We start from the raw sequence: 70867 nt of genomic DNA on the forward strand, positions 1-70867 counted from the left end.
CACCTGTGAGATGTCTGTAAGTAGGGCTCGGTAGAGCTTGTGGACGGTGTAACAGTGCAGCTCTGAGGCGTTGGTGATGAGCTGGATCAAGTTGGGCACCGTTTCATCTCTCACGTCGCCCCCTGCCTGGCAGAGTGGAAATCAGAGTAAAAACACACCCACCCAACTCCATTAGCTAGACAGCTGGCCCAAGTATTTGGGTCAACCCACTTTCCCACTCAGACACAATGACCTCACTTGGGGGATGCGTCCATCACAGTTCATATACATTATAAAAGAATATTTACAGATATGTGTTTAATCTTTAATTCATGCCACATCTCTAACATTACCCTTTTTTAATACACTTGCTCCACACCTCCTTTTCTGTACAACCCATCCTTTTGAAAGAGCAGTGCAAAGGATTAAGTAAGCATGACTTTTGCACCAATCATGTGGATTTTATTTATTCCCTTTCCAAATTGGGGCACACATTATGAAAGATAGGGATGTAGTAAATGGAAAACATTAGTCCAGGATAAATGGCCTATTTAAGAACTGGTGATGAATGTATGTAAGAATGACAAACACGCCTTCTCTTGTCAAATTTTTTGTTTACAAAGGCATATTTAGTGTCTTAATGTATACACAGATTTCACACATGTGACCCCTGGTATCTACACTAAGGCATAGTGCATCACGGACACCAGTAGACAACGTTAAAAGAGTTGTGAGTGAGAGAACCTCATGTAAGAGGCAGCAGGGTGAGTGGCTCAGTCTGTATTTACCGTGGTGAGGACATGCAGGATGGTGTCAATGTGCCAGCGCTGGGAGGGTGCATACCTGACAGAGACAGAGAGACACACACACACACACACACTCAGTGGTAAGTCAGACAGACACACATACAACACATCCATAAAATCAAGTTCATCGAGAGGTAGAGTGCGTAGATTAGAAACGGAGAAGGCTATTCATTGTCAGAGAGCCACAAAAAGAGACGGGTATCATTGAGATTGGAGACAGACACAGCCTGAGACATGCAGACACAGACACACAGACAGACCTTTTTTGTTACAGCCTAAACAGCTGCATCACCATAAATGTATTCACACGCACACAAATGTACAGTATGTGTTCATACATGCATAGATACTATATGTGTATTACAATCATGTACGTATGTGCACATTTACGCGTCTGTGGTGTGTTATTCACCTCTCTGCCGCGTTGAATATGCCGCTGGCAGCATGAGCCTTCAACTCAGCTGGGCAGGAGGAGAGGAAGAGGAGCAGCTCCTTCATCATGGAGCGGATGTTGGAGGCTGACACCAGCGCCAAGGAGAGCTCCAATGCACGGCTGGAGAGTTGGCCAAAGAGGATTAATGTTAGTAATTCTGTGTATATATTAATGTGCTTTCAGACAGCAAGAGCTTGCCAAGACACCTCCATTGTTTTGAATCTAAATACAAAAGGCAAGTGTGCCACCATGGTCTGTGGAAGGGAGGTCAAACGTTTTCCTTGTCAGCGAGTGCCCTGGATCATACACGTACACTCCATACATACACTCCAGCAGAGAACAAGATCAGTGAAGAGAAACGGACTTGGAGCAACATTAATTTTAAAGTTTGATTATCTGGTCTGGATCAATAAACAGTTATGAAAACAAAACTTAATTGTGTCATTCTGCACAACTGTTTCCCTATAATAACATACACACGCACGCTTTGTTTGTATTATTACTTTTATGAGAGCATCATAAAATGTCCCAAACACAAAATAAGGAAATTACACCCTTTGAGACGTTTCCCACATTTAGGAGGATTAATTTCTATTTCTAAATGATTTTTTTTTTTTTTTTATCAAATCATGTCAGAAGACTCTCTCAAAACTCACATTAGGGGATGGTATTGAAAAAGCATAACAGTGTACTGAACATCTGTGGAATACCAGCTGTGCCTGACAAGCAGAGAAGAGTTGAAAGTTACCGCTTGACAGAAGCGTCCTGGTCCTTCAGGCAGTCCACTATGGTTCCCCTGTGGCGTTGCACTGCATTGTGGTCTGTCCCAACAATCTTTTGAAGAGATGTCATGGCAATGTACCTGGACATGCATACAGAACAGCCAAAAACAAAGATGTCCTTTTTTAAAGCACAAACTGCATTATGATGAAGCGCTGTGAGTGAGCTGAATTCACTGAGGTTCACGCTGCAGTCAGTTAGAGTCGGAATATGTAGTGTAGCAGAATATATTAAACAAATAAATAGTAAAAAATAAAATTCTAACCATCAGTTAGAAATAAAGAATATTGACAGGGCTGTATAAACTTAACTTTCTCAACTCTGCAACATAATAATTCGTCTTTCCACTGTTCAATATGTATGTATGCACAGGAGAGATGTCATCTACCCAGGCAGGTCTTGCAGGAATAAACCAGTCCTATTACTGTCAAACAGCCACAGAGAGAATCAGGGGCCCTGCAGGTAAAACCAGCTGGACCTGCCTGGTCACACAACCCCTATGGAGACAAACCCCAAAAAATAGTAGCAAAACAAAACCCCAAGGAACCTGATACTCTCAACACTGCCTTATGAAAAATGACACGGCCCAAAATTGAGAGATCAGCATTAACAGACAGTGACCTTCTGGTGTGGCTCTAGAGAAACGGCTCCAGGGAAAGTGATTAGTGAACTCAGACTGATAACAGCTTGGGGGGAGGTTTCTCTCTCTGGCTGCAACGAGTTTGCCGTTGGCCTTGTGGAATGGAAAAGGTAAAAGGACCCTGAGAGATAAGAGAGGAACGATGGGGGAAGAGATGTAAAGGGAAAGAGAAACAGGAATGTGAGGAGGAAAGAGCGTGCTGGAAAGGGAAGCAACACTAACCGAATGTTCCTGTCGTTGTTCAGGAGAAATCTTCCCAGGATGTTCACAGCCAGAACCTGTGGTGCAAGTGAAATGACGCATGTGTGCATTTATTAATTGATTGGGTAACATTATTCCCTAAGTGTTATGGTGGTTAAACACAATGAGAAGTGCTGCTAGTCTCTCACCCTGAGGCCGCTCTCTGACTTGATGTCTAGCACGGTAAGAACAGTCTCGTACAGCACGGCGTTGCCCACAGTCTTAGTGCTGTCAGTGTTGGTCGCCACCTGTATGGCAGGTAAAACACACATCAGTACATTACTCATACAACAACATACATTCCTTTATATGTAACAGACACTAAAGTGACATTTTGAGTATAAAGAATAATTTTTGCTTCTCCACTATCATTTGACAGACGTGATTCAGGCTTGTGCATTTGCTGTTTCTACCAACCAGTTTGGGGAAAGTCTTTCCACATCATCTGGCACATAAGATGTGATGTGCTCTACATGTTCCAGTATGTTTAGATTAAAACAAACTAGGTGACTAACTAGGTAGTCAGCATTAACAGTGACCCATAAGATCATAGGAAGGACACAGACAAAAAATACTTGGCACTGGATAACTTCTATGTTCTGACTTCAAAACAAAGAACAAAGCACATAAAAATAACAAAAAAACTAATTTGTATCTGATGTTTTTTTTTTTCGTGTGAAAGTAAACATTGGACCTGAGCTAGTAGGTCATTCATAGCATCACTGGCGCCTTCGTTGTTGCGACCAAGGATTCTCAGCAGCCTCAAGATGCGTACCTGAGAATGGAGAATGGAGAGAGTGAACAGATGGACTACAAGTTATTTTAGTCCACAGAATCACCAAAAATAGGAGGAATGATGTGAGGATTAATCTGTGCGTTAGTGAGAAAGAAAGAAACTGAAAGTAAGAAACATTAACACATTAACAATTTCTAACCAGTCTGTACCTATATCAGACTGAATCTGAGCCATAAAGGAAGGATAGTGACATGTTTTGGTAGAACAAGTCACTTTTGTTTTGACCCAAGTGCTCAAAGGTTCCTGGTTCACATGGAGATGAAAACAAGGTTAAGAGCAGAGTCTGCTGATTGTTCACAGATTCAGGAAAATTAAAAATACTACTGATTTATTACAAAAGATAAGATGTTAATTAAGTGTTATTGTTTAAACTCCAATGTAATGCAGTGCAGAGTTCCATCATCCATTTAACTTAGAATTACCGCCTCTAGGTTGTATTCCTCCGCCAACCCGTCAAGTTGTAGTTTGAATCCACATCTGTCCAGACTCACATAATCTATGCAGTGAACACTTTGAAGGAATTTAATAAAAAGGTATAAAAGTGTCCCATGAGTGACAGGAGTCCAGACTAACCTGTAGGAAGGGATCACTGATTCCTGCCACATCGTGTTCTGGAGAATAACCTGAAAGGACCAGACCTTTCATGATCTGAACCAGATCTGGCACTGTCTGGAATACACAACACAAACACATTACTGCAGAGTGCATACATGAAGAGATACTGAACTCATCAGATCAAGACGTGTTTATGTGTGTGTGTGTGTGGTGTGTGTGTGTGTGTGTGTGTGTGTGTGTGTGTGTGTGTGTGTGTGTGTGTGTGTGTGTATCCAGCATACCTTTCTGAAGCGCTCTAGGGTTTCTGGATTCCGCTCACACAGCTCAATGATGAGCACCACAGCACCATGCAACACACCTGGGGTAAATGGGGGTAGCCATAGAGAACAGTTGGAAATGGTAATTGTGAGACAAGCTTACGGGTAAGAGTGGTTAAGATCTACTAACCGTGGTTCTTCTCAGCAAGGAGGGAACGAGCTGCGGGCACAAAAAGCTCCCCCAGATCATGGACTTTTCTCACAATGTGAACAGCGCACAGAGCAGCCTGGAAGAACAGTGGAGCAAGTCATCATCAGCACTGTGACATCATTACTACACTGAGCGTGCAGATGTTGATGAAGCAGTGAAATTGGGGTAACTGTTTTAAACAGATCACAAATAGGCTGATAAGTAATCCTACATCACACTGAGATGATAGATGATGGGATTTAACAGGATGAATGCATAAATGGATAAGACATTATCCCCAACACTTGTCAGTACCTTTCAAATGAGCATCAAATACACATATGAATTCTTAATTTGTGTTTCTTATTACATGTTAAACAGTGGTTACAATTTTTTGGGGGGCTTTTCCCTTTATTATGAAGTGGCAGTGGATAGACATGAGGGGATAACACGCAGCAAAGGGTTTCAGGTCAGATTCCAACCCGGGCCGCTGGGTGAGCTAGAGGCCGCCCCATGAAGGGCTTTGGCTTTTAAAGATGGGGGAAACTTAATTTATCTTTCACACTGGGGTAACTGTATTAATGAAAGGATCACAGCAATAAATAAGGCTAGCTAAAGCATAAACCACTAGCAAGTATACAGTATTTACATACAATGCTAAGTGCTGCTGGGAAAAGAAACCTGTGGTGGTCCCTACCTTCTTCTTTATGTAGGAGTTGGAGGCTCGGAGCAGCCTGTCAATCTCGGGTGCCAGATCTCTGCACATCTCAGCTGAACCCATGCAGGCCAGCGTGCACAGAGCCAGAGACTGCACATACTGGTTACTGTGAGAAAGGTCACTGGGGAACACACACACAATGTTAGGCATTTTACTGAAATCATATGAGAATATCCATTCTCTGTACAATATTTGTACTCTGTTTACATGAAAGTGTACTATCGTCAATTATGACCATTCAATTCCGCTCATTATTCTCCATGTCAAAACCTGTCGCCTACACTACCCACAACGCAACTCAACCACAGATAGTCTGTTTGTTAATGTAGCCTCAAGCTTCTAGCCTCTGGCAGATATGAAGAGCGTGCTACAAAAGGTCTGGTAAACTCAAATCTTTCCAACTCCACACTTCCAGATTTTTTGTAGTCTTCAGTCCCAACTCAAGTGAAATCCCTTAAGGCACTTTATCAGACCCCTTCTGGAGCCACTAAAAGCTCTACACAACTTTTCTTTTCACATATGCAGTAATACTTTCCAAGACTTTCCTGTAGAAAGACTTTGATGTGTAAAATTGGTGGAGTTCCGATTTGATTGGATATAAACGCTAAACACGGTTAAAATAAAGTATTAAATACTGATTATTTTCAAATGAGATTTCAGATTTCAAGTTCAAGTGGCTGCCCTTACTTCTTGATGGAGTTGGTGATGAGCAAGCTGGCATCCTGCTTCTCATCTAGCAGCATCATGGCTCCAAGATATCCCACACGCTTCTCGCTGTAGCGAGGGCTGGCTATCATTCGAACACACTCCATCTATTAGGAAGAGCAACAACTCCTTTAAATGTGAAGTTACTTGAGATTCTGACACTACTGATGCCCCAAGGTAAATGTTCTGCTCTTTGCCCACTCCACGTGGAGGTCAGTTTCAGAGCAGCAGCCCTGGAGCTGAGAGGGATTCAGTGGCCCAGTTTTATTGACATGGGTTTGCAATGCTGCAGACTTTGCTTAAGGGAGCTAACAACTATAGGTCTAATGACACGGAAAGTCTGATATAGCAAGAAGTACACAGCAGCAACATTACAAATAGTAGCATAGCTTTTTTTATTAAGAATATGATTCAACAATGTGCTGTCTCATTGCTCTAGTATTTCAAGCTCCATCATGCAAATTTTTTTAGCAGAGATAATGTCTGTGACAGTGCTTAGGACATAATAATTGGACATAGGGACTGGTCCACTATGTTGCACAAGGACAATTCAGCGATTAACTAAACCCAGATCATCCAGCTGCATGATGGTTTCTCACACTGCTAACCCCCTTAACCCAAGCAAACCCATGACAGGCATTAGGAAAATCCCCTCACCTGACCAAAGTGAGCTGGGTAGCCCAACATGTGCACATAGAGCAGCTTGGCCAGGTTGTGCGATCGCCCCCCATTGTCAGCTTGTCTGAACTGTGCCCGGATAGCTGCACACTCCCTCTGGATGACACCCCGCTCCTCACACTGCGTTCTCGCTGACCTGATGGCCCGAATCATCTCCTGCAGGGGCACTGATGGAGACATGGCTGTGTGTGTGTGTGTGTGTGTGTGTGTGTGTGTGTGTGTGTGTGTGTGTGTGTGTTTGTGTTGTTTTTGTGTTGTTTGTATGCGTGCATGTGGTTTCATGTTAAATAATAGCAGAATATTAACAGAGAACAAATTACTTTACTATGCAGTTTTACTGTGGTTGGTTTCACTTCCTGTATCTGAAAAGCCTCCAGGTGTGTGTAACGTTAATGTAATGACAAAGAGGTTAATATACTAACGTTATAATAACTACATCTTTAGTAACTATATATTTAGTAACTATATCTTTAGAAGAGCTGTTCTGTCACTAAAACACACTACTTATGTGCCTTTTTCATACATAGTTTAAACAACTTCAACTACGTTTCAAGTCTGGTAAACTGACTGCCTTCATGATGACATACTGTGGTAGATAGCGTAATTTACTCCGAGAGCTGGCTTAATAGAAAGTTGCTGTCATTTACCTACCTCTATATAACTCATTTACGTTGTAAAAATACATTCAAGTATTAAATATATTCAAGTTAGAATGACACTCCCCGAGTCGATGATGCAGGTCAGTGAAACGAAGCACAGGCTAGCCAAGTGACCGAGCACAGCTAACCTTGTAGATGCTGTCAAGCCTGCTCAGTGAGAGGCTGTCGAGCTAAAGAGCTAGCTAAGTTAGCATGGCAGTCTGTTTATGTGAATGATATAACCTCCGAAATAACAACGTACCTCTACACTGTACAGAGCGTCGCCAGTATTTAAAAAGTGAACCGGTTCAACCAAGCCCCCTCCAATAGCCTACACGGCAGCAGTTAGTTGGCTGGAAACCCAAATATTGTGTATCCATGTAGTGTCAAAACATCCAAACAAAATCCCACGACTTCCTGCCACACCTTTCAAAATAAAACCTACTTTATGAATGCATTTAGAATATGATAACATATTTATTTCGATTTACTTACGAGTTTATCCTATGTGACATTTTGACATGTCAGAGCAAAAAGGCACAGACGCAATTAGGTTAATAACAATTATGGGGACATGTCATTTAAGTAGCCTTTGCAAGTTGTAGGGCATTGTATTGTATTGTTCTAGCGGCCTCCCTGGTATGTGTTTATTTGGAAACCTTTTGGAAACGAGCCAAGGCTATAGTTAGGACTTATTGAGGTCATGAATTTAACTCCTCCAGAGCAGAACTCCACCTGCCTGAGAAATGTCTGGCTTGATCCCAAAAACTATTATATACTATTTCATCAATATTTACATGTATATTTATCTTTTTTTCACTCATTTAATTGTTCAACTTCATGTTCTTTCCTATTAATCACCCTACTCGAATGTATAAACCCTGCTTAAAATTCTGTACACTTTTGAGAACAGGCCTTTCCACAGCAGACAATTTAATGTGTCACATTTAAAAATATATATTATTAAATCACACCTGTGCTTTGCCTGCTGTGACAAGTCAAATCTACAGGGAAAAGGGTTTATTATTCCAGTAATTAGGTATGATTTACATTTTTTTGTCTAAACTCAAGGTCCACTGCTTTTTTCAGGCCTTTCACCGCATCTCATGGTCTACATCAAAATTATTACTTGTGTTAAATCACAAGTGTGTGTTGTCATGGCCAGGGCAAGTTGCATCCTGTATATTATATCTCAAATTATATCATAAGAAATATACATATTAAAAGGAATCTACATGTACTCTAATTATTACTTCTCATACCTTTAAAGTGGTAGTGGCTTAGTCTAATTGTACTTCTCACCCTAAATAGCGATAACAGGGGACTGCAGACTACAAATCGCTAAATTAAGACTGGATTACCAAACTGGCAAAATGTGCTGCCCCAGTCCCCCACAGACCCAAGCTCCCGAAAGCTTTAGGCTTTCTTTGTGTAATTATCTTTACACAGCATTTAAAAATATTTGTTTACGATGGTTAACAAAATCTTACTAGAATAGAAATATGTGACCTATAGGCTGCATGGATTAGAAGTTCTCCACCAAAAATCTCCAATTGATGTAACATTTGGGTACAAAACGGTTTCAGGCTTTTATTTTGAAGGCACATTCATGTATTTTCCTTTCTTATTTAGGGCAAAGTGACATCTTGACCCAGCTAGGCTTGTCATAGCCGCCCATGACTTCCGCAATTTGATCGCTCATTGTGCGTGGACTCCGCCTCTTCTACGTCAGGTGTTCCAACAGGTGGATGAAACATTAATGAGGGGAGCACGGTACTAATACCACCACCTCAGTATACAGCACAAGGCAGCACAGTAAAATACATTAGGAAAATTAAGCACCCCAGTATCATTTAACCAATACCAAAAGATGTCAAACATAATTCAGGTGATACAAATACCTAAGAAAAATCACAAGATCTTTAGTAATTAGGTAGATGGTCACTATATGCCAAATATGCATTGAAAACGCACTTTGGGGAATTGGATTTTCTACCATGAGCTTTCTATTGATTAATAAATCAAGAAAATGAATACAGCTGTGTTTTGACGTTACCTCTCTTCATGCATGTGGACAGTTCATTTTTTACTACTTCTTTGGAAAACAGAAAGCACGTCATCTTAAGAGAACATTTTTAAAAAGGGAAAAATAATCCACCAGCCGCCGAGAGATCTGGAGCCCTAAATGCAAGGAAAAGCTAATCTTAATTCTTCAAAGCCATATCTGCCTCTATGTAATAAAAGGGAAACATTTTAATGAATCATTTATACAATAAGAATAAACCCCATTAAACCAGCTGGAAATTGTCATTTTAGTGCGACTATAATGGGGTGAGATTATAAACACAGACCTTGAACAATACAATACAGCGTGCATATAAAAATATTTCTCCACTACTTCCAAGACCCAAACAGCAAACCATAAAAGACAAAACAAAAGGACAACGTCTTAAATTCTAATGTGAAAATGTGTCAAATATCAAAACTTCAGTGTTTCATTAATTCATAATTCATCTCAAACATTTGTTCCCTGGCTATACATTGAAATGGTGGTTAGCCTTAAGGGCAGTCAAAAATAGAGCTAGAAAGTCCAGCGTTGTAAAACAAGTGAATATGTATGCTAAGTTTTCTGAGTTTTCTCCAAGTGCCTTTTCCTCCCAAAAAAAGTGTGAGACATTGTCTGTGTTTTTTATAATGCACATCAGACGTTTGAGGGCTCGTCTTCTCCATCTTTGTTTTGAGGTCCATGGGGCGCCACGTTCTCCTTCATGACTGGATAGACCACCAAACAGAGCTTTTGGCACAGATGAGTCAGTTTACCTGATATAGTTGGGAAAGAGACAAAGAAAAACACTTTGATATTAGAGTTAACGGTTCATATGGAAATTTCTTATTTACTTGTTGGTATGTATCCTGATTAAAATACAATTTTATTTCTATGCTCTCCATCAAACTGGGTTCACTTTTTAAATGAATCCTCTACTTTATAGGAGGTACAATTACATCGATACCATATTTCCTTCTATTTGAAAAAATACTTAAGTTAGATCGTATTTAAAATTGCCCAATAACAAGTGGAGCAGGGTCCTCTTTAATGCTGACAAATGTAAAACTGAACATCTGTGTACTTTAACTTCTTAACCCATGTATTTAATACTAAACCAAACTTTACATAATTCACTTTTGAAGTGGACAGACCTTATTTTTACAGTCCATGGGACAGACTCACATTTGCAAGCATCTCAAAGTTGAAACAACATTCTTGAATTCAAGACCTGGCATCTTTTATCTAAGACACCGGGATGTTGCCTTACCAATGGTAAAATCACAACACTGCGGCTTGTTTTCCCAGTATACTCCCAGGAAATATACAGGGACACCAGACATCATAATTGCCAGACCAATACCGCAGACGACTGGTTCAGAGTAAAGGGAAAACACCAGCAGGAAGGCCCAGAACAGCAGATAGATCACTGGCCATATCAGGCTCACCTGGAGGATGAGGAAGAGACAGGGTTGCAAAAGAGAAAAGTGAAAGAAAATTTTAAAAATCACATGTGGTTTTATCTATTAAACAATTATTCATACATTTAAGACACCTTTTTGATAGTTTTTGTGAGGCAGTCAGTTCAGAGTCATTACTTCAAAAGATTTGTGAAATTGGATTGTTGGTTATGAACCAGAATTAGCAACACATTACAAGCTTGGCCTAAAAGTTAGCTCTGTAGCCTTACATAGGCTGAGCCATATTAAGTATACTGTATGTATAGTGTGGCATTCATCGAAAATATACAAGGAGGAAAATGGTTTTAAACTCTTGTGTGTTGTTACTATGCCCTGCCACTTGATTGTTTGTATAAATGGTGGCAAACCAAAACGCGTGTGTGACTTTACCTTGATGGGTCGATGCAGGTCGGGCTCTTTGATGCGCAGCACAATCTGCCCGGCAACAGTGACCCCATAGAAGAGGTAGTTGATGAAACCCACGTAGTTTATGAGGGTGTAAATGTCACTGGTGCACAACATCAGCAGAGTGGAAATCAACTGAATGTGGTGAGGGGGGGGATATGTTATCATTTCTGCACAAGATGAGGACAAAGCGCACACAAAAGGACAAACGGTAGATGTTGTTTTTGACTCACAGTAAACAGTAAAGCTGGGATAGGAGTGCAGCGTGTGACGTGAATCATGGCCAGCAGACGTGGGAGATGGCCTTCCCTCGCTCCGGCGAAAAACAGCCTGAGAGACGGAACCAAAGACCGTTTAGTGCTGAGAGCCGAGCCTGCTGGTGCATGCTAAACGCGTGCACTCGCCAGCTGAGAGCTCAGGAAACACAGTTCAGGTGATTATGGAAGCACCAGTGAAGAGACAGGGCATACGTGGACCAAAACAGGAGTAAAAATGTCTGCTGTACTTTGGAATGTGTTATTGGTCAAGTGGGGTTATCTTACCAGAGTTAAATATGTTCCTAGAGGAATACAACTTTCTATTCAGTCTATTACCCCACAACCTGAACTCCAGCTTGTGGTCCTAGAGATGAGCATTTACAATGCTCATGCATTTTATTCCTGTTTAGCTTCTCATTTTCACCCTGCTTCCAGTTTCTCCATGTACATCTACAGGTATTGGCCTAAAATATCGGCATGGAAATAAAAAAAGAACAACAAAAAAAACATGGCAACTGCAAAAGCTGTAATGAGATGAGCAGGACAGAAAGGGGGGGGGGGCAAACTGACCGCGACGACGTGAAGAGGGAGCCATTGACCCCCCCGAAGGTGGAGAGCGCCACAGAGATGGGCATAATCCATGACATAACTCCTAGCAATTTCTCTCCAAATGTCTGGGAGAAATATTAGGAGTAGAGAAGAGGAGGAGGAGACAACAAGTACACATACTTGAATAACAGCCACTAAATCAAGACATTTTAAAATGGAGAGCAAAAGGGGAGACAAGACTCAACATTACAAGCTTTATGTTACAAAGAGAAACATGGGTCAGACGATCAATGTGGTTACAAAGACTAACACGCTTCTAGCTGCATGCATTTCCTACATTACAAGTTACTGTTGGTCCGTTTTCTCACCACTGCCACAGCGTTGGAGGCCAGCAGCTCCTGCGGGCTCATGGCTGTGATGTAGGCCACGTTGGCAAACACATAAACGAAGGTGACCACGGGGATAGAGATGAAGATCGCACGTGGTAGATTCCTGGGAGGATGGGAGACCAGATTACGGTTCATGGTACATTAACCATTTCTGTGACGTTTTGGTGTTACCACAGAAAAACATCACTAACCTTAAATTCAACAAGTGAAACATATGGATACATAATCCAAAACAATTCCTAACAAACGAAATCAGATTTATCTTATTTACCTACAAAAAAAACAACAATTCTTGCCTTCTTTTTTTATATAAATTGGATGGATTGGATACATCCGTCTTGGATCACATTAGATTGTCTAGGTGTACCTAATACAGTGGCCACAGAGTGTATATGAAACATGCATTTTGTATGTACGAGTGTGTGTGTCTGATGCATTTGGTACTTATATCAAGTAATGGATTTTTTTCAGTGAGTAAATCACACAAACATCTTCCAAGATTTAGAAAAACTCTGGAAATTCAATCTAAATTAAATCGCTTAATTCTTAACGTATCATGATTTAATTTCTTGTTTTTGTAAAGACATCTTTACACAACCATTTGTTTTATAATCTTAATAGCACAAAACATTTTTTAATCTTTTAATGCATTTTTATTTTTTTATTGCTCTTTCAAATGTGAATGTTACCTGTATGGATCAACCAACTCCTCTGTGACGTAGTTGAGGAAGTTCCAGCCTCCATAAGCAAAGGAGCCTTGTAAGAAGGACAAAGCTATCTGACCGACACCATAGTCTCGGAAGGTCTCAAAGGCGTGTGCCGGCTCCAGCCAGTAATAGTGACCTGGGAACAAAATCACATGTCCGATTTCATTGAAATTAAGTCCAACTTCATGTGAGCTACTTTTATACTACCACAATCGGAGCAGCAGAGGTCACCAGACAACATACTTCTACAGGGTGTTTAAAAAAATAAATAAAAAAAATAAAAAAATAAATAAAAAAGGTCTCTCTTTTGTGATTATTCCAGATTATACACAATTTGTTCCTTTTTTATTATAGTTGCAGAGATCTAATGTGTTAACTATACATTTCATCTACAAATACATATTTCTGTTAATACCAGATCACACAAAAAGGTATAGACAAAGGAGAAATTAACTAGACTGCATCTCCAGCTTCTATGTTAAAGTGGAATATGAGTCGACTAAGTCACGTGTGTGTGTGTGTGTGTGTGTGTTACGAGTGGTATGAAGCACTATGAGGGAATTTATTCCTTCACTCACATTGGAATCACAAATCCCATGGGACCCCAAACCACTTCATATGCACTGTATAGCCTACTACTGACTTACAGTATACGCTACGTCTACATCAGAGTTAGAATATAATCACTAAATATCACAATGAAAATGCTGAGTACCTAATCAGACAGTTGCCTCATGGCAGTGCATTACCCACCTGGCCCGTTATGAGAGCTAATCAGCACATATCTATGTTAATCAACCACCAGAACCAGACTGTGTGTGTGAGCACACACAGAGACAGTGAGACAGAGACATAGAGAGAGAGAGACAGAGACATAGAGAGAGAGAGAGACATAGAGAGAGAGAGACATAGAGAGAGAGAGAGATTTTATTGTTTTCTTTGTCGTCAACAATATTGCATGTTGATAAGTTTTAAGTATGGATTTGATTCACAGGGGTATTTTGTCAACGGTGATGTTATTTGTGTTAGCAGTAGGCCTACACTTTAACCAAACCCAGGGTAAGTCTGATCAAAACTGCTGTCTTTCCCCAGTCAGCTCAGAGATAGTCTGCACTGCACAGCGCTGTGGAGGAATAAGCTCCAAGATTAGGTTATCTTAAGTGGTGAATGTAGGGCACCCGGATAGCTCAGTTGGTAGAGCAGGCGCCCATATATAGAAGTTCACTCCTCAATGAAGCGGGCCGGGTAAGACTATGACCTGCGCGCCTTTCTCTCCCCCCCCTTATTCAACACAACAGTTGTGACGTTCCTTTCAGCTATCTGCTCGTGCTACAGGAACGGAAAGAAAAGTTTGCTCGGTATATCCAGCAATCATGTGACATTAGCATCTGCAAAAAGTAAACAATAGCCCAAGCCGGTAACCCCCCGCCCCCACCCGCCGTCCAGAGCATGTAAACAGTTTTCTGCACCAGCAGTTTATTGTTTAACTGTTTATTTTTAATATCCAATACTGTGTAAATTGCTCTAACATCCAAACCTCAAGTCCATTGGTTGCCCAGGAAACCAAGTGTGAAGTAGATTGGAATCACACACAGAGAGACAGAGATTTCCAAACTAGGGGCCAAGGGAAGAGGAGGATGAGGTGATTAATAAGAAATAAAAATAACACCTGGATAGCTTTCCCTCTTCAGACCTCAAAAAACTCTGAGAAGGGAACATCACTCTTTGAATTGCTCACAACTCAGGGATCATGCAACATACACTGTTGACACTGCTTCACTTTAAAAGGGCTAAAAGCCAAAAAGATTAGGAACACTGCCCTAAGAGAGAGACATGGACAGTAACAGAATTGTAGGCTTTGACAAAGAGACCGACAGAGCGAATACTACCTTTGCATATTTGGACAGCACCCATGACAATGATGAGACCCAAGGCAAAAAGCTTGCCAGCGGTGAAGACATCTTGGACACATGTGGCCCAGCGCACACTGTAGCAGTTCACCCACGTCAACAACACTACAGGGACAGCAAGAGAAAAATTAGAATGATATCTGTTGTCATGCAAGGGATGCAATTGGTCCATTCCACTAACATACAGCATGTTCCTACAAATAATATGGTGCAATCTAAAAGTGTAAAAAAAATGGACTCAAGCATGCAAAAGAGTCTACAGCCATGCTAGCAATGTTGTAAGGCTGCACTTGGAGCTAAATGCTAAAACACATAAGTTTAGCATGCCAATTCATTGTAAATGTGATCATCCTAATCATTTACATTGTTTTTGGGATATTTCAGCCTGGACCACGATGGTGGGCCGACAGACAGACGGACGGAGATAGTCATCGCAAGAGCCATCAACGCAGCATAGGCAGGGATATCCTGTAACTAGTATGGCTCAAGCTCCTATACAGCACATAATGAACTGATGCATTATTAATACAGCATATTTTGTTACCTGGTACATTAAATTTCAGTTTGCAACGCAGGTTTATTGTTCACAATTTGTACCCAGCTTGTCATCAAGCTCAAGCCAAGATTACTCAAATTATTTAACTTGAATTATTTTTTCAGAGTTGACAAAGCTCCTCCAGACACAAGACATTATAAAACTGTTTTACAGGCTGGGATGTACTCTTGGGAGTGCTGCATTTGGTGTGCATTTGCTGACAAGCAAAATTGTTTTTGCATTCACTGCCTCTTGTACACACTAACCAACAATTAAATCTGCCACCCATAAGGGTTTCTTTTGACAGAGTTGCGCATCTTTGAGAAGAGTTTTGACAAAATACAATACATTTATCATGTCTGAAATTATTCTTCAAAGTGGGCTTTTAATGCTGTGTCATGATCTGTATCTGTTAATGCACTAGCCTGAACCAATAGCCATTTAATCATCAGTTTAAATGTATGACTCACTCAGGCAGACACCAGCCAGCAAGCGTAAGCCACTCTCTGGGGGGAGGCAGGAGGGGAAGATGGGCTGCAGGACGTAGTTTGAAAAAGTGAGAGCAATCACAGCCTGGTTAGTGGGGTAAATAACCAACACTGCAATCCACAGACGCAGAAACCTGCAGACAACACGAGTAGGAGTTACTGAGACATAGCAACATACCACACACCACAGTCAACAGCTCAACAGTGTGAGAGCATGCCAGCTCTCCTTACCACAAAATGTTATTGGAAAAAAGGAAGTTAAGCATATTAGCGGAGTGCATTATAGAAATGCACTGGGGCATTGTTGATAAAGACAAGAGTAATGACTGAAACTGGGTCAGTGACATTCTGGGATGCTGGGAATACAGAACACAATACATTAGAGAGGATTTAATTATATGGTGAGCATGGTTGTGGAGGAGAGATGGAGACGGGGTTGACAGCAAGTTCTCATTAATTAAAACAGGTCTCCCCCCCAATGAGACAATCCCAGTTAACTTTGTACAGTATACATTGTTTCAACACTTTACACAGTGTCCTTGCGTCAAATTTATGTAGAAGCTCACCTATGGCTTTTGATTGGCTTTTCCACTCAGTCAGCTAAATCAGATTTTTAAATCTTGTCCTCACCCTGCCAGTCCTCCAAAGATGTCCTTGACATAGGAGTAGTCTCCTCCTGACTTGGGAATGGTCACACCTAACTCGGCATAGCAGAGAGCACCAATGGCTGTGATAACTCCAGTGGTAACCCACACAATGATGGCCACACCCACGGAGCTAGCATTCTCCAGGACCCCCTTTGGACTCACAAAAATCCCTGATCCAATGATGTTGCCTGAGTGAGGGGCGGAAAACAGAAGACAGGTTAAGAACCAAAAATCAGACACAGGGTTGAATGCTCAGGTCAATGCTAGATTTTTATATATATATATTTTTTTTAAACACAAGAAATAAACGACCTGCTCTTGGAGAGACAGTTAACCAAGATCAGGTAATTTATTTTCTCTACAGACTAGAAAAGAACATCTGTGCTTTTATTGCCTCCAGACTAAAATTGTTTTATTGCCATTTAGGGGGAAACATCCAAAGACTGCAGTTGATACAAATGCTGATACCAGGCTTTCAACTAGCATTAAGAGAAGTGACCACATCACAGCAATCATTGCTTCCTTGCACTGGTTACCTGTTAGTTTTTCAAGTGAGTAAGGATTGTACTGCTTGTTTTTAAGGCCCTTAATGCTTTGGCCCCTGCCTATTTATGTGATCCGCGAATTCCTTATGAGCCGGACCGCTGCTTGAGATCCTCTGGCAGGGCCCTACTAATGGTTGCAAGATCTCAAATGGCCAACAAAAGGTGACCGGGCTGTTTTTGCTGTGTGGGGGCCCTCTGCTGTGGAACTCCCTGCCTAAGGATCTCAGGCTAGCAAACTCAATATCTCACTCACCTAACTCATTTTTATGGATTTCTCTTAACCAATGGTATAGTATGGCAATGGAAAATGTCACTCATCTTCTGTATAAATAAGCATAACATTGCATATATTATGCTCATCAAACCGCACAAAAACAAGCTTAAAGGCATTTAACTGATTTCAGAGTATAAGAGAACGATACAACTTCCTGTCACAAAACCCCATTTTCTGTAGTGTTCATGTTTTGCAACTGATACAGAATTACCTTGGGCTTTGTGTGGGTTTCTTTTGGGCTGCTGCTCAGCCTAGCCCTGGTCCACAGTGGATTTTCTGTGCATGGTACACACACTACTGGATCATATTATTGTTTCACAGGCTATGATATGATTTTTTAGCAGCCTGATCCTGCCCTTGGGACTGGCCGAACAGGTATCCCATGTTTCCCAAGGAGATGGCAGAATGAGTTTATCTCTTTTGTGCAACTCTTAAGACCAACAAACAAATAAAGGCAGGCACAGTAGCTAGAAAAAGATGACAAGTGTAGTGCACCTATGACACTGGCCAGTGCCTATCCTGAATTTTTGAAAATAAGGTACTTGCCACTTTGGGCAGTTTTTAATGTGCGGCGACAACTTCTAGGAAAACAGCAGTTGTCACTTACTGGATGTATGGGCTGTTAAGCTTGGATTAAAAGCAATTATGCATCTGTGACTAAAAGAAAGCACTTGAAGTCCGACTCAGCAAGTTTAGGAACAAAGACCGTCACAAGGATTATATAAATTTAGAAGGATTAAGTTGTAAAATTACTATTGTTCTCTTTTTTGTGGATCAAATTTGGTTAATGTTACCTTTTAAATATGCGTATCATATTAATTTGACTAACAATACATTTGAACATTATTCTTCAGATGACACTTATTTACTCATTAAAATACATATATCATACTGAGGCGGCCACATAAATAAGGGTTTAGCAGCTTCTTGTCAATAAAGCAACCACCCAACCATGCTTGAGATGGGGATGGAAAATGTGGTCTTTAATAGTAGACACTATCATTATAGTGGGATTGCTTTTTATTGACATTTCTCTTTTTTCCCTCTCTACATGTATGGGAGGTAGGCCCACAAAGCAGGTTTCTTGGGGAGGGGGGGGGGGGGGGGGGTCTTCAATCAAGTTCTCTTACATTTACAAAGTAAAGGCTTCTGTTTCACAGTACTGTGCAGGGTCCGAAATTAACGAACACAGGTTCGTGGGTGTCGCGCTTTCCGTTGAGAGCCACTTACTCAACTGTTATATGAAATTAATTATTAATGCAAAAAAATTGTGTTTTCATACAATCTTGTGGGAGCTTCACTGCCTGGGGGTGATATAACACTTAGGCTACATCCCATGTATACTCACCGATTATAATGGCACAGGCACTGACTAGGCCGATCTGTTTTTTCAGAGCCACCCCAGAGCTTCCTCCTGCATCTTTCCACACACCCGAGTGGGAGACTTGGAGCTCCGAGTGACTGCCCCCCCCGCCGCCGCCGCCGCCGCCGCCGCTGCTGCTGCTGCTGCTGCGCTTCCTCGGACCCACGGTCATCCTAAAGTCCTGCTCAGCGTGCCCCCTCTTTTGTGGGCAGCCTCCCTACTAAGCCTACCAAAAATACAGAATTTTTTTTTTTTTTTTTAAACACATCCACAACTCATCAATTCAAAATTTCCTGGACAAGTGTGCTCCTTTTTCCACTTTTATATCTTACATTACAAGGTCAAAAATGCTCGAGGGCAGTTTCCGTTACTGTAGGCACGTGTGCTAAAATTAGAAACCAGAATTAATAATTCGAAGAACGGAAATATGAACGGCATGTAAGCTACTTACCACAAACAGACTAAATAATTTGAATTTGTTAAACAAAATGAGAAGTAGCCTACCGATAGATTAAAAACAATCGTAGCTGTAGCCTATGTGGAGTTCAACTTTACAAGTTTAACACGTCTCGCGAGTTTGTTTCCTGTTTAACCAACAAGACTGTGAATGTACACTTAACACATCAGCACTGAGCACGTGGTCTTTGTTTTGCTGTAGGTTATACACAACAATTCGGACCCACCTTTTCAGAAGCTGTGACTCGAACCCCCCCCCTAAAAGCTCCCTGTTAAAGTGACGGACTTCATGTTCGGCATCACTCCTGTCGGCTAGCCTTGATAACAGAAGACCTCCCGCTGACAGCCTCGATAAATAGAAAAGCTGGTTATTTTACACCAATCATCGCAGCCCAAATTGTCAACACGTCTCACGCCCCGCCCTCTGACCATCAGCTCCATTTTTGCCATTGACAAAATACACAAGCTGAAGAATCACCAGAAACATCTACAGAAGACTTTAATAAGCTTAATGTAAAAAAAAAAAAAAGAGAAATGGATGTAGGACTTCAAACACATTGCAAACATACAAAATACTGCTTGTTTTAAATGAGGGTTCAGGACAGTCCTAGCCTACATCCACAAACCAGTAATGGGATTGCCTGTAGCTCAACTGAACACTAAATAAGGTGTCTAACCACCAGTTTCTTAAAAATTAGGTCAAATTATATCTTATGGTTACTTTAACGTGTAAGCTTATTAACTTACTTTAGTTCCTTGCATAAATGTAAGAATGCTAAACAGTGTAGGATCTTACATGGATGAGTCTGTCTGCATTTTTTCCCACAATTGCTTAAGCAGGCAAAATACACAAACATCCCATTTGATCCCAGTTGCATGCCTATTTTAAGCAACTGCTACTTGTAAACTGTACAAACCCATTCAAGAAATAAGATAAGACCGGACGGCGTGTATTTGTAGGCCTACACTTCCTGTTTTTGGAGCAAAAGAGGAACGATTAACAGTCTGCGCTCAGCTTCAAACAACAACGTTAAAAAGATGTGGTGTAGTCATGGAGTCTGACCTGAATTTTAACAGCCACATTAAGACAATTAAAGAGTCAGCCTATTATCACTTTAAGAATATATCAAGCGTTAAAGGACTTATGTGTCAACAGGATTTGGGGGGTGGGGGGGAATGTGTCAGGAAGTGGTGTCAGGCTCCAGAAACGCTCATGCTGGCAAACCATCATATTGAGCCGGATCACTGTCAGTTGTGATTGAAGTGCATATTATAGTGCTTTTAGTTAAATTGATTTCGGCCAGGCACTGATGCAGAAACACTTGTGCACTACATTGTTTCAAATTTAGATCTAGAAGTGCTGCGGAACAAGACTCCTGAGATAATGAACTTCCACCGCAGCAAAGTAAATTTATGACACAGACCTCCCAGTTGTCCCTCCATTGGTCTACTACATCCCATTAGGTAAGGTTGGAGTATACTATCAATTCTGATTTCTTGTGGTCCAGCAGATTATCATCTGAGGGTGAAATCTACTGGACAACTCCTTACAGCTCTAAAATTATTTAATTATTCACAAACATTTACATTCTGATCCGAGCATGGTGGTGCCAAACAAAGTACAGAGAATATGGAGAACATTACAGTGTTGTTTTTATTGACATGGTTTAAACATACAGAAACAAGCAACAAAAAGGTATGTAGGGACATTTCTCCCCCCCCCCCCCCCCACCTTCCTCCAACCAGCTTGTGTTGAGGGGATTTGTGTTTTTATCAGTATGGAAGTATTGGTAAGGAATGTGTTTCATAAGGCAAAGGTTCTGTTGGATCAAGTGTACATGTTTGACTGCAACACCTGCTCAGAACAGAAAAAACACATTAAATATAAACCAGTGGCGAGGTGTTTGACCTGATCTGGATGAGCCAATGGCACAGCAATAAAACACTGTGTGCAGGTGATAGATAGGTTTATCCAATCAACTTCTTCATTGCTGGGTCATTTTAAAACCCAGATGCACACTAGCGGATTTGCATTACAAGTTCAGGTTTTATATGTGTTTATAAAAAGAGCCTTTAACTGCCACCAGATTTTACAGAAACGTGTGTGTATGTGTGTTGGCGGGCGTGCTGATGAGACATCTTCACAGGCCGATTGTGTAGGAGCGTCCTGCTGGATTATGGATGGCGGAGCAGGAGGGCTCGGTCACGGCCCATTCATACCACACCTTCTTCCCGTTGTTACAGCGCCAGAATCGCACTGTGACATCATCATCCCGGGATATAAGGATGGGTTGCTATTGGACGGAAGAAGAATTAATTAATAAATGTAATTAATTTGTGAATATAATAATGTATACTGTTACATTTATGAGGCCAAAGTGTTCTATTGACTGGCTGCATAACTTACTTTGAGGGGGAAGAGGATGGGGAACCAGGAGAACATTCCAGGTGAATGTGTATCTGGTTTTATACCTGCCACAAACACACAATATGAACATTAACATTCAGATTTAATCTTAGCATAACATCCTCTTTATAAAAATGACTTACTGAGTGTGACATCTTTGTACAGTGTGGTCTCAAAGTAGCCAGCAAAACCATGGAGCACAGAGTTACAACCCACTGAGAATCTGAGGCACTGGTACCGGTTATTGTTCATGTCTGAAAGAAGACAGATTGCATGGTCAACATTTTCAAAGAGCAAGTCAATACAGTAAATAACCTATCTACCATAAGACAAACAAAAACGTTTAGTAGAAGTGATATTAGGTTACAAGACATTAGGTTAAAAAGATTGTATCAATGGATTGTACAAATTCTATTTTAGTGCAGTGTGCAGTCTGAATACAAGGAGCAGAACAATAGTTTGAGTTGAGTGTGTTTGTGTCTACCTGTTGTGGGGTGTCTGAAGGTGAAGCACGCTTTGGGGTCAGCCAACTGGTGGAAGTTATGGAGGCGCACTACGTAGGGCGTCTCAAAATGGCACTCTGGGTCCTTGTCACGTTCCCGGCACCCTCTCACTTCGTTGTAAAGCTTGGAGGAGGACAGGGGAGCTAGGAAGGACGTGTAGGAACAGGGGATGCTCACTCCATCATCTGAGTGACAAGACCAGACGAGGAAAAGGGGAAAGAGAAAGTGATTTGAGATGCAAGGAAGCATAAAAGGTAATGGAGGATGACAAACGCTTTCCCCTTTGGTATAATGTGGCAAACAACCGAGGGTGCTCTGCATTTACAGCATCTACCTACAGTGCCTCGCGAAAGTATTCGGCCCCCTTGAACTTTTCAACCTTTTGACACATTTCAGGCTTCAAACATAAAGGTATAACATTTTTAATTTTTGTGAAGAATCACCAACAAGTGGGACACAATTGTGAAGTGGAACGAAATCTATTGGATATTTTAAACTTTTTTAGCAAATAAAAAACTGAAAAGTGGTGCGTGCAAAATTATTTGGCCCCCTTGCGTTAATACTTTGTAGAGCCACCTTTTGCTGCGATTACAGCTGCAAGTCGCTTGGGGTATGTCTCTATCAGTTTTGCACATCGAGAGACTGAAATTCTTGCCCATTCTTCCTTGCGAAACAGCTCGAGCTCAGTGAGGTTGGATGGAGAGCGTTTGTGAACAGCAGTTTTCAGTTCTTTCCACAGATTCTCGATTGGATTCAGGTCTGGACTTTGACTTGGCCATTCTAACACCTGGATACGTTTATTTGTGAACCATTCCTTTGTAGATTTTGCTGTATGTTTGGGATCATTGTCTTGTTGGAAGATAAATCTCCGTCCCAGTTTCAGGTCTTTTGCAGACTCCAACAGGTTTTCATCCAGAATGGTCCTGTATTTGGCTGCATCCATCTTCCCTGTCCCTGCTGAAGAAAAGCAGGCCCAAACCATGATGCTGCCACCACCATGTTTGACAGTGGGGATGGTGTGTTGAGGGTGATGAGCTGTGTTGCTTTTATGCCAAACATATCGTTTTGCATTGTGGCCAAAAAGTTCGATTTTGGTTTCATCTGACCAGAGCACCTTCTTCCACATGTCTGGTGTGTCTCCCAGGTGGCTTGTGGCAAACTTTAGATGAGACTTTTTATGGATATCTTTGAGAAATGGCTTTCTTCTTGCCACTCTTCCATGAAGGCCAGATTTGTGCAGTGTACGACTGATTGTTGTCCTATGGACAGACTGTCTCACCTCAGCTGGAGTTCTCTGCAGTTCATCCAGAGGGATCATGGGCCTCTTGGCTGCATCTCTGATCAGTCTTCTCCTTGTCTGAGCTGAAAGTTTACAGGGACGGCCAGGTCTTGGTAGATTTGCAGTGGTCTGATACTCCTTCCATTTCAAAATGATCGCTTGCACAGTGCTCATTGGGATGTTTAAAGCTTGGGAAATCTTTTTGTATCCAAATCCGGCTTTAAACATCTCCACAACAGTATTACGGACCTGCCTGGTGTGTTCCTTGGTCTTCATGATGCTGTCTGCGCTTTCAACAGAACCCTGAGACTATCACAGAGCAGGTGCATTTATACAGAGACTTCATCACACACACAGGTGGATTCTATTTATCACCATCAGTCATTTAGGACAACATTGGATCATTCAGAGATCCTCGCTGAACTTCTGGAGTGAGTTTGCTGCACTGAAAGTAAAAGGGGCCGAATAATTTTGCAAGCACCACTTTTCAGTTTTTTATTTGCTAAAAAAGTTTAAAATATCCAATAGATTTTGTTACACTTCACAATTGTGTCCCACTTGTTGGTGATTCTTCACAAAAAATAAAAATTTTATATCTTTATGTTTGAAGCCTGAAATGTGTCAAAAGGTTGAAAAGTTCAAGGGGGCCGAATACTTTCGCAAGGCACTGTATGTAGCTGATCATCTAAAAAAGGGAAACCAAGGTAGTTCACTTTAACCACACCGCTGAGGTACCTTTGAGAAAGTGCTGGGCTCCATCTAAGCACTCAGGAGAAAGTTCGTTGTCACCAAATGATCCCAGCAGCTCGCTGACGATGATGTCGGCTTTCTCAGGTGCTGCCCAATCTCGCATGTCACATGACACCACGGTCACCTGTTCACCCCACTCCTCAAAGCGCCAATTCTCCAGCCTAACAAGTATGGACCAGTTCAAATGTTTGTGCATGGAATCAATACCACCAGCATTTCAAAATGTCTGGGCTCTACAAATTGATTTGGATGTATTCAGATGATAACAGTTCAACTGCAAAGGCAAGTATTTGCCTGTGAATATTTTCCCCCACTTGGGCACAGACGTGAGCTTTGACATATATTCCACTCACGTGATTACAGCATTGGGGTTTTTCTCCACAGCGTACACCTTTAGCTTCCTGTCGGCTTGTCTTGCAGCACGCAGAGACGCATTTACCAGGGGACCCCTACCTGCTCCCAACACCATCAACACCCTGTGAGAAAGAGACATTTTTTAAGCTGCCGGACGACCAAATCAGGGAGTAATGAAACAGGGTGTCTGCATTATCACTTTCCAAAAGGTCTCAAGACTAAAAAGAAACCCCAGAGCTTTCAAACTAAAATGGTGTCAGCAAAGTTTCCAAAATGTCTCCATTTTAGGGACTCGAAAAACACTGGAGTAGTGTGGACGCCAGGCGTAAACATAGCCAAAGATATGTGTTTTTACCGAAACCCCAACTGCTCTGGGCGCCTTTCCATGGGCAGCCCCTTCACTCTGACATCTCTCCATTTAGTGTATGTATAGGTACGGAGCGTGTGTGAGTAATTCAGGCCTGTGTGTAATAACACACATTGTAAATTGTAATTTCCCCTTGTGGGATTAATAAAGTATACATTATTAAAATTAAAACGGTTTGTGGATGTGGCCTGAGTATCTCCCTGTTCAACTACAGTACACTATATTTATATGGAGCTTTATCAGGTGTAGAGTGTGACAATTTATTGGGAATACCGTGACCCGCGGGATACAGGAGTCAATTTCACAGGATTTCCATTTTGGAACAGGATTTGTTTTGGGCAGTCACGTGATTGAGATATGACGGGAGTATTTTCGTGGACTCGGGATGGGAACGACAATTGATTCCCGTTTCACCCTCTAGTAGAGTGTGCAAAATGTAATCTCAAGGTATGAACCATTTTCCAGACACTAACAGCAATTTAAGAATTCAAACTATATTGTTAATGTTCAGATTTGGGTACAGATACTCACTGAACGTTTGTGTCTTTCTGCTCCTCTGGAACTCTGTCAAGTAGACATTTATAGACAGCCTGTAGACAAGGAAAAAATAGTGTCAGTATGTTGTGGGTTTCATCTAACCCAAACTTCACACTAAAACAAATGGTGTGAGAGTGCTACAAAAGGGACACAAGTGAAATTTTTCCTGTCGTACTGCTCTTCCTTCAGACACACACAGACTGTAAATAATATATTGTAAAAGTAAGCCTGGTGTAAGAATTGCCAAGATAGCTACTATGCTACCATTGATACAGGTCTTGAATCTGCTACCAAACCAACGGGTCCTCTATAAATAAAACACTCCACAGTAGGCTACATAATGAGCCCGCAACTAAAAGATTTCCACGCACACAGTGTAGGTGCTGTTTCCAAATTTACAACATAAATGTGAGAGATGTATGTGATGTGAATGGCTGACTTCAGGGTTTGATGGTCTTACCTGTTGGTATTGGGAATATTTAATAGGATCCTTCTCAAACACTTCATATGTCTGAGACTCCAGGTTGTCCATGAGTGGCTAAAAGGGAGGGGGAAAAAAATCAAAAAGGTTAAAAATAAATAAAACTTTCGCTCCACCTGTGTGTCTACAACTTTAGCGGAGGCTGTTTTGACCACAGAGATGTGAGTGACGGCTATCTTAAACACAGGGAAAAAGCCCAGGACACACATGACTAGATTCGTTTTCAGAATAAATGCTAAATACATGCATTTGGAAACAAGATTAATTGGATTAGATTCACAGGAGGTATAAAACATCTTACATGGGTCTCTTATAAATGAAGAAATCCCACTAAATTGTGAGTGGAAAGACTTTATTCTTTGATGTGGGTTTAAAAGAAAATCCTAACAATGACTGAAATTAAGGAAAACTCAAGAATATATACAGATTTTTTTAAAATATAAATTAAGCGTTTTACTGTAAACATTTTGGAAATTTGCCAAAAGTCTCACATTTGTGCACCTTGGTATAACAATTTTTTTTTTTAAATACTTAAGGTGATGTATAAAATAATTTGTTTCATAATTTCTGATAATAGCTGATATTTGATTTCAGGACATCTGACTAAATACAGGCTCAAAATAACATTTTTTACTGTATCAATTCGGAGAGTTTCAAACCTTGGAATGGCTACATTTATTAATACGAGGTGCTGTAGACATTGATAACACCAGCATACTTCAGACAATTGTATTTTGACCATTAGACAATGCTAAATGTGGGTGTGACTTTTGACGTGGCATCCCCATTCATATCTATACAACCAGTGTGTTTCTAATTAAACTGTTTACTAGAGCACAAAATTGTTTTTAAAATCAGAGTTCTTCATAGATTGAGCCAAGAGTCAAAGTGCACCAGATTGATGCATTTAACTCTAAATTGTTGTATTTTATTCCAGGGTAGCATGCCTCCGGACCCCCTTGAGGGTCCAAGGTCCCCCCACAAGTCTCCCTAAATACTGTGGGAAACACAATCCCCTTACCTGGAGCGGAGACTGCAGGTAGTCTTCATAGCCCTTGGCGAAGAGCTCGTAAGCATTGGGTGCAGGTCGGTTCTGGTTAAGGTATTCCAGGTACTGCAGGTAGGACCGGAAGTCCTTCTCAGTGTGGCGACTGGTGCCTGTGAAGATGAACTGGGCCTCCAACTGAGAAAAATAGATTGTTATTAATTAATTTCAATTCAATTTTATTTATAGTATCAATTCACAACAAGCGTTATCTCGAGACACTTTAAAGCAGGTCTAGACCACACTCCAGAATTTACAAGGACCCAACAGTTCCCCTTGTGGGATTAATTAGCATGTGTGAGTAATTCAAGCCTGTGTTTAATAGAGTGTAAATTGTAATTGAATGTAATTAAAACACTTCTGCATTTGGATGCTGATTAATTTCAGCTGAATGTGGAATTTTACCTTGAAAAGACTGAAGATTATTCTCTGATGGGCTTTTGACAGAACTGGGAAGCCCTTCTTATTAGTTAGGAAAATACTAGTGGGAAGAATGGCTGCTTTGATAGGTTCCCCAAGCCACTTATCAATCACAGCGTCTGACGGCATGTCTGCTGCAACTTCAATAGCTTCAGGAATACAAAAAAAGTAAATTATCAGTAGCAGGCACAACCATAATTATTTCTTAATGCACTGACTTTGCCCCAGGCTGGTGCTTCACAGCGTACTCTCTTACCGAGACAGATCCTCTTGTTGTAATCACAAAGGGTTCTAAATGAGTGCCACCTAAAAGGAGCAGAGGCAAGGAAACAAAATGAGTCAAGATTTCTATAGGAAATCAATGACAAAGACAAGTATTTTAGCATGCAGACAGCACCAGACTGCTCAGGAAGTGGACCGCTGTGAAACTAACCAGCCCCAGGTCTTTTCATCAACACTTGCGTCTTCGATGCAAGTGCTTGGTTCATTCTCAATCAGATCTTCCCGCATGTCCTCTGATGCCATCAGCGGGACACGTATCCAGAACTAATCAGACGCAGGGGACAACAACATTGATAAAGTCAGCTGTCTGTCTGACTTCTCTGCTAGATAAAGAGCAATCTATATGTGCATGTAGAGTTTGTTAATGCTGTGTCTTACATTTGAGGTGTGGTGTCCAGTGTGGATGTGGTTTAGCAGCACACGGGCTAAATTGGCACAGTGAGGGCCCTTTAGAGGGATCATGAAGACAGGCAGACCCAGGTAAGCTGAGAAGTTCAACTCCTGTGCCAAAGCCTGGAGAGAAAAACAGGAAAGGAAATGACGATGAGAGAATGACGGGATTATACAAGGAGACAGATTCTTAGGGGTTGACAGGAGAGGCTGGTCAAGATAAGTTCACTCATGACATTTTGGGATCAAAGAACCCTTTTAAGCATCAACATTCAAAATGTACATCAAAGAAATTGTCCAAGTGGAGGAGCTTACAGCCTCTGAGTTTCTGCGCTCTGTCTCGATTTCTGAATCTGCGTCGATCCATGGAGAGAGCTTTCCAACAATGAGAGTATTCCAATCTAGAGAAAGCAAAATGGATAGTTAAGACATAAAAAAGGCTCAATTGACTTATTACAGTGTCTTATCAATCCTTTGAGTCATCTAAGATCTCAATAATAACATACCAATTTTATTGGCCCCATGTTTTGCAAACAAAAAAAAAGCTTAAGCTAACATTTTATTTATACACCTGCTGCAATAGACTGATCAATGGGGAAAAGCTAAACAGCCAGCAAGTCACACATAAATAATGAACAATTCAATTAATCTACTTTTTAAATACATTGATACCCGTAGCTTTAGCTATGTCATAAAACTAGGATCTAAGTGATTTAGTGTGTCTATGGAGCATCTAGGGGGGGTAGTTCTCTTATTTACAGAGAGCGTGAAATAAGTTAATGACGACTAATGCCTGATATGATAGAAGACACAGGGTAGAAAGACAAACCTCTTCCGCACAGCAGGAGGTCTGATCGGGTATGAGCACCGGCTCGGGATTTAGCGGGCTCCAACTCAAACTCTCTCCTGAACCTCGAGTGGAACAGGGGCATGCACAGGAAGTCAAACCTGCGCACCAAAGAAAAGGGGGCATCACTTTAATATTGATGATTTATAATGTCAAGTAGAGGTGAAACGCAAAACTGTTTAGCCAACTCACTTAATACTAGCAGCATAACCCATATGAGTATAACAAACACTTCACACTAGTATCAAGCATCGTTGTGATTGGGCACGTGCTGATAATTCACCGGCTAGCTTAGCAAGCATCACGCACTGCCATTATGCTAGCAAACCCACACACGGGCATCGTGCTAGCAAAACAGCGCGTTTCTCTCGTAAGCTCACTTCGACAAAATAAGAACTTGCAGGGTGTAGCACTCTCCTCACCCAAGTTTGGCGACCGCAGCTAAAGTGTCTGCTACCTCCGGGACACAATTTAAATCTCTCCCGCAAGACACTCTGCTCCCCGTACTGCCGGACGCCATGACTTCAGCCGACTGAATGGATATGACTGGGACCATCTGGGAGCTCCGGCTTACGAAGAAACTGACGCCATCTTGGATCTGCAAGGACGTGTATGCTCAGTAAGTCACGCAAGATGATGAAGACCCAAAATGGCTTCGTAAGTACATCAGTTGCATTTCCCGTAGATTACCGCGATAACTGTGCATCCACGGTTTTTAGTTTATGAATATTGAAGTGGTTAAAGTGTATGCCATATAACCCTTTCTTCTACTGTCTATGATATAACCCATAGACAGTTAAAGAATATTAAATATATATCGTCACCTTCCTAAAATAATCGCCTAAGTCATTTCTTGACAAAAAGTATTTTCTTGCCTAAATCATCTCCTCATGGTGCTGGCCACCTCTGGTAAAATTTCCTACATTCTCAGTTGAACAGGTCATGTGATTCTACGCCTTTGTGTAACTGCCTAAGTCAAAATATGTTCAGTATTTGGTTCAGTTTTTTGTGTTTTCTGAAAAACGTGAAAAAAATGACTTAGGCGATTATTTTAGGAAGGTGACGATATGTATTTACTGTCGACCTTTATTAGCCTGGAAATCCCAGACCCAAATCCAAATGACTCGCTAAGCAAATTAAAATTGTGCTCCCGCGATAACTCTGGATTTCCAGGGTAGACCTTTCTTGCATCTGAAACAAACTCCCAGAAAACTGTATCCCTCAGTTATTTTAAATCAAAGCCAACGATTTTAGTTTTTTTATTCTGCCTTTTTTAAAGGCCTAATTGTTTATTTCTTACTGTGCACTGTAACTGCCGTTATTGTAGCCTTATGCATATACCTGTCTCATTCTATTTTAGATGTTTTTATATTCTCCTTAACTAATGTTTTTTTCCTTGCTCTATTGTTTATGTGTTTATAGGCTGTATTATTGCTTTGTTGCCAAAAACAGATTCTACAATATCCTCTGACAATTGAAAACATAGTCATTTTTATATTGTAAATAAATTAAGTAACAAAAAACAGAATCTGTTGTCAGAATAATTTGTTCTTCTGTGGTGTAGCGGGTCTCTGGGCCATATTCTAGACACAGCGTTTGTCAGAGGATCCTGCTGTTTGTGGTTGATGCCTGAAAATGATGAAAAGGATATGTATGAACGTGCACACAACTAGCAAGATGACTCTGTCACTCAGCAAAACATAAACAGTTTGCAGAAAATGGCTTCACTGGATATTACTTTCACAGCAGGTAAGATAAAATATCACTTACGTCAACTTAAATGGTTTTGAACTTAGGCCTATGTGTCATATTTGGGAGGGCTATAAAAGGGTAACAACTTTTCAGACTATTTGTTAGATGAGAAAGTGAGAGAAGATGGCAGCAGTCCCCATTACAAATAGTGAGATTTATGAGGTTTATGCATAGGGCTTAGGACAAAGATGGGCTCTGGTTAAATTTGTGTTTAAGGATTACTTTTTGCCTGCCACTCTCTGGGAAAGAGATTCAGATTTTCTAAACAAGACTCTGTATCTGCTTTACTATGGCTTTGGAAGACATTTGTGGCTTCGAAGACACTCCTGTTCATCGCAAGTGGTTTCCTGCCTCTCATTTTGAAGATACCGACAGATCTTTTCACATGACTGACTTTGGATTGAGGAGACTAAAGAAATTTGGGAGAAATAGTGGGATCCCACTGCAATTCTTCATACCGACATTGCCAAACTCTGACCCTTTCAACCCCAGTACTTCACTCCCTTTTCCCCCACCCAACCACTCGGTGACAGTCAGCAGGCCTTTCCCTCTGTCGCATGGGACAACAACCTTGGGTTTCATCTTCCAAGGTGGGGTCATTGCAGCTGCAGACTCACGTGCCAGTGCTGGGGGACTTGTTGCCTGTCCAGCTGTTCACAAGATTACCCCTATTCACTCCCATTTAGTGGTCACCTCCTCTGGTAGCGGTGCAGATTGCATGCTGTGGGAGAGAATTCTGGCCAGAGAGATCAGACTCTACCAACTGCGGCACAGACGTTGCCTTTCAATATGTGGCACTGCCAAGCTCCTTTCATTTATGCTGCACCCCTTTAAAGGGACTGATGTGTGTGTGGCCCTCACACTGTGTGGCTGGGATAAGGAAGCAGGTAACACTGACTGTGCAAAGAAGTCAGAAGACTCATCCTTTATCACTGATGATAGCTCTTCGGCTGTTGTAAGAAGACAGGATGTCACTGCGATGGCACATTCTGCATCCCCTAACAGAGGCCCAAAGCTGATATATGTTTGCAGTGATGGAGCCCGACTGCAGGGGGACACCTTTTCTGTGGGCTCAGGCTCTCCTTATGCTTATGGAGTCCTGGATAGAGAGCTGAGGTGGAGCCTGAGTAAAGAAGAGGCCATCTCCTTGGCAAGAGAAGCAGTGTTCAGAGCCACTCACAGGGACGCCTACTCAGGGAACAACGTGGACATCTTCCACATTACAGCCCAGGGATGGAGCCAAAGAAAGAGAGAGGACTTAAAAGAGGAATATTATAAAGACATGGAGAGGAGGACAAAGATAGTTGAGGAAAGAAAAAGAGCGACCAAATTAGATGCTTTGGAATGAAGCACACAATTGGTGGTGTTTCAGGGGGGGTTAGGATTAGAAGCTAAAATAGTTACAGCCACCTCAGTTAATCCACTTTTGTTAGCTAGCTATAAAACTCTACTAAATGCATGTACTCAGGTATGATTCTAGGATCAGACCTTTAGAGGGGGGTCCCCAATTGAGAGAGTGACATGGATACATTGCCTTGCAAAAGCGGTAAATCATGCTAAATCAGTAATTTCATTACCTGATAATATCTGAGCTAGCTTCTGAACAACAACATCCGCTTACGTTTTTTGACACTACTAACACGATGATGGAACTAAACCTGACACCTGTCACAGTAATAACAACCAATTTGACACAATGTTCTAACATTCAGCAGTTTTAGTTGCTTACGTTTCAATTTGGGTTCTAAACTGCGCCATGAAATTACCAACTTCTTCTCTTTCTCTGGGGACTACCAACGTTAAAATTCACAACCACCCTCATGCTCTCCCTCTGACAGATTAGCTGGATAGAGCAAGACTCAGCAACACAAGCACTTTGAATCTGTAATTGTTTGTCCCATGTCAAACTCTCACTTGAATTATAGCTTAATTTTTAGGGGGGCTGAGATGAAATGTAGGGGGCTTGAGCCCAACTAAAAAAGGGACTAAAATCTAACATGCAGGCACTACACAAAAAAGGCATAGTAGCCTGTTTGTATCAAACGGTTGTAGCGGTCTTGAAATCTTGATGTTGTTACCTTGTTCTGCCACAAACACAGGTGGCGCTGTGTGATTTTGCATCCATGACTCAATAAACTTTCGCACCCATACCCGGCGGAAGTTCATTGGTCATCAGACAATTTCAAAGATGGCTCTCGCTAGTGTGTTGAACAGTGATTGTGCGAATTTTTCATTTGAAAATAGTCAACCTTTTGGTTTTGGTTGTGGGCCTGGACAGAGCGGTCTGGGATTTGATGCCACGCCGGGAGACGGTCTCAGTTTTTCCGTTAAAAACCCGCTGTGTGCCGGAGACGAGGATGGCGTCGAAAGGAAAATAGAGTTCCTGCATGGAACCACAACCTTAGCATTTAAAGTAAGTTAATTAGTAGCTTATTGTAGCTAGCGTGAATTGTATAAATCTGTCGAATAGTTTAGCTGTGAAAAAGGCTAATAATAAATAATTTAGACTCTAGTTACATCATGCCTAACGGTTTAGCTACATAATGCTAGCTAGCGCTACATCTAGAACGTTAACGCTAGCATGTTAGCATGGCTACAAACCGCTTTCTCATTGCAGATGTTCACATAACGTTAACGATTAGACGTTTCTGGCTTCAAAAGCAACCCGGTAAACATGAGCAGGTCATCGCTATTTGTGGCCGTGACAGTAACGTTACTAAAGTGCAGGTGTCATAAGTGACATAGCTTCAGCCATTCGGCTTTATTTAAATGAGAAACAAGATAATAGTTCTGTAAACAGCTTTTGTGCAGTCACGTTATCCGAACATGGTTTTTGTCTGGTTCTTTTTGGGTTGTAACAGTTAACGTTAAATATAATAAAAAAAGTTGTCTTTAAGTCAAGTTTATCATATTACGTCCAAAGAGAACTGGAGTTTTGAATCACAACTGGTTAGATGTAAGCTATTGTACAGCAATATTAAATTTGTTCATCAATTTGGCATTTTGGACAATTTTCTTGTAACCCAAATAAACCGTTAATGCCATTTAACTGTACACCAAATGATCTAGCTAATAAGCCAAAATCTTGTAAAAATTCAAGTTGTTGATGTTTTCAGTAATGGTATTTCTTGGCAGTTTTTTGTAACAGCTATGGTATAAAGGAGGTGAATATACATGTTTACAACTTTTTTTCACTTTTTAATTTTACTGTCGTACTTTCTGTTAATTAAGACATGGGTGTCCATACCAGATTATCTAAATATCCGAACCAGACATAACATTCTGATGGAGAAATGTTAAATGTTTGGTTTCCTTAGAAATTATTAGAAGCTAGCCGGTGAATTATCAGCACGTGCCCAATCACAACGATGCTTGATACTAGTGTGAAGTGTTTGTTATACTGTCTCTACTTATAAAGCACTTATCAAAACACAGGGCTTCAAAAAAATTCAAAACACAGCAGTGACCACATTTAAAGTATTAAAAGAGCAACATACAAATTTAATATAGTAAAACCCTGTCAATAAAAACTAGAGTCAGGTGAAATCAGGGAAGGCAGTGCAATAAAAGTATGTTTTAAGCTTAGATGTGAAAGAAGCCACTGACTCAGACTGCCTCATTTCCTCAGGGGGACTTTTATCTCAAAAGCTCTATCAAGAGCATGTGATAGATAGAAGGCCCCTGCCTCAGAATCTCAAAGTATGAGCAGCGTCTTATGGGGATAAATATCTGAAATGTATTGAGGTGTCATACCATTTAATGTCTTGTAAGTCATTAAAATAACTTTAAACTTGAAGATGCATGCATGAAAAATATTGGTATCATTATTCAAAAACTAGTAACAGTAAAACACAACACTATCTCACAAAAACACTGTTGTGGAAATTCTCATAGGATGTAGTAGGAGAGAGTAAAGAACAAAGTCGGGTCTCCTAAAGCAAAATGTATTATCAACAAGAAAGGAAATGGGGTTTTAAACAAGGCGTACAAGATGATATTAAAATGAGTCCATGTGTGTTTACATTCCACTGAAAGAATAGGTTGGCACCGTCATTTTTTAATTGACAGTTTAAAAAGACTTTAGGACAGATTCCACAGCCCTACATTAAAGGAGAGTTCCGGTCAATTTAAACACATAGCTCTGTTTGTGCATTTGGAGTGCTGTCAGTAGAGAGAAAAATGAAACCAATCGGTGCTGCCTACACAGTGTTATCCTCCTGCTAGATTTTGCACCCAACAGGCATAAACAGGGCAAGTTTTAAACTTGTTTTTAGCCTCTAAACATGCTCGAAATGTCATTACAAGTGCCTAGCCATGTGCAGTTATTCCTTCCAAGTGAACACAGCAAATTTGACTGCAGTAGACGTGACAGAAAGGCATAAAAGTTGTGTTAATTCAGCCAGTGCACATACCTCTGTTTATTTCCTGTTTTCCGGTGAAGTCCACACTAGTCGAAACAAGCCTTTCTGTCACAGCTACAGCAGTCAGATTCACTGTGTTCACTCAGAAGGAATCACTGCACATGGGAAGGCACTTGTAATGACATTTTGAACATGTTTAGTCGCTAAAACACATTTCAAACGTGCCCTGTTTAAGCCTGTTGGGTGCTAACTCTAGCAGGAGGATAACACCTTGTAGGCAGCACCGATTGGTTTTGTTTTTCTCTCTACTGACAGCACTCCAAATTTATAAAGAGAGCTATGTGTTGAAATTGACTGGAATTCTCCTTTAAGTTAATGCTAAAAGCTAACTGGAGATTAGAAAATATGACTACATCTAAGTTTCCAACCGAGCCGCCCCACTGTAACTGTAGTTAACAATACATTAAAAACACTTTTGTTGTCCAAAAACTATTAAAACACATTAAAGATCCATACTTTTGCATTTGTGTGGCACATGCTTTCATTACAATGAGAACAGACAGCTTTTCCCTCTCACTCTGTCAAACCAGCAGACTGAGTTTTGTAAATACAGAACCACATCCCTGCAGTTGGTTCTGGTCTCTTCAGGGGATTTGTTGATGAAAAGAAAAGATAGAATAATGCCAACTGTATCCCTTAATCCCTGAGTGGAAGGGGGCGGGTGGTTGATGAAAACCTCCCCCAGCAGACATCTCCCTCTGACTTGCAAAATCTCTTGTCTTCACTTTAGTACTACACTGCTGTGTTGACTGTCACTTCAGTGACAGAGGATTTTACAGGGAGGAGAAAAGGTCCTCCCTCTTATCCAGCAGCTTTCAGGCAAAGGCAGAGTGGAACCATATATCGTATCTCTCTGACGGCTGTAGAGCAGCACTACATTTCTACTTTATCTAGACAGGAATAAGAGGTAGCTCATAGGTAATTAAACTGTACATACTGATCACTGATCCATCAGTTACTGTTCTGTGTGGATTCCCCTCCTGCTGTAATGTGTTATTGATGTCCCCCGTCCCCCCCCCCGTCCTGCTCCCCTGCTGTTTCCCCTCTCAGTTTCAGCATGGCGTTATTGTAGCGGTGGACTCTCGGGCCACAGCAGGTGCCTACATCGCCTCGCAGACAGTGAAGAAGGTGATAGAGATCAACCCCTACCTGCTCGGTACCATGGCTGGAGGAGCTGCAGACTGCAGCTTTTGGGAGCGCCTGCTGGCCCGCCAGTGCCGCATCTACGAGCTTCGCAACAAGGAACGCATCTCTGTGGCAGCAGCCTCTAAGCTGCTTGCTAACATGGTGTACCAGTACAAGGGCATGGGACTCAGCATGGGAACCATGGTGTGTGGATGGGACAAGAGAGGCCCAGGTAAATACAACAGCGGTACACTTACGTATGGTCTGTGGATCCAAAATTAGATTTCTATTTGTAGAAAAAACTATAGCTGCCCACAAAGTTGATTGTCTAGGTTTAGTATTGATGTAAAGAGCCATTTCAATACTTCACTTCTATAAACCTTTCTTTAGAATATATTTTAGTCTGATTAACTTTAAAAAGTTGTTGTACAGGGGCAACAGATGAGGTTTGCAATGTAAAATCAGATTTAAAACCACACATACAACTAAATATAGTTTGTGTGTTCTAGAATAAAATACTTTTTTGTTGCAACTAACGACTATTTTCATTGATCTGAAGATTATTTTCTGTCAAGTGATTGGTTTGTAAACCTCAGAATGAAAGCAAAGTTAGATAATTCAAAGGCGATTCTCAATTTTTTTTTTTTTTTACCTATCAAATAATGCTTTGTGTACAGAATTGTCAATTGCTATGGTTTTCTAGTTACATGTGCTCTTTCGATAGTCTAAGTACAGCTGTAGTTCCCAGAGTTATCCACTAGATGGTACTGCAGCCTCTCTCATGCTCTGCCCCTCTTTGTACCTTACACCATGGCTTTTGAATGCCACGCAATGTGAAGCCGTACATCACAGAAGGTGTGCTTAAGGAGGCCGCCACAGTGACACAGTAATGGGAAATCGATGAGGCTGGGACTGCGGGCCAGCGAGAGCGCGGTGGGATGATGGACGCTGGGTCCCAGCCTCGGACAATTGGGTCGCATGTATAATGCCCATACTGCTGCGATCGATGGTCGGCTTTGTCGGGAAAGCAGAGAGGGCTGTGTGAACAATGACATCCCGCCCATATGCCAACAAACATAAATGACATGTTAAATTCTGTGCAATCAATTGGGGAAATAATGATCCTTGTATAAGTTCAATAGGTGTAGGAGCTTTGCCATGGCCCCCACAATGCCAATGATTGAATGGCGAGGTAAATGTCATGTAAATTAAATCGATCGTGATTAGAGGAGAAGCTCATTAGCTGGCTACAATCGTGTCAAGAGCACTTATTCCCCTAATGGAGAGTCTTAAGCTGCAAGCTAAATAAATTAAATAAAAGCTATGTTGAGGAGCTTGTCAAATACGACTCTATGTTGTAACATCAAATGTGTGTTATGACAGTTGTAATCAGTATAGTTAAGTCTTAAAAACTTAATAGAGGCTTTGCTTTTGACAGAGAAAAGAGACTATAGTTGACTTCTCTCTACAAGGACATGAAGCGTTTGCAGAGGCTGATATGTGATTAAATGGGATGCAGCCCCCATGAAAAAAGCCCAGAACATTGTATGATATGGGACCTCTTCAGAGAAGACCCATGTGGCAGTCAGCTTACAACCTCTCCCAAGAGAGTGATGTAATATTTTTTTTGCCTCTGTTCAACTCCGTTTTTTTTTTTTATCTCCTGATCCAGTGGTGAATTGTAGTGGAAAGGATAGATGACGAACAGACAATGACCCATTTGATGCTTGCCACCCTTCACCGCACCGTTCTCCTCTCCTACTTCTAAAAGCTGTCAGTCCAGCCAGGTGCACCGACTTCTTAAGCACCTGTCAGTGAATTGACAGAGTGGAGGGAGTTTCTCTTGGCCGCCACTGCAGCAAGGCTCCACCATCCAGGCAACGTTCCCCCCGCTTCCGCTTTAAGTGGGATTCATGAGTTTTTCTTTTCTTAGCACTCATTGACGCCTTCATGCGTCAGTGTTTGAGACCAATACGCAATATGGCATGATTTGGCTCTACAAAGACCCAGGTGTGTTTTGAAAAGGAATGAATGTGGGAAGTGTCTTTTTGTGCTGCTGTGCTTCTAAACTGGGACCTCCTGAAAGAGTCCTCAACCACCTCCGTCAACTGTGCTGCTCAACATAAGAGGCCGCCTTTACAACTCTATCTCCCTGCCTATTATGTTTTTAACGAATCCCTCACAGTTTTCAAGAGGAACAGACAGGTCGCACAATGGCAAATTGCCCCCATGCATAGACAGGCACTGGATGATTATCATGGTAAGTTAACGACAGGCTGAGGAAGCTGCAATTTGCCAGTTGAAAGCAATGGTAAGCTTCTTTTTTCAGGAAAGCAAGTGGCTCTCTATCCCTAATAGACTGTCACTAGTTTAGCTGAGGAACTCTGCAAGCAGGGATGTGCAATCTGAGGGCATTTTGAAGTGTTTTTTAATGTGGGAGATGAGTTATAGTGCTGGATATATTAGGCAATTTTATATGCATGTCCCCGCGTTTCTTTCTGTGCAAGTATATTTTCACAGGTTTTGCTTTGTGAAGTGCTATGCAAAACATGCCTTTTCGCAGGCTGTCTTTTTACCATCTGCAGGCTGGTTGTGGGCGAGCTCACAGGCTGGTGCTAGTCACCCGTTCCACGTCACTCTGGTTTCAGGCCTAGCGAGTGTGTCATGGCGCGGAACAAAGTGTCCACGAAGCGTGGTGTGGCGCAAACCTTTCCCTCACAGATCTGTCAGAGCGTTGTGAGTCCGCAGTGCACGTTGAGTCACATGTTTGTCAGGTTAGGTGCGGGGCGAGTGCGCATGTGTGGAAGGATATGAACATGTTATACTCGTCTCATGTCCACAGGATGTGCATGTGCTGTTTTTTTTTTTTGTTTTTTTTTTGTCCTCGCTCTTGAGGTGCAGTTACCTGTGCAGCTCGGGATGGGGGTCGATAGTTAATTTTTGGTGTGTTTGCAGAGATCAATAAGGGCCGGAGCAGGGCGCCTGGGCAGACAGCGATGTGGCCCCTGCCGACTTTGTTTTACATGAAGGGGATGCAGCTGTTAATATCTGCCAGCCTTACTTCACTTGGAGATGTTGCAGCTGTTCATATTCTGTCTTGAGGACATGGCTTGTTTGTGTGAGAGCGGCACTATTGGATGTACACCATCTCAGTTTTCCTGACAAAGCTCAACACCTAAGTCGGGAGAGTGGAGGATGTTTATCTTTTTTTCGTCGAACACTACTCCCTATCACAGTTTCTTTTGACCTCCTTTTGCCTTCAAACCCTTTTGACCTGCCTTTTGTCCTTCGTCCTCAGGGCTGTACTATGTTGACTCCGAGGGGAACCGGGTGTGTGGCGACCTGTTTGCCGTGGGATCAGGCTCCATGTACGCCTACGGTGTGATGGACAGTGGCCTGCGGCAGGACCTAACTGTGGAGGAGGCCTGCGAGCTGGGCCGCCGCGCCATCTACCAGGCCACATACCGTGACGCCTACAGCGGAGGGCAAGTCAACCTGTACCACGTCCACAGCGAGGGCTGGACCAGGGTCTCCCAGGAGGATGTGCTCATGCTGCACCAGCAGTACAAGGATCAGGCATAGTCATGAAAGTCACAAATGGGCCACGAAGTGGGGAGAGAATAAGGATGTTTAGGAGTTTATTCTGCTATCTAATGTTTAAGATGTTCTAAAATGTTGGTAGGGTTGACACATGAATAAAAAGGACTGATGTGCCGATTGATTTTCACTCACATTACTTTGAAAATTAATTTTAACAATGCCAGTGAGCTCCACTTACCCTGCGCAGAGTATGTTTTGAGGGGCTGTAGAGAAGGGGCCGATGACTCAAACATGCTTAAATTCAGTGTGGGAGTAGTGTGGTGCTTGCCCTACATACATTTAATTTGGATCCTACCCTGGAAAACTACATCTTTCTCAATAAAACCTGTGATGTTCTTTTTTCAAGAGCCTTGTTTTTCTTTTTACCTTTTTTTAGGTTGTAATACTCTTTATGTAAATGCTTAGTCTTGTAGCCTCATATTCCTTTTGATGTAGTGATTTTACCACGGTGTGTTTACATTTCAGTCATCTGTTCCCCCAGCTGTCTGGATTGGGAGGTACATCCAAAGCCTGCTTTGTCTCCTATATGTTCTGCGTTTATTAGCAGGAAGTAGCACTGTCTAAATAGCACTATTTAATTGTAACCACCATCCTCAGTAATTGTGCCTCCTGAGTTGTAACGGTGTGTTTTCTTCCCCGAATTGATAATGTTCCTTTTCCTTCGCTCACATTGCACAAATACGTCTTTTAATTGGAAGAGGAAATTTATTCTTTAATTCCTATCCGACACACTCCGCTTCTCAATGTGCGATGTTGTGTGCCACCCTGCCATGATGTTTTACAATGTTACGACCTGCGCTAGCAGTGTTTGCCCCTCCAGCGGTTTTTATGTTTGGGGAATAAACACTAATAGAAGGCATGGGGTAGGTTTCTGAAGCCGGTGCACTTTCAATTCGTGGTTAAAAACTAGTTTCACAGGGGACTAGTTAGCCGATGGAATAGAAATGAGCGTGCCTCGTCTGTGATGCTACTCTTGGTAAATGAAGTGATGGGAATAGCACCATCAGAAACTGACAGTGACAATGCATGTGCCAGGAGATGTGCTAAAATGGAGCAAATGTAGATAAAAGCATTAACAGTTTGTAGAAGATTTAACCATCCTCCTGGGTTAAGGAGATAAAGGAGTGATTTCACTAATGTACTGAACATGCCTCTACATTATATACTCAGAATAGTGAATAAAGACTAGGTCCCGAAGCACCATCAAGTATCCAACGGATTGCATTGTCATAAAGTAGGAAGCCTTGCCTTGAGCTTTTAGAGGCTGCAGTTTTAGTCCATAAAAGTCTTAATCCTGTTTTTATTTCAGGGTTCTATCTGCACCACATTACACAAGCAACCAACGCATTACTCATAAACATCCCTACTGTATAAGATGGAAGTGATTATGTTAAAAGAAATGCATTTTTCTGCCCTGATGTCTTTTTAGGCAAGTTAATCCAAATTCTACAAGCTCTGAGGGCAGAGGCTCATTCACGTTTGTGTTCTAGGTCTTTGTTTATTGGGTTAAAAGCTTTTAGGTTAAGTTTAGGTCTACCAGTTCACCACTGTGCTCCAGACTGAGTCAACCGCTTATTAGATGGATTGCTATGTAACTTTGTACAGACAATCAGGGTCCCAAGAGAAAGAATCGTATAGACTTTATTGAACCCCCTTTTTCATCTAGTGGAACTTATCTATAAACACTCTTGCCTCTAGACGTGCTCAGAAGACACTTGGTACGAGCTTGGTCGTCTGAAGCATACCAAACTATTAAAGGAGAATTCTGGTCGATCCAACACGTAGCTCTGGTAATTGTAAATTTGGAGTGCTGTCATTAGAGAGAAAAACATGCTACCGTTAGCACCCAACAGGCTTAAACAAGGCAAGTTTTAAACATGTTTTTAGCCTCTTAACATGTTCATAATGTCATTAAAAGTGCCTACCCATGTGCAGTGATTCCTTCTGAGTGAACACAGTAAATCTGACTGCAGTAGATGTGACAGAAATGCATGAAAGTTGTGCTAATTCAGCTGTGTTTAGTTCTGGTGTTGATACTGCAAGGAGTGCTTTGGGACCGTGTACAAACTACAACAAAGAAAATAGATATATAAAGAGATACATATTTTGAAAAATATATGCTTATTTTTTTAAAGTAAGTGCTGTAGTACAACTAGCAGGAGGCAAGTTATAACTGAGGAAAGTTTAGAGACACTACCTTATTTAATCATTAAATTGATAGCCTACATATTTTGTTTTATCTCTTTTCTGTGTTGTAGTTTGTAGACGGTCCCTAAGCTCTCTAACTGCCCTCGACACAGGAACTAAACAGCTGAATTAGCACAACTTTCATAAATTTCTGTCACGTCTACAGCAGTCAGATTCACTGTGTTCACTCAGAAGGAATCACTGCGCATAGGTAGGCACTTGTAGTGACATTTTGAACATGTTAAGAAGCTAACAACACGTTTAAAACTTGCCCTGTTTGAACCTGTTGGGTGCTAACTCTAGCAGGAGGATAACACGGTATAGGCAGCACCGATTGGTTTAGTTTTTCTCTCTACTGACAGCAGCACAAATGTGCAAACAACAGAGCTACGTGTTGAAATCAACCGGAATTCTCCTTTAAGTAGACTAACTCATATTTTTGTGATATGATTTTGATGCGTGGATTTAGATTTTTAAACCCGTAGTTTCTGACGTGGCTGTTCCAGTTTGCCTCTCTGGCCCATCCAGTCAGGTATAGAGGAAACACTTCTCACTTGTGTTTTTTTTTTTTTTTTTTGCCATGTTTGGACTCACCCATCCTGTTGGTGAGTGTGACCTTGGCATTGGACCAGTAGGCAGGGTGCTGCGAGTTGCACTGGTCGTGTAGATTGTAGGTTGTCAACAGGTGTAACTGCTAGTAAGTATCAGTTTTCCGAATATTTGCACAAAGCTTTACACTCGGAGCAAGGTGGTGACACTATGGGGCGATGTGACAGAATATAGAAAATAGCATTCTTGTTTTTGTGCCTAAATTAGACAAATAGCTATAAAAAAGATAAGCTGGCGATATTGGAAGGTGCCAGCAGGATGATTTTCACACTGTGAGAAAATCACCCCTATGCCCACATTATGCCATCTGTCAGGTGGTCATATGTGTTTCCAGTCCCAGACACCTGATCCTATCTGAACACAGTCCTGTTGGTGCCCGGACAACCGGATTCGCACACACCTCGCATGTGAGGCGTTATTTCTCGGGATTTGATGCTTAGACTTTATAATTGGATCTTCACAAGGAAAAACACCCATTGCAAGGGTGCACGCATTTGGTGATGGAGTATCAGCCATTATTTATTCCTGTTGATGCTTTACCCTGATGAAAAAAACAAATGAGAAGTCTATTTGGTTTGGGTAATGACTCCCGGCTGTCTGCCTCTTGTCCACCCCAAAGGCTATCCGGGTGTCATATAATCAGTGCACCCAAGTCCTTAGCTGCGTGCCAGCTCTGACAAACAACAAAGCTGGCGTGAAGATAATTGCGTTTGTGCTCCCTGCGCATCCTCTTCCTCGCTGGCGCAAGAGGCAGCCGCTGCCTCGCCTCGTCTGAGAGGTGCTGTTTTTCATCCCTCGCGATGACAGCCACGCTCTTGTCATTCCCTCAGCGTGCTTGCCACTGCCGCCTCGCTCTACTCGAGACTGTTCTTTTTTTTTTTTTTTTTTTTTTTTTACTGCACACCCCTCTTCCCCAGCAATGTTTTTGGCAATTGCTTGCTTTTTTTTGTGTGTGACTCGATTAATTCAGTGACACGAATGAGTACAGCCCGGCAGTAAACAGTGCAGCCCTTGACTTTTGTCCAATCTGAGTCCGTACTCGTTCGTCCACTTCCCAGCAGGCACCTAGGAGCTTTTGCCAATACCACTCTTGCTGCTCTTGATGATGATGATCATAAGGGTGATGGTGAGGATGAGTATGATGATAGCCCCTACTATTTGTGCAGACTGCCTCAAGAGGCCCGAAGCGGCCGTCTGTTTATCCCTTGTCATGACACCTGACTGTATAAATGGGGCCTGTCTGTTTGTTTTATCGTCAACAGCGCCAGGCCTTGCCTCCCAGGCAAACACGGACAGGGTCAGGGAGACTACAGCTAAAGACGTGGCAGTAAGAGCGATGGTGGCTGCCACGGTCACTTCACTTACTCCCATGTGGCTCCTGGCTTTTTATTTATTTATTTGCACTGCGTCCTTTAATATGTGGTGACTAAGCCCCTCGGGATGAAGAAAAGTGAATTTCGGATTTTGTTGTTTCGCGCTATCAATTGGCTCCCCCCCCCCACTTCTTGCTATTTTAGTGGCAGTTCAGTTCTGGTTATGTGAGCACTTACATTTGTTTAGGGGACGTACCATTATGGGGTGTTGTTTTGTCTTTTGCCTGACCTTACACAGTGGGTGATAACGCTTTACTTTGCTCCCAGAACTTATTTGTTGAAATTTTAAATTGTAGGCCGCGGCGGTTGTCATTTTCTTGAATCATTGACAGGTATGCAGTACATCTACACTATAAAATTCAGCTTTCGATTCCACATTATTTTCCCTCTGGATGTCTCTGCTGTACACTCCTCCAAAAGAGGAGTGCAAAACTACAGTGGGCTTTTTATTGGTTTGAAGTGTCGCTCAGAGCTGCAGGCTTTTCGACAAGAGTTGCCGGCCCCAGCGGAAAACTCATCTCAAGAGGAACAACTCTGCCAGGCTTTGAGCCCCCCCCCCCCCCTTCTTTTCTCTTTCACCATCTCTTATACCCCTCCATCCGTCCATCCCTATTTCTGTTCCACATTTTGACTTAATCCCCCCCCCCCCCTGCAGTGCCCTCAGCCGATTGCCCGCTTCCCTCCGGCCTGATCTCACTCTGATCAATGCCACATCCCCACCAACAATACTAACGGGGAAATGGAGGCATTAATTACAGAGCCCAGAGCTTGTTACCCAGACTCAGCCCTTTCAGCTTCCTGGCTCTTCACTGACTCTGCAATTGTAATTCAGCTGGGGGCCCAAGACGTGAGGCTAATAACAGAGGGTGCCCGTCCAAACGGACGATCACCCACTGATAGATGATCCGCTGGGCCGGACGTGACGGAACTGACGTGAAGGGGCCGGGAGTGACTACGAAGTGATTGACACAGCTTTGGCACTGGGATTATGTGTCAGAGAAATAATTTATTACTTTCTCTTCCGGAGCCGAGACGAATGCCAGAAATGAGTAATGACCTCTTTGAAGTTCAGCTTCTCTGATCGCAAACAATAGCCCAGGTTGTCACTGCTGTGGAAATGACTGAGGCGATGGTGTTATGAGAATGAGAAGCTAATGGACTAAATCATGGAAATGGCATTTTAATTAAATATCAGGACCTTGCTATGAACAGCGTTTAAAAGAAATGAGAGACATTCTTACTGGTTGATATTGTTCCTAGTTGCAGTACAAAGAAGATTAAGGTAAATTGTTCTTTCATTTAATTACTGCCTCCCTTTTGGTATGCCCTACTATCTTGTCATCCTTTCTTCTACCTGCCCTATCATGCTATGGTTTTTCCCTTGACAGTTGAGTGCCGATGTCTTGAGTGTCCAGCAGTTGGCCTCTTCTGAGTTATTCAGCCTCTGATGTATCATATGCAGTAAGCACTTCGGTGGAAAGTAAAGGTTTATTTACTGAGCTAAGTCTCCTCGAGCATTTGCCACCATTCCCAATTTTTTCCTATAGCTCTCATTCTGTTTACCATCTATCCCTGTATCAAGAACATCATATTCTATATCTATATCCCATTTTCTCTTTCTTTCTGTCCCACCACTTTCCACCATCCACCCTCTTCTCTCCACTTTCCCCATTATCCCTCCCCCCCATTCCTCCATCTCACTCACTGCCTCTTCCCCCCTCCTTTCCTATCTTTTTTTTTCAGGATGGATCTGCTCTCATTACATTGATAGCCTTGATGATTCAGTTGAATGGTGCATTCTCTTCCCCGGTGCCTCTCCAAGGCCTTTCTCTGCAGCCAGCTCATGCAGCAGCGCTCTGCAGTGACAGCAGAGCAGCCTCTTTCTCTGTGGGCACGATGATAGCGTAGCACCTGCTCCTCAGCCCTGCTGTGACCATGTGGCGATGCATGCTTTATTTAAAGAGGATTCTCCAGTTGTAAATGTTGAGTTGTAGGGATAAGAAGATAAATGAAACACTGAGATGCAGTGAGGCACAGTCAGGTTACTTGTTGTGGGAATTTGTATGTGCGCAGGTAGGTATGTGTGGGTAACTGTGTGGGAGTATTTAATAAGAAGGATGTACATTTTTGTTGAACTGATTCATGTTTCTCACACTGAACCAATTATTTGGTACATCTACGACACGTCTAGGGTATACGAATTCCCCTTTGATTTTAGCTCTAGCCAGTGAGTGCCAGCACTGCACGCTACCTGAACCAGGACCAGAATCACCTGCACTGCAGCTGACTCTGGTCTGCCTCCACTCCTTACTACTACCACTGCATTTATTGCTGAAATGCAAATGGTGCGAGCTCAATCTAATGCTGTGTTCAATTTCTATCATCCATCCTCACTCTCGATGCTTCCCCATCTGTATCTACACTCATGTGAAATGTAATGCATTTCCAATACATACCTTAATGTTGTGGTGTAAGTGTTTATCTGATCTCTCTTTTAAAACAGGACTTGCACACAGCATACTTGCACCCCTTAAAATCCACTTTCCCCCTTTTAGATCTCCTTAAGTTACTTTAAAAGTGTACTCCGCTCATCTAACTTTTTACTCAAATAACCCCATCGGACTTCCAATGAACAATTAGAAGGATCAAAATTGATTCAGTAGAACCAGAGATATTGTGAATTTGTACATACTGCATTCTTTTTCCTTGTAAAAACCATGTACCTACATTACAAACAATGCAACTAGTTTGCAGACAGTTTGAAACTGGAGTGTGTGTGTTATGCTAGTAGAAGCCAATGTAACATCGAGGTGCATCACTTCTTTCACCAAACCCCCAGATTTTGTTATTTTTCATTTCCAAACTTGCCGTAGTGTGACTCATGTGACATCACTTGAAGCTTTAGTGCCTAACTTTTTGATATTAATGAACATCTGTTACATTCGAGGCATTGCCAAATGAGTTGCTTCAAAGCTAGCTCCACGCAACTCTCTCTGTATTTCTCAGTATGGTTATGTTCAGAAGATTGTGTTGTCCGGCGACATTTGCACGCAGAAACTAGAATGAAGATAATGACGAGTCCATCTGAAGAGTCCATCATGTTTTTTTAATTGCTCTGTATCCTCCTAGGCTACGTAGCGCAGACAGTTTTGTTGTCATTACTTAAAATTCCTCATGAGGGCGACACAAACTACACACTACTAGAGCTTTCAGGCAAATGATCAGATTTCCTGCATCTCCCTCTGGAGCCACAAAAGGCTTTATACAACTTTCTTTCACACATGTAGCACTACTCACCAAGTAAACTGCCCTTGATGTGTTAATTCGATGGAGATTCCCTTTAAGCTTGGGAAAATAATTGTATTCATCACTGTCTGACGGTATCATATATATTCTGTATTGGCTTGTTCCAACTCTTTACTCATTCATATTTAATAAGTGAAGTATTAAAACCCCAAGACTCCAAAATGTTTTGACTAGTCCATCAAATGGAAATATTCCCAACGTCTTGTGCATCATTTTACATTTCACTGTAAAGTTGTGTGGGTTTGAACAGTGGTCGGCTGCACGGCAGGTGTAATAGGGGTGAAGGGGCGCTCTCTCCAACGGGCCATCAATTCCGTGTCGAGTGCTGTCGAAAAAAGCAGTAACTGGCTCTGGATCAAGCGTAAGGACCCCAACCGGGCAGCCAGGTAGAAACAGATGGTATGCGTTCAGGCTTATAAGGGAAACGGTATGGTATGGCATGGAGGGGGTGTACCTGGGACGCTTGGTACACTGTTGAGCCTTCTGGAGACGTTGTGGGCTTCAATCAGCAAAATGTCGATGGAGCAGGGTGCCCACCTAATGACCTAATGACATACTTTAACCTCCTTTTCACCACTCCACGCCAACTGCTACGGTCAAGAGTTTCCTACTAAAGGAATTAAAACATGTCGTTCTATTAGCTTTACATCAAATGGAAATATTGACAATGTCTTGGGCATCATTTTACATTTCACTTTAAAGTTGTGTGGGTTTGAGCAATGGTTGGCTGCACAGCTGCATAGATGTCGGTAGTTTGAGATTAGACTGGATGTGATCGGCTATTTAAGGGTCAGTGCATCCAAATTACAAAAAAAATCAACTCTGCTGATGATCTGAGACATCGTATGCTTCTACCTCACTGAAACAGAGTTGAAATGTTGTTTGTGCTACTAAAAGCAAGAAAGAATAGTCTATCTTGGTTACATTGAATTATCTGCAGACCTCACTGTGAATAGTTTCTATTGGAATGAAAAAACAGTCCCGGTGAAAATACAATACAAGAAAAAAAGTGGTCCCTTTTTCAACTCAGTAAGTGAACTGCCCAGAGAGTCAGCTTATTTCCAAAGCCAAAATCGCTCCACTGCACTTGATGTCCAACTGAGTGAAGTCCCAGAATGTACTGTAAAAAGCAGTGAGCATTGATTAGAAGGGACATTACTGCATTTCCTTTCCTCTACCTTCCCAAGAGATTTTTGCCCAGTGTAATATCAATGATGCAGCAATCTGAGAAGAATGTAATCATTGTCTAAATATCTTGTTATAACGTTAAAGCTCTCTCTTCATGACTAGAGGGTTTTCTCAGGAAAGCTGATACGACGGGGTAGAGGAGGACTCAGGTGCGGAAACAGAGCATGGTAGACGGAGTAAAAAGGAACAGGATTTATTTAAAAAAAAACATGCAACCAGAGGGTGTGTGGGGTGAGCAGGTGACAGCCAGGGTGAAGATGTAGGCTTCCAGGTATTCAAATGAAGAATGGAAGATCCAGGTGGGAAGGCACAGATCCAGACTGACACAGCGATTTTTGGAGAAGAAAGAACTAAAAGGAGGTTACACTGAAGACTAGCAATGAGTAGCTGCAACAGACGGAATAATACACACCGACTTTGTTGGCCTGAGGTACAATACCAATACAATAATCTGGCGTTGAGTCTCTGGAGTCCATGTGCAAGACACACCCCACAACAGACAACAGAAAAAAAGAAGGGACAAACAACTCAACACAGAGCCACTGCACAGGGTGTGACAAAGACAAGATTCGTCTTGTTAGACTTGATTTGATCTTTACTGATCTTTTTCACAGGAGATACTGTGTGTGTCGGTCACACGTAAAGTCCACATGGCTCTTTATAGGGTGCCACTTCAAACCAAGGTGACTTTGAAATGAGGGTGAGTACTGGGACAAAGCCCATTACAGACTGATCATACAGTGATATGTACTGTCACACGGGTGGCCTACCACATGCCACAGAGAGCCAAAAGTCTGCATGCTTTCATTCCAGCAGATCTCCTCAGCAGGTGACTGTGCTGATGAGTTTTTCCCTCTACCTGACGGATGCTAATTAGTGGGTCTTTGGTTGGAATGAAAACCTGCCGTACGTGGTTGTCTGCACTTGTTCTACAATATGCTGTAGTAGGGAAAACCAGCCAATGTTGTCAAAAATGCAACTTTACAGAAATGTATTGCTAATTAAACTTGACAGAAAGTTTTTTTTAATGATTTATTGTGATACTCCTGGAGCTGTCTTGACATATCTGAAATTTGTTTAAGTTTTTTCTCATCCAATTGTGAGCAACGCCTCTTTTTCTTTGTGCATTTCATTTATCCATCCATCCATCAACAGCACACTCAAAAATCAAGCAAATTTAATATGCACACTAAAAAAAAATGTCAGTATGCAGTACATCATTTAGTCTTTCCGTGTTAATGCAGTACAAAGTCAAATCTATGTTATAATTAGTATGCATTATATAGTTGGGACACAGCTCAGCGTTTAATCCTTCTCAGCAGTAGAAACAAGCATTAAACAAAACACCGATGTTATAATCTCGGTTGGTTATTTACACATCCAGCAGAAACGAGAAAACGAAAGCATTTATTTGGATCGTTTTTCGGGGCCACCGGAAGAATCTAAATCCAGCACTCAATCTCCTTTTAACTTTTTGTTCTTCATTAACTTCTGAGGGCAGACAAGCCAGATTTGATTTCAGAATTGCCAACCCAAAAAGCTGGTGCTGGGGCCCAACCCCTCCCCCATCTCTCTCTCCCCCTTTTTGCTTGACCACTTTTCTCCCTTTAAGGGGAAAAAGGGTAAAATTTTTTTTAACCCAATCACATTATAGACAAACCCGCCCCCCCCCCCCCCCCCCAAACATTGCTTTACAGTACACAATTGTCGGACTGAGGGTGAAAGAACAGCTCGGGACTGGGCGCTGTGTTTGGCTCCCCAAGGTGTTGACCCTTTCTGCTGGGGGGAAATACGGGCAAAGGGAGCTGTCCAGAGTATTTTTTTTTCTCCCCTGGCCCACAGTAGGGGGAAGATCGACCAAATGGACAAAAGAACCCTTCCCAAAAAGGGTTTTGGGGATTTTTCATTATTGTTGAACGCACCCCCAAAAAAAAGCCCCCTTCGCGGACATGAACCTGTCTCTCTCTTACACACCCCTTGTCACCACAAAAAACCCCTTTCCCCTCACACTTTGGCCTTTGACCTTTGTTTATTAAAAGATTAAAAAAAAGACCCGTTTTAAAGGAAAAACCCTAAAACATTTTTCCCAATTGACCCTTCCACGGGGCCTTTGGGCTTGGGCGGGAACATCACAGTGGCCCAAATTACCAAATGGGGGTTCATTTCATTGAACTGTGTCAGTGTGCCATTACAAAGAGCCAGAGTGCACAATAGGAGAGCCCTAGAATTGGAACACATAAATGGCATGCACCTGTCATTAATGTTAGTAATAATGCCTGTGTGTGACAGTGTCCACTCTGGGGGGGGGGTGACATATTTTGATGTGTCACAGCAGGGGAAGCGCAGGTGAAACTAAAAGATGAAAAGAGCTCCCCGTCCCTTTAGCTGTTCCAGGTTTCTGATATTGCACTTCTAAACTCACCCCCCGTGGCATGGGGACACTTCAATGAAACAAGCCATCATTTTTTTAAAATTGTTTTTGGTTTAAAACTTTTTCTTCTCTTGCCTGCCATCAAACATTGCTGTGGAGGAAAAGGCCTTTTTGGAAAAATGTCCTTTGATTTCGGGGTTTTTTTTTTTGGGGTTCTTTTGGTGTTATTTCTTTTTGGTTAAATAAGCGCCCAAATGGGAAAACAGGGGGAAAAACTGGAAAAAATCTGTTTGGATGGGCCCGTCAAATCAGAGTGGGCTTCTGTGTAGCCTCAATTTGACCTGACAGGTGCTATTTTTTTAAAATTGCACCCAAAAAAAGGACACAAAATACCATTCCCAACCGGAGGGGCCCAATTGACCGCGGGACAGCGTAAAATTATGACTTTTTTTTAGGTGGGGCATGTTTTGATTTTTCAAAAAAGCAAAAATTCACCCCGAAAAACCTTTTACTTTTGTTGGGCATGGGATTCCTTTTTTTAGCGGAATTTTTAATTTGGTAAAAATTTCCCTTTTTTTTAGAGGATGTTGAAATTTCCCAATTTTAAAAAATTTTTGGGGGGGTGTCTTTCCCGGGGTTTGCTTCTACATCCCATTTTTCCTTTCCCAAAGCCAGCTCTGCTTTTTTCCCCCCTTTTTTTCCCTTTTTAAAAACATACAGAGTAACCCAGGGTTTTTTGCTTCCCCTTTGCCTGTAACCCATAGGGGCCTTGTTACTACAATACCCTTCTTTCTAACTATTCATAGTGGGGTTTTTTATTGTTTTGGGAGGGTCCTAGTACAGATTTTTGTTTGGATTTTTACCGCTGCGTCCCCCCCCCTGCTGCCTTGTTTGTTCTTCCCCCAAAACCCTTGAAAAATATTCCGGTGTATTTTACATGTCTCCTCCATAGTAAGCAGTGGTGCCGTCGTCCCAGAACATAAAACATTAAAGTGTTTCTCTCACCTGAGTGAGAAAACCTTCTTTTGTCATTTTTCCTTTAAAAACATCTAGTTTTTAAAGACGTACCATTATCCATTTTTTAAAAAAAAATTACAAACCTTTTTTTTCTCTCTTTGGGCCATTTTAATTTTTTTTCCCTTTTTGTTAAGGTTCCCCCCCTTATTCTCGTAAATAAATGCAACCAAGAAGAAGAAAAGCACTTAAAGAAGCTCCTGGCTCGCTCCGCTTCCTCATTGTCTGTCCCTCCTTTCAATCTGTAAAGGATATCACGATCACGATTTACAGCCTTAAATTACATTTAGCTAGTTTGCTTGTTTCGCTGCTCACCTGAGTCTTGATAATCTTTCCTCTCCACCTGTGATCTGGCGGGCCCCGCTTTCCCGCTTAGTCTTTTTTCTTGCCTAATTTGGGCATGATTGGGCCCCCGAGGGAAATTCAGGGGGAGAGGGCTGCGGGGCTCGCCCGGGGAGACCAAAAAGGGGGTTTTTAAAACCCCCCTGTTTGGGGTTAATGAAGGGTTTTAAAACACAGAGACAGGAAAAGAGGGAGTATTACCGGGATGTGAATTTTCATAAACCCCAAAAAATCCTCTTCTTCCTCTTTCCTTTGCCGTCTGCTGCCAAGACTCCAGGCACTAGTGAGGGGAACGGAGAAATTGATGGTGGTTTAAATGAGGGTACCCCGGGCGAGCATTTTTTATTCTTTTAACATGTGGGATGCCTTTTGCCCCCACTTTTTTCTTCCCTGTGAGGGTTTTTCTAATTTGTTTGATCTGGTGGATGTTGGGATGAGCGTGGAGGGGTAATTGGGGCCCTTTTGGGGGTAATACAATGGGCGGCACAAACCCCGCCATTCCTTTTTTTTCCCTGTGGTTTTTTCTTTTTGCATTTGGGGGGGGGGGCGGGGTTTAGGTCCCTTCCACTTGGGAAAAAGTTGGCCCGGGGGGTACAACCCCCCGACCCCCTTGTTTTTTCCTCTCTCTCCTCCTCCTCTGCTTGGTTTTCGCCACACCTGAGGGCTCCAGTCGCAGGCTGTTTTTGCCAGGTGTGTCCCCAAAACCAATTTTTAAAAAACATGGGAACATAAAACATACAGAGCCTGTACCATCCCCCACATAAGAAAAATGTTTAAAAGGGAGTGGAGGATTTTTTTACCCTGTGTATTTTACATTTTTTTCTGTCCTTTATTTTAATATTTAAATAAGCAGAACTTCTGAAAAAATGGGCCTGCCCCCCTGAATTTTCTTAAAAAAAACCCCCCCCTTTTTCTTTTCCCCAGGAGATTTGATAAAATTTTTTGGGCATAGCTCTTCCCTCTCCAAACCAAATATCACTTTTTACAAATCTAAAACACAAGGGGTTTGTGTGATTAAGGTTTTGCAGGGGAAGAGGATTTTTTAAAATGTCAAAAATTTTTGTTTTTTTTCCTTTGATTGTTTCCGGCTTCTGCTTTGATTTGACATCCCCGGGGAAGGCAGAAGGGGGTTGCCCTAGCAAAAACCCGTCTGGGTTGGGGTTTTCTGTCGGGCTGTCTGTCCCGTCGGGTTGGGCTGTCTTCCTGCCCGGGGTTGGCAGTACCCCCCCTCTTGGGGGATTTGTCCAGCATCCTGTCAGACTGTCCCGCTTTTCCCTCCCCCCCCCCCCCCCCCCCACCCCCCCCCCCTCTTTATTCTCCATTACTTTGGCCCTGTGTCTGAGGAAACTCTCCACCCTGGGGGTTATGCTGTTTATTCCCTCGCTCCCGAATTTTTCTCATGGCTGTGTGTGGGGGCTTTCAGTGTTTGGGCCTGGCCCTTCACTGTGGGCTTTTGGCTTTGTCTTGGTTTTTTTTCCGTCCTCTCTCGGGGTTTTGGGGCGCTGCATGCCCCCACCTGGGCGTCCAAAAAATTTTCTCGGGGAGGGGATTTCTACCCGTAAAAGCCAAACCAAGGGGAAATCGGGACCAAAAGAAGCAGGTAAAAGTAAACCCACTGAGGCCTTAAGGCAGCAGCACAGTTCGGGTTTGGTCCTCTCTTTGAAACGAAGAAACGGGAAAGGAAAAAGCCCCCGCTTATTACAATTTTTTTTGTGGGTTTTGGGCATTTTAAAAGGGCCCCAAAAAAAAAAATTGGGATTTGGAAGAAAAAAAAAAGCTGGCCCTTTCAAAAATTCCCCGTATTTTTCCCCCGTTTAAAAATCCATGTTTTTTTTAGACTTATGGTTCAAATTTTTATCCCCCTACTTACGTAATTTTGTGCGTTTCCCGTGAAAGAGATATTTTCCAAGCCGGGGAGACTTGGTTAAAGCTTAAAAACAAGGGTTTGGGTTTTAACAAAACCCAAATTTTTATTTTAAGGGTTTAATTGATGTTTTGGGAAAACATTTCGAAATTTTGATGACAAATCCTTAACCCGGGCAGCTCTTACATGAAATTATAGCTTTCAACGGAATGCTTTAGTACCTACAGGGGTGAAACCACGGGAAGTTTTTTCCAAAGGTAACAAAATCAACCTACCAGAACTGGTATTATCCCCTATAAAAAATACGTTCTTTTTTGTTTAAAACGGACAAACTGTTAAAAAGTTTCATGTGTAAAGTTTTAACAAAAAATTTAAAATTTAGATTTTACCCGACTAATTTTTTGGCTGGGGAAATTTAAAAACCCCCACAAAGTGTTGTTTTTACAAATTCCGTTTTTTTACAAATTTTAGGGGGTTGTTGCCTTTGGACCCCAAACCAAAATTTTTTTTTTGTTTTTGGGGAAGCAAGCTAACTGATGGTGGGTTTCTTCAAAAAACTAGAGAGTTTGGTTTTAAACTTCTCATTTAATTCTTAAAAGAGAAGGGAAAAACAAAAGAATAATTGGTTTTCTCAAAATGTCAAACATTTCCCCCAAGCAAAAGGCCAAAACCGAGGTGGGTGTGTGAAAGGAGATAAAGGGTTGACAAACTATTTCCCTGAAAATTCAACACTCAAGCAAAACATTTTAAGGGGTTTAATTTTTTAATTTGGGGCAAACAAACCCCCCCATTGCAGAAATTTCACTAAAAAAAACTGGGATGTGCTTTCCTTTCCCCAACAAGACAAAATTTTTGGAAACCCAACAGATGGTACCCAAAAACCCCACACACCCCAAGGACCCCCCAAATTTTTAAGAAAGAGCCGTCAAACAAATGGCCTTAAAAATGCAAAAAAAACCCCCCCCAATTGCATAAAAAACAAAACATGCAAAAGGGGGGGCGAAATCACCCCCCGTGGGGCCAAAAATCCGAGGGGGGAAATTTTGGGCCTGTGTGTACAAAAACTTGGATCTCCCCCACATGATTCACAAAAGCAGTGAGGGAGAGCGAAGGGGGGGTGGGGTGGGGAGCGAGGGAAAGAGGGGGGGCCCGATGGGTCCGCCCTCGGGGGAGGGGGGAAAAACCCCAGGGAGATGAAAAAAAAAAGAGGGGGGATTTGGGGAGGAGGGGGGAGGGGGGAGAAGGAGGGAGAAAAGAGAGAATAGAGAGGAAGGGGAAAGTGTTTTGAGGAAATGGAGGGAGGGGTTAGTTTTATGAAAAAACCATGTGGTTTTTGAATTTAGTGAGTGTGTTTTTGTTTGCGGGGACTGTTTTTTGGGGCACCGGAAAGGGGGGCAGTGAGAATCAGGTGCCACAGAACCCGTGCGGTTGAGTTCTCGGGGACGCTGGTTTAATACAATTTTGTTTACACACAAACAAAAACCCGAAAGGTAATTTTGGAAACCCCAAAGACCACACATTTTTTTTCAAAATGAAACACACAAAATTTATAACCTTTGGGTAAAAGTAATCAAAGGGTATTTTCCCATTTAAAAGGTAATACTTTTCTTTAAAACCCAAATTTCTTCTAACAAATCAAAACCCCCTTGATCCTACACACAACTGTTGGCTTTGGTATTTAAAAATGTTTGCTTCTTTTCTGTGTATAGGGTTTCCCAAAACCCCTTAAAAATTTATCTGTGAGAAAAACCCCGTTGCATTGGGGGGGGGGGTTCTTATACCAAAAAAAAAACCCCGCACGGGAGTTTATTTTTGGGCAATCCCACACACCCGGCCCCGCTGCCAGGACAATAAAAGGGGAAACCCCAAAATTTTTATTAATTTTAAATGGGGTGAAATGTCCCTGACAAATGCCTAGCATGGTTTACCCCCCCTTTTTTCAAAGGGCGGTGGCCAAAAAAAAGTTACAGTAGGGACCCACATTGTGGCACCGGTAATGTGATTGAACTGTTTTTTTCTTCTTTAAAACTTTGGAAAAGGTGTGCTTTAAAAGCGTTTTTCCCTGAAGATAAGTGTAGCTTTTTTCTAAAAAAGGGGGGGGCCTTTAAAATGATGTTCCCCCATAAATTTTAAAAAAGGGTTTTTTTTTAAAAGGTATATTGCGTGAAGTCAACATACATATATGCTGAATTAACCAGGGGGTTTAACTCAATCTATAAATTTAAACTAATTTGCGTGTAGTTTTTTTAAAGTCGAAAAGAAAAAAAGTAAATGTTGGGGAAAATGAAAGTGGAAGGAAAAAAACTACGGGGCGGCATATATGGGATGCCAAAAACATCAGTTGGCTTTCAAAAACCAACACCAAACTTTTGGGTCCACTCGCCCGGTGATGTTTCCTTTTAAGGGGTTACCCGCCTTAAATTTTCATTTTTTACTTGGGAATTAATGGAGTTTACCAACAGAAGTGAGAAATTGCTTTTCCCCTCTGGCCAAACGATCTGCCCAAACCACCCGAGCCTTTGGAAAACCTTTCAGATTGGAAAACATAGAGAGGGCGCCCAGGGCGTTCTGCCCCGGAAAATACACATATTTGGGGTAAAGGCCCCCCAAAGCTGGCCCCACTTTTGGGTTAAATGGATTTGAAAAAATATTGGATACCAAAATAACTTTTTTGGTTTTTTTGCTTTAAAATTAAAGTGGGCATAAAAATCTTTTTCTGGGTTTAATCGGTTTGGGTTTTAAAACCCAATTTAATAATCATACATGGGTGTTAAAAAAGCCAAAGGCCGTGATAAGGGGTCTTTTGCATTGTTTTGGGGGACCTTGCCTTTTTTTTATTTATAGGGCTAAAAAATTGGGAAGCCGACAGAAAAAGTTCATAGGGGAAATTGTCATTCATGGGCTAAATGTGTAGGGGGGAAAACAGGGTAGTTGGGGAAGGTTTCCCAATTTTTACAATAATTTGAATATTTGAAGAAACCCGTGCCCATTTTAAGCTTTCCCAAAACTGTTGTGTAAGGAGGTTTTTTAGATTTTCAGGGGCTCGCTTGGGCCCAAAATTTTTTAAAAAAAAATGGACCCTAGCCCCAACCCGTGAATTTAAACCCTATGTGGAATAAATTTTGAAAACCTTGAGTTTGGCAATTTCCCCCCTTTTTTTGGGGAAACCCGGAACGTGACGATTTTTTTGGGCGTGAGGGGGCCAGGTTGTTTTGGGTTTTTACCCCCGGGGGGTAAACACGGGGCTTTGGGCCCCTGGGGCCATTCATCACATGAAAAAGGCAACACACATGAAATCTGCAGTTAAGTTAAACCCCTAAAGCTAAAAATTTGCTAGCTGGGGGGGTTGGGGAAAATTTCTATGGGAAAGGGACAAGCATTTTTAGGTGAAGAAAAAAGTTTATTTAGTTTGGAAAAATGAAAACCCCCAAATTGGGGGGGTTTGGAAAAAATGAGAGTTTTAAAGGGAAAAAAATTGGCAATACCCCAAAAACAAGTTTTTTTAGCTTTTTGTTAAAAAGTGCCACAAAACACCCCCACACACACCCCACACAAACACACACCAACAACACAAAAAACACACACACAAACACCCACACACCCCCAAATAAAAATACACAAAATTTGTGGTTTGGGTTTTAAGATTTTAAACCAAAAACGTGGCATGGTATGTAAAAAAACAATGACAGCAAAAAAGAAAAAAAAAAAGAAAAAAACTAGGTGAAATAAGCAAAACGACAAAGAAAAAATAAGGGACCCGGAAATTGAAAAAAAAAAAAAAAAGAATTTTTGGGGGCAGAAGTTTTTGAGACGAAAGAGAGATAAACAGGACAAGAAAATTTAAAAAGGGGGAAAGGAGCCAAAAGGGTGAGATGGGAAAGGGAAAACCAAAAAAAAAATTGGAGGGCGAAAAAGAAAAAAATAAATTTCCCCAAAAACCTAGTGTCAAAAAAAAAAAAAAAGAGGACCAATTTTTGGGGGATGGGAGGACCTGGGTCCACCTGGAAAATTTCACTCGTCAGCCCCCCGGGAGGCCGAAACAATACCGGGGCCCCGGAAAGAAAAAAGAAAGGGAACATGATGGGAAAGACTTTCCACGGAGGAATGACAGAGGGTTCCACTTTCACATTTCCCCCTTCCCCCGCTGGAAAGGCTTTTTCAGGGGGTCAAAAGAGCCCACTTTCAACTGTATGAATGCCCTAATGCAATAATTTTTGGGGAATAGATCGAAAGGGATGGACCTTTATCTTGTTAGCCTGCCAAAACCCCTGCCAATTCAATTTTTCTGCTTGGCTGGATTGGGGGAAAAAAATTTAAACCAAACAAAATTTTTTAAAAATTTTTTTTCTATCGCTTGGGTGGTCGGGGATTTTCCCCATTTTTGTTATCATCCCTTGGTCTTGTTGTTTTTTGTTGTTCATTTAGCATGGCAAATTTTTTGCCTGCCCCGTACCCTGATTGGCAGTGTATCCCCTTTTTTTTCTCCCCCTTTTATTGTTAAAATTTTAATAGTTTTTTTACAGGGTGGCCGGGCCTTTCTTGGGCTTGGTATTTCCGTGTGTTTGGTTTTAAATCCCGGGGGCCCAATGGGCAGAATCTATACTTTTGGGAAAGAAATCAAAAAGGGGGAAAAACACAAAAGCCATCTATCAGCGGGGAGCTTGCAAATTTAAACCCGATTTTTTGGGGGATGAAAGAACCTCATATTCAAACCACACCCTTTTCAGGGCAGTGGATAAATCTTTCCAGACCCCTTTCCCCCCATTAACAAAGCTAGTGGGGGAAATTTAACAAAATTCAGTTGGAAAAAATTTAGGGGGCTGTTTTATTTTTTTTAAAGTGGAGAAAATCTTTTTAAAAGGTATTCCCCCTTGAAATTTTTTTCTTAAAATTTGGTATTTTTTTATAAAACTTTTTAGATATTTGGAAAGAGTCAATTTTAGGGGGAAAAGGGAAAGTCAAAGTACGAAAAAAAATTTCCCTTTCTACTAAGGCTAAATTTTCCTAAGATTAAAAGGGACTATTATTTTTAAAAACATTCCAACTTTATAAATAAAAGCAATTTCCCTGATAAAAACAATTAAAAATTTGTTGTGAGTGTAAGGTGATAATTTACCAAAGGCTTTTCCCTCTTTTTCAAAGAGGGTTTGGGGGACCATTTAAGAGGCCCTTTTTTGTTTTGGTTCGTCTGTAAACAAAAATTAAAATGGGAAAATAGGGTTTTAATGACAAATGAGGGGGGGAAAATGGGACCAACCCCTTTTGCGCCCCCCCTTCAGGCGTTTTTTTTTTGGCAATGTGCGCCTAAAAAAATGGGTTTGGGATATAGTTAAAAAATAGGCCGCACTGAGGTTAAAAACAAAGGGCTTTTCCTCTCGCGGGAGCTGAAAAAAGGGAAATTTTTCTTTTCCGTCTCATGCATATGCATTCCCTTGGGGGGGTGAAGGGTTATGTGGGATTTCCCAAAAAGAGATTGGGGGGGGGGAAGGTTAAAAGGGACCAATTTTTTTTTGGTTTTGGGAGTACACAAAACCCCTTTTAAAAAGAAGGGGCCCCTATTTTTGCGGAGAAAATTTCCCCTGTTAAAAAACGGGGAAAAAAAACGCCGCCGGGGTTTTCCCCCCCAATTCCTGGGGGAAATTGGGGAAACAGTAAAAGGAAAACAAGAGAAGAAGGCCCCGGGGGGCAAACTGAAGGATTTTTTTCCACAAGATCCACCTTTTTTTTGTTTTAATCATTAAGGGTTCCCGATTAAGCAGGGGGTTCAAAAATTTCAGTTACGGAAAATCAAAGATGACAAACGAATTAAAACATTTTCACATTCCATTCCCAGGGTTTTTTAAACTCCCTTTCTAAATTTCATTAAAAAAAAAAAACAAAATTGGCATCAGGATCATTTCAAGAAGCATCAGCAGTGGGAATGTCGCAGTCTGCACTGCTGTATCACAGCACAAGTAGTGAACGCTTTGCTACAACGCTACATTTCCCCACCACTAATGCCGAAACAACACGCATCAAGCAGGATTTCTTCGACATCACCCATTTAATTGCGCTTTAAGCTGATGTAGCACAGCGTGCGCTTTCTACGGATTGGCCATGATAACGCTACATTGGCAAATGTACACACATCTGGTACACAGGGGCGTAGCATGACGTAGCATAGCATTCTCTATGCGCCCTTCTCCTAATCCATGACTATTCATTCTAGTCTGTTTGTGGGCCCTTCTCACACAAATGCCCCGTATGCTAGGGCCCCTTTCTCCCCTCAGTCCTATGCCCCTGCTTACACTGATGCACAGATGATTGATTCTTCATGGCAAGCATTGCCCCTTTCAACAGCTAAAGGTGTGTCAATTCTGATGTCATTCAGTGTCAAAAGTCTGAAATGTTTTTTTTTCTTTTTCAACAAAGGCTTTGGGACACAAAATTACCATGATCTTCCACTTTGTCCAACCTCCACATGATAGCTGTTAAGGTGTCAGTGTGCTTTAGGCTAAGTGCTTGTCAGATCATACAACAGCAGCTACAAAACTGTCCCCGCTCACCTTTCTGACTTCAGAATTATAAGGGCCGAGTCCGACAATTTCCGACAAGCCCATCCACTATCTGCAGAGGACCAGTGTGCTATGGTGTGAGAATAGTATTTTTCATTCTTTACACAACTAGAAATGTCATTTTGTTCCAATGAGTACAACAGCATGAATGCTTGCTAAAGTGTGCACCATCCTATCCCCATTAAAAAGACTTTTTGACTTGCCTTTAAGTGTGGCCGTTTGGAACCGCTATAAACATCTTAAGTCTGAGCACCACTCGTCAGAATCAACAAATTTAGGATTATGAATTAAGAAAAGTGGAATCCGGGATTACTTGAATTGAAATTATATAACAAACACAGCCCCGCCATTTCATAAAGATTTGACCCATACAAGATAATGGCCTGGAAACACTGGGCAGAGAGTATGGTTTTAGATGGAACATGAGGATTTCATGGAGATGACTTAAAATGACAATTATTTAATGGAGCAGAGGTTTGTGGATTTTGCTTTTCATTTTTTTGTCTCCAGCCTCATAACAGCGAGTTGTTAATAGAAATTAAAGGAATGGAAATAAAATGATGGCTTAACATACAGGACGATTAGGATATTGGACTAAAATGGTAAATGTCTTTTTAATACTAATATTAGCGGTAATTTTTGTTCCTCAAACCTCAATCATGTTTGTGTCAGCATGGTTTTTGATGATAGTTCACCTAGCTATGTCTAATAAAACTGGGCTAGATAATTAAAGCATTTTTTAACATTATCTCTTACATGTGTTGATTGACTTTATTTCACTTTTATTGGCAAAAGCTCTGAAAAACCAGTTAAAAAGTGAAATCTATTTTATTGTGCAGGATGTCAAAATCAAATGCCGCGGCAGTAGTGGCAGCTTGTTTATTTCTTGTTTATTGTTGCATGTTGCACCTTTAAATAAAATAAAACAAGGTCAAAACTGACCATTTTCACTCTATCAGTCCACCAGGCCACAAAAACTGCAGCTGCTTCTCCTCAGGCTCATTTGACAGGGAACCTTTCCTGTTGTTTGGCCAGCGGTCCTCGAGGCCAGGCTGTGAAGCTGTTCCCACCATGGTCGCTGGTTGTGAGGCAATAGAAACCACAGTCGCTGGCACGACTCCTGCACAGCCACTGGCCTGGAGCTGCTGGAAGACGCAGGACAGGTGGCTGCGAAGGAGCCCAGCAACAGAGAATTAAAGGCATGCCAGAGTGTGTAGCGGATATTTGACAGCAAGATTGTATTAAATCTCTGAAAATTCCATTGCAATGAATTCTGAGATGATAATGGATAAGGTCAGTTTAAAAATTAGGTTTCTGGAATGTACCAGAACTGTCTGCAATAGCATTTTGTTTATCAGCATCATATTTATCCACTTTAGCTTTGTGTAATGGGGATGTTTAAAAGGCTTATATTTTCAATAGTCTTGTCAAGCCGCTACTTAACAAAATAGTAAGTACCTGATGATAAGCAAGTGCAGAATAATTCATTGAGAAGCTTCGGAGAAAAGGAAAGTGAGCTTTCTGTATGTGTGAATACTTCCTAGACACGCTGCAGGTTTGACTAAAAGTTTGAGTTGTTTGTTATCATTAGTCGTTATTTACACCCAGAGATTTTAACAATGGGATGATGTCTTTGTGACACTCATGTGGCTTCATCTCTGTGCTGAAAGAAATGTGAGAATAGCAACAGGACTCAGGACCACTGCGTAATTGGTACTGAAAGTTGTTTCAGTCCATTTAAAAAAAAAAAAAGAACAACTCAGTTTATTTCTGTAGACAATTGAACAACCCTATAACAAAGCTTGTCTTAACTGATGTGATCATGAACTGATTCAGTGTCAAATTGATCAGAGGTAATAATTAGAAATGAATAGAAGAGATTAAATAAAAACATGAATTTTTCCATCCCTGGGATTCAATTTCAGTCCAGGCTGCACAAAAAAAAAAAAAAAATCGAGACTATGATTAAAGACGAATTTTGATGGATTAGATTCATTCCATGCATGATCGATGAAAAGGCTGTACAAAATAAAATCAACTTACAAGGTGAGTTAAGAGAGCTCTCTGTAGCCCCTAAGGTGTTGGAAAATGTCATGCTTGCTGCAGCCGCCTAAATTAGGCTGATTTAGCCAGCGGCCGAGGTGTTTTACCGTGATTTTGTGGAATGTTGGAGCTGCTGCTGATGTTGACAACATCTTCTGCTAGTAGGCTCTGTTTGACTTCTGTTTGGTTATTTTGCAATTGCACTCCAGCTGGTGTGCAGCTAACATCTGGGTGCATGGGCATATTTGCTCTCCAGCTTGCACACTGCAATTAAATATGCTCAATGACACCGCTAACATTCATCAAGCAATTATCTATATAACTTATTGACCAAGTAAGTGATTGTTTTCTTGCATTAACATCAAAATATGTTAATACAGTGACCCAATATGATTATTTTTTCCGCACTGCTGACTTTCTACTGTCAGATTCAGATAAGTGTGTGTGTGTGTGTGTGTGTGTGTGTGTGTGTGTGTATGTGTGTTTTTCTGTGATGAAGAGTATAATGTTCTACAGAGCAAACAAGCTGTGGTCAATAGACTATTACTGCAAAGTACTGTATTATTAAAGCTAGTGTAATATATGATGAGCAACACATCCCACCACACACACACACACACACACACACACACACACACACAAAGAGATTTAGAGCTAAGGGCACATGCGTACGTTCTTCAATACAGTGGCACATTCATCTTCCCACACTTCTGAAAACATTGCCTAATGTTAAAATGTAATGTGTTTGTTGTTGCTTTTTTGTGTCATTATTGCACATTGCATGATTTTTCGAGACAATATCATGAAATAAAAGTTACTTTTGTTAGTAGTGTGAAGCAACTAAAAAGACCCAAAATTGCACCTGTAGCTGAGACATCTATCACACTTAAATTAACCTGGGCAAGGGTATCTACTTACAACTTATAAATATACCGTGTGCGTTTCAGAAGTCTATGGGACCTTCAACTATGGGTTGTAAAGTGTAGCATAAATCCAATCAAGGTCTTGTTTTATTGACAACAGCACATTTTGCATAATTCATCCTGATATGTAAGGGTATGATTAAAAGTAGTGTAGTCGAGACTGGTTTGCAAAATGGAGCAGGATACAAATACGAAACACAAGAAGGGACATTCATTGACTCATTAGTATCACCTTTGTACTGTACAGAATCAGTATTTAGGACGTTTTTTTTTAATCCCAGGATTAGATAATTAAGTAAATCATCCAACAGAATAATGGAAACTCAACAAAAAAAATCCAAGTGGTAGCAGGCTACATATGACAAATTCAGGTGCAAATCAAAACACACTTCACGTCAATTTGGCCTCATGAATCTACCATTTTTTCTTTATTAGACAGATGAGCAAAATGCATGAAATGTGTAGGGCTTTGAAGATTTCTGGGATGACCTTGAACACTTATTATGCAATTATGATGTCTGTGTTTCAGGTGCTGTTGAAAGGGGAGCCAACCTTTACTGAGTATAGTTATTCTAAGGCTCAAACGCAAACCAGTTTTTTGTTACACATTGACACAAAGTGTATAATACAGGGTTGAGGATCAATAGCATTTGATTAAATCCAAAACTAGTGCGATAATCCACTTATAAATTCCAAATCTCCTCAAATCTCTCATAAAATCTGTTAAAGTTTAGCTTTGAATTTTGTACGTAAACTAGGGTTGTCTCCAATTAAAATTTAACTTTGCCACAGTAAAAGGCTAACGATGGCAGAAAGGTACTTTGCAACAGTTTGAGTTTGTCCCGAGGTTCCAAAGTGCAATTGAAGGCCCCATAGAGTCCTGTTGGAGCCCACAGGCTTTACTGTTCATTGTTTATTTCATGATGTTAACTCACTCACGGGGAAGGCAAATTGTTGCCACAAAGTAACTTCAGGGAACCAAGAGGGTTTTCCAGTTTGGTTGTTTCTCCATCATCTCCGACTCGGACAGTGGTCATGGTGTCTGGAAAAGTCAAGCTGCAGGCTACCGGAAGCTAACATTACCTTGTGTCTTTAGCTGCATGCTACCAGTCAGTAAACACCGTTTTATACTTAAAACAGCCTTAAACTAAGCTGTGTCTGTTGTGTTTTTTTTCTTCGGACGTGTGCGTAGACAGGGGTGGTTAGAGAAAAATATACTGAGAAGGTAACACTTGTATTTAGTTGCATCTGGCCACAGGTTGTACTGTAGCTAAGTGAAAAACCTACTTACTTTTGCACTCTTTATTTTTATCTTCATTTCCATGCGTAATTTTAAAAAATACATGTAAATCTGAGTTTGCTACTCAGTTTGCTCATCACTTCCTAGACATAGCAGCTAGACAAAACTTAGATTTTGACATATATGTATTACACACACATTTTAATTAAATGTTTTGTCTTCTGAGGTTTTTATTGTGTAGTCATTCCATGCTTAAGCCTTAAACATGCTTGTGAAAGTCACCTTTTCTCACAGTAATCCTCCATGTCGGAGGAGCAGTCATGTTCAAAGGTGGAGAATTGGCTTCTTAGAACATGAAACGTGAGGTGGTCAGATGTAATGTGATAAAGTAGATGAACCTGGAAGCCTATATGTGTTTTGCCCATTTTTTTTATGTACGTCTCATTGGATTATGCATGTTTATACAAAATTAAAATTTCATTTTGATTTGGCTATTTTTGTTTTTTCTTTCTGCACTCTTGCCTAAACTCGAAGTTGTTGTCCATTATCCCATCCTCTTTCAGTCGCTTTGTTTTTTGATTTGGACATATCTGGCGACAGTAACTTTTAAACAAAAATCAAAATTCAAATTTTTTAATCAACTTATCTGCATCGAGCATTGAATCGTTCTAGAGAGAATCGCGATGCATTTGAGAATCAATTATTGTTCCTGCCCCTACTTGTTAGGTGTGCCTTGAATTTTATTGATGAAAAGCATGTGTAGTAATATGTAATAAAATTGAGGAGGTGACACGTTGTGATGCATCATGAAATTGATTCAAATTGTTGACAGGATAATCGTAATCCAATTGAATCATGAGACCAGTGAAGATTCCCACCCTAGTACAAACTAGGCTAGCAAATATTTTCAGCTATTTAAATGTTTGGCTTCATTCAGAACAATAGGATTGCTAATTGGACTCAACAATCCTTCTGTATTAAATGTAACAAGCTGGACTGCTAAAACCTGCTATATCAGACACTGTGATGCCATTCTATGAATATTTACCAATGGGCCTGTGTGAAAGACGATTGTCCAGATTTAGGGTAGCAGAGTGGCTTCTTCACCTACTCCTCCGTCTCCCCTTCCTCTTTTCTCAATCCAAATCCTCTTTTCTGTGATTGTCAACGGCCACTAAAAGGCTGATATAATTTGCTAAAAGAATCAATTGGATGAGGGACAGAGAAAGATGGAGGTAGACAGAAAAGCTAAATAACAATGCACCAATAAATGGTCATTCGCATTCAGACAACCACTCGTGCACCCTCTCTGGCACAAAGCCCTTGTCATATTCATACCTGGACTCTCACCACTCCAACAGACACACAAACATACAATTAACTTGCTGCTGTCTGTCCATGGTATTCTTTTGAGGGAAGCACTATTCTAAATGGCAAATGCCACACACAAACACACAAAGGAAAGGAAAGAAGGGAAAAGGAAAGGAATGGAGAGGGGATATGCGCGAGGATTGGGAGAAAAAAGAGAAGATGACAGTGCCTGGGGGAACAAACATCACCTCCTGTCTGGCTCCCTGACAGCAAGGAGCAGACAGGTGAAGAAGGGAGGAGGAAGAGCAAGCAGTCTGTGTGTGTATGTGTGTGTGTGTGTGTGTGCAGAGGTGCGGCATCTCTCCAGCCCAGAGAAGGGCATCTGTCCGTCTCGGCTTGACTCAGACTATAGCGTTCGGCAGCTGTCTGCATGTCTGAGTGCTGTGCTATTAAAGGCTATACCTGGCCAGTGTCTTGCTGTAGATCTGGAATACCATCATGCATCTGTCCAGCCGTCTGTTATCCTCATGCTATCTGTCACTCTGCCTGTCTGTCCTTGTGTCTGTCTATCTATGAAACAAAGCTGCATGTTCCCCACCTACTTGCCAATCTGATGCCTCCGTAGCCTTCCTGTCATTCTATCATCACTGGCTTTCTATACCGGCTGGGCGTATGCCAGCAGTCCCTCTATTCCCTATGGATCTTATACTGTATAGTGATGGATGACTGGAAGATATACTGGGATTAAAGCTCCTATTTTGCGCCTCCCCACTTCCTAGCACATAAGGGTGGCCTTCAAAACACACATGCTGTCAGCCTGCACACGTATACACTACACGTACACACTCGCTGGCATGCACAAAAATGAAGTGCCTGGAAGCCTGGAAGCAGTCATGGGATATATAGAGAGGACAGTTGATATATCAAGTGTGCATGTGTGTTTCAACATGAATGCAGGTGGGAAGGTTTGTTTGATTTTCATGGTTGTTTTAAATCCCTAAAGAGTAGCTGAGCATTAAACTGAGGGCAGATTGACACAGAAAACAGAGCAATTGAGATTTAAACCTCACTCGATCCATTTCACCTCACCGTTTTGTTACTGCTAACACCATAACATGCCACAAAAATGATTCATCCCACTCCCAGTTCAGGCAAAGCTTTTACATTCGCTGGTAGGCCTTTTCCTGTGGTAAATCGCTTTGGCACACAGGAAGCCATGAATTCTGACATAAGAGTAGCCTATTATTACATATGATCAGAGATAGTCTCCATGGAGAGAGCTAGATAAACCTTTTGTACAGACACTTTAAACTTCTGCAACTTAAATTAAAAAACTAGACATCTTTTAACAAACTGACTGTTATTATTTTTGTGTAAAACTAAAGAGAAAAAGAGAAAACGGCAATTGAAATTATTCGTAATCGTGAATGAATATCTTTACAAAGTTGGCTGGTAATCAATCCGGTAGTTGTCTGAAAGTGTTGGACCAATGGAGCGACATTGCCATCCCGAAGGCCACACTGCTAGCACGGCTATTAAGACTTTCACTGTGAGGTCTGTGGATTACCCAGAGCATGTTGGACTCTAGTACTGAGAGATGTTTGTGTTACATTCTTCAAATGTCATATTTCATGTGCATTGTATTTGGGTTGTGGAAAGCACAAACATGGGTGTCTCAGATTCAAGACAAAAAAACAGCATGGCTAGATACCAGCAAGGGGCCGGTGAGAAAACATGTTTTTTTTGTAATTTGAATGAACTGACTCTTGAATAACACATTGTTAACTAGATCACAGACAGTAGAGCAAAGAAAGAACTGGCCTGACACACAAGCTGAATTTGAAACTGTGAGGCTGTGAGGACACATCAAACCCTCCAGCTTGTTGTGCCTAAAAGCTTAAAAGTCTGTTTTCTGGTACTGTGTGGCCAACTGATTTTGCCTGCCAAACACATGTATGGCAAAACTGACTCCCCGGGCTGCAGCAACGTGCAGTACATCCAGGCAGACGTGTTCCCATGGCCCTGGGAGGAGAGAAGAAAAAGCATTCTAAGCCCACACAGAAACACACCCACGTTCAATTTATTAAATGTACACACCCACTCTATCTTTTAATAATATAGAGAGCAAATACACACTGCTTCTCTTTCTCTCTTCTTCTCCCTCCCTCTCTCTCTCTCAAACACACACGCACGCACGCACGCACGCACACACGCACGCGGGACAACCTTACTATACACGCCAGACAAAGTCTGCAACATTGTTTTAGCCTGTGGGGTTCTGCACAACATCGCGCAGGAAAACAGGGTGCCATAAGTGTAGTGATGGAGCCGTGACCCGATGCCCAGAGAGCAGTGTCCAGAACAGCCCCAACTGGGGGCTTCGAGAAGGACACAGGATATGACTCCTCGCTTTCAAAAGGTATAGTTTTATGTTTGGCAATGCTATTCAGTATAGGAAACATGACGATGCAACATTTTTATTTATTCTTCATCTTTCGGTTGTCTTTTAAAAGGTTTTGATGGCCACAAGTAAACGATTTCTTTCTGCCATTGACCAACATATTTTGTCTTGTTTTTCCAGCCCCTCTGCTGTCAGGAGACAGGGTCGGGGTGGTGCTCCAGCGCGGGAGGGGGGGGTGGGGGTGGGGGGAGAATACGTGCTCTTCCTCACAGCTGACTCACAAAAAAACATGAGTAACATTTTTTTTTTTAAACAGGGGAGAGGGGGGATGGTTGTAACACGTTTAACTTGCAGAATGTTTGTAGTAGGACACCACAAATTCTGACACAAAGTACCCTCATTTGTCTACTACAAATAGCAATGTTTTTAACTTCTCCAACTATACCACAGAATTCATTATTTGATGTCAAATGCAAGGAGTGCCATTATTACAACCTACCCCACTACCAGGGTATGATGGTAAATTGTAACAGTAAGATTGAAGAACTAAAAACTGAGACTACACCACAAAATACGTATCTACATAAGTGTATTGTGCATGTGCCAACACCAAAGAATCTTCCTGTGCTTCACCAAGAACAAAAATAACAGATGGCTGATCACTGATGGCTAAATGAAGAACAGAGTCAGTGGTATGGATCCTAACATTTAGTAAAACAACAAACATGCACAGTTTGTCTATCTTAAATGATAAAACATGAACTTGAGTATGTGTATCTGTCAGAGAATCAGAGTGATCAGAGTCACAGTGGTAACAGATGTATGTGGGATTTCCAGGGGTGCAGTTTTCGTGGGCCCAGAACTTACAATTTACACATCGGATCCACTTCTCTTTGGGTTTGGAATTTCCAAAGGGCTCCATGCATATAATGCAAAATCATCTTCATCTGAGGTGTAACCATTGTCCTTGTTCTTCTTGTTGTACCAGTGGTCTTTCTTGGCCCTGCTTTGGGAAAAGGTCTGACAGTAGAGGGACTGAACACTGTAGTTAAGGGCTCAGCAGGAGTAGAGGAGGAAGCTGCAGAGGATGTCTGTGACAGAGTGGAGGCTGCTGTAGCTGCCGAGGACACCTGAGACAGAGTGGAAGCTGCTGTACCTGCAGAGGACACCTGAGACAGAGTGGAAACTTCTGTAGCTGCGGAGGACATCTGAAGCAGAATGGAAGCTGCTGTTGCAAGGGAGTCTTGCTGGGAAACTACAGAAGCCATTGAAGCTGGGTCTGGACAGTCAGTCACTTGGGAAGGTGCAAAGTCATGGTCCTGGAAAAATGTCTTGGTTAAATGGCCAAATGCCTGTGCATCTGAATCCAGCCTGTATGTTGCTAGAAGATGCAGCAGTGGACAGAGATGTTCTCATAAGTGATGGCACATCATAAATGGTCATCGTCTTGGCAGGATTCATCCTCATCCAGGCATCCCCTTCTTCAGTGGACAATAGGACACTTCAATCCAGTGGTTGAAGTTTGTGTGAGCAATGTGGAGGTGCAGAGAGTGGCACAAGTCCATTTGTCTTGCAGTGATTAACTGCTTTCACTGAAAGGAGTAACATCTTCTTCTCTGGACTGACTTTAGTATGCTTGGCAAAGTGCTCCAGAAACAAGAGAAAATCATTTCCTTACATCCACCCTGATCCAATGCCTCTCCCAACACTACTAGGTGGTCCAAGGTGTACAAAGAAAGGTGTACTTCTTGCAAGGGAAAACAAAAAAGGGTTTGGATGGAATATCCCAGTGCTTGCACTGCACATGCCACTGAGACCAAGTCACCTCTCTCAGCAGAAGTCATTGATACAACCTGCTTCTCTCCACGGCGTGCAACTACCCGGTCTGGTGTCTGGACGGTGGTAACACCAATCTCATCCATATTCCATATGTTGTATCCATCAAAGCTATACCTCTCAATAACATCCGCAAGCTTCATGAAAAATGCCTCCACATTTGTACTGGTTAAAGCTTGTAGCTCGGGCCAAGCTATTGCCTTGCACTTCTCATGGACAACTTAGGATGCCTTTTCATAAAGCCGGAGCACCAATCAGGACTTGCCATGCTGTTCTCCTCCCATAACTCGGGGTGTTTGAT

General features: G+C 41.7%; 5 protein-coding genes across 6 annotated transcripts in view; 2 read left to right on the forward strand and 3 right to left on the reverse strand.

Annotated features, from left to right (window-relative positions):
* ap1g2 (adaptor related protein complex 1 subunit gamma 2) overlaps nucleotides 1-7670 on the reverse strand; it is a 15666-nt gene extending 7996 nt beyond the window's left edge. For both annotated transcript variants that reach the window (XM_032531123.1, XM_032531122.1), the window contains exons 1-14: nucleotides 7429-7670; nucleotides 6757-6959; nucleotides 6082-6206; nucleotides 5374-5515; nucleotides 4677-4773; nucleotides 4511-4587; nucleotides 4248-4343; nucleotides 3573-3653; nucleotides 3028-3126; nucleotides 2861-2916; nucleotides 1967-2080; nucleotides 1198-1338; nucleotides 768-822; nucleotides 4-126 (exon numbers count right to left, since the gene is read on the reverse strand). In XM_032531123.1, coding sequence (XP_032387014.1) covers nucleotides 4-126; nucleotides 768-822; nucleotides 1198-1338; nucleotides 1967-2080; nucleotides 2861-2916; nucleotides 3028-3126; nucleotides 3573-3653; nucleotides 4248-4343; nucleotides 4511-4587; nucleotides 4677-4773; nucleotides 5374-5515; nucleotides 6082-6206; nucleotides 6757-6959; nucleotides 7429-7462 — 1443 coding nt within the window. In that variant the 5' untranslated portion in view covers nucleotides 7463-7670. The remainder of the gene's footprint in view (nucleotides 1-3; nucleotides 127-767; nucleotides 823-1197; nucleotides 1339-1966; nucleotides 2081-2860; nucleotides 2917-3027; nucleotides 3127-3572; nucleotides 3654-4247; nucleotides 4344-4510; nucleotides 4588-4676; nucleotides 4774-5373; nucleotides 5516-6081; nucleotides 6207-6756; nucleotides 6960-7428) is intronic.
* Nucleotides 7671-8940: 1270 nt separating this feature from the next.
* slc7a8b (solute carrier family 7 member 8b) lies at nucleotides 8941-24069 on the reverse strand. The gene is made up of 13 exons (XM_032531125.1): nucleotides 24058-24069; nucleotides 19672-19866; nucleotides 18974-19214; nucleotides 16790-16994; nucleotides 16142-16293; nucleotides 15116-15241; nucleotides 13209-13362; nucleotides 12499-12622; nucleotides 12152-12255; nucleotides 11558-11654; nucleotides 11310-11459; nucleotides 10730-10907; nucleotides 8941-10235 (listed from the first exon to the last, which is right to left on the reverse strand). The coding sequence occupies exons 3-13, from the start codon at nucleotides 19158-19160 to the stop codon at nucleotides 10117-10119; spliced, it is 1596 nt and encodes a 531-aa protein (XP_032387016.1). The 5' UTR covers nucleotides 19161-19214; nucleotides 19672-19866; nucleotides 24058-24069; the 3' UTR covers nucleotides 8941-10116.
* Nucleotides 21076-29733, reverse strand: prmt5 (protein arginine methyltransferase 5). Its single transcript, XM_032531124.1, has 16 exons — nucleotides 29529-29733; nucleotides 29089-29207; nucleotides 28575-28660; nucleotides 28248-28382; nucleotides 28021-28133; nucleotides 27844-27893; nucleotides 27573-27736; nucleotides 27144-27305; nucleotides 26102-26179; nucleotides 25636-25694; nucleotides 24737-24859; nucleotides 24369-24544; nucleotides 22336-22539; nucleotides 21995-22105; nucleotides 21852-21916; nucleotides 21076-21738 (listed from the first exon to the last, which is right to left on the reverse strand). Exons 1-16 carry the CDS (start codon nucleotides 29660-29662, stop codon nucleotides 21586-21588), a joined length of 1932 nt encoding a protein of 643 aa, XP_032387015.1. The 5' UTR covers nucleotides 29663-29733; the 3' UTR covers nucleotides 21076-21585.
* Nucleotides 29734-31147: 1414 nt separating this feature from the next.
* Nucleotides 31148-32206, forward strand: psmb11a (proteasome 20S subunit beta 11a). The gene is made up of 2 exons (XM_032531862.1): nucleotides 31148-31745; nucleotides 31866-32206. Exons 1-2 carry the CDS (start codon nucleotides 31148-31150, stop codon nucleotides 32204-32206), a joined length of 939 nt encoding a protein of 312 aa, XP_032387753.1.
* Nucleotides 32207-32974: 768 nt separating this feature from the next.
* Nucleotides 32975-40349, forward strand: psmb5 (proteasome 20S subunit beta 5; the record flags this gene model as incomplete). The annotated part of the gene is made up of 3 exons (XM_032531863.1): nucleotides 32975-33271; nucleotides 36330-36636; nucleotides 39703-40349. Coding segments are annotated over 3 exons (888 nt in total), but the record flags the coding sequence as incomplete, so codon positions are not given.
* Between the last annotated feature and the right edge of the window lie 30518 nt (nucleotides 40350-70867).

This window comes from Etheostoma spectabile, chromosome 12 (genome assembly GCF_008692095.1).
Source record: "Etheostoma spectabile isolate EspeVRDwgs_2016 chromosome 12, UIUC_Espe_1.0, whole genome shotgun sequence".
In the NCBI taxonomy this organism is placed as follows: domain Eukaryota; kingdom Metazoa; phylum Chordata; class Actinopteri; order Perciformes; family Percidae; genus Etheostoma; species Etheostoma spectabile.

Coding starts and splice junctions, on each gene's coding strand:
- prmt5 (XM_032531124.1), bottom strand. CDS start 29,662: ATGGTCCCAGTCATATCCATTCAGTCGGCTGAAGTCATGGCGTCCGGC. Junction 27,306..27,572: donor TAATCTTCAGTCTTTTCAAG/GTAAAATTCCAC, acceptor TATTTTTCTCAG/TTGGAGGCCCAGTTCATCTT. Junction 24,545..24,736: donor AACCCCAATGCTGTAATCAC/GTGAGTGGAATA, acceptor CATACTTGTTAG/GCTGGAGAATTGGCGCTTTG.
- psmb11a (XM_032531862.1), top strand. CDS start 31,148: ATGGCTTTGGAAGACATTTGTGGCTTCGAAGACACTCCTGTTCATCGC. Junction 31,746..31,865: donor TGGCTGGGATAAGGAAGCAG/GTAACACTGACT, acceptor CCCCTAACAGAG/GCCCAAAGCTGATATATGTT.
- slc7a8b (XM_032531125.1), bottom strand. CDS start 19,160: ATGACCGTGGGTCCGAGGAAGCGCAGCAGCAGCAGCAGCAGCGGCGGC. Junction 11,655..12,151: donor TCCCTCTTCACGTCGTCGCG/GTCAGTTTGCCC, acceptor TCCGTCTCTCAG/GCTGTTTTTCGCCGGAGCGA. Junction 11,460..11,557: donor TCCCAGCTTTACTGTTTACT/GTGAGTCAAAAA, acceptor CACCACATTCAG/TTGATTTCCACTCTGCTGAT.